Consider the following 72,089-nt stretch of genomic DNA (forward strand, 5'->3'; position numbering starts at 1 on the left):
TCGTTTATAAGCAGATTTACTTCGTTCCAGTATAGGTCCGCCAGAGACAACATACACTTAGCTTTTAGCTTTTAAAGGCAACATTTCGGTGTAATTTGGTCACGTGATATTCTTATAGCTTAGCAAGCTTAATCAAAGTTAGATGGTATTTGAGCAATAACTTTTTCTGCATTTTTTCTATTTCTAAGTGTAGATTGCTATACTTCAATATAAAACTTTAGCAATAAGTTTTCCGCAAGCGCAGACTGACGCGCCGTTTTCTAGCAGAAAAAGAAATGTTTAGTATATGTCGTCGATGGTGCTAGCGTAAATACTGAAGATATAGCAATGGTATGAAGGATATATTAACTAAATCAATAAAAATTATTTACAAATTTGCAACAATGAATGAGTCAGATTTCTCGTTCAAATTTAAATATTTAAAATCTGTCCAAACCATCGCCATACTCAAAAAGGTAAAAGTACTCTAACAGAAGCTTGTACGCTGATTGTAAGAATAACCAAAGGAAAATCACTCCTTGATAATGGATAATGGCGGCATTTAAAAGAAATGCAAATTGAGCTATACATTAAAGTTTCATTTCTCAAATCTGAGGGAAATCGGCTCTCGACAGTAATTCCATTCAGTACATCAATTGAAAAGCGTATTACTTAACTTGTATAATTTTCTACTGAACGAAATAATTTCTGATTTAGAATTTAATTAAACTCATCATGGGTTAAGACCCCCAGCGCTACTCTTAACTTGAGATGATATAAACTGAATTTATTTACGACGTATTAATATAAGTTTTATTGTTGGGGTGGTTTAATGTCAATTCCTTAATTTAAGAGGGCATGTCGATTTGACTGAAACATTCTCAGAAATGACTCTCATAAAAGCTTAGTGGGGCGCACGTCTAAAGGTATATTTGTGGGTAGAAACTATTGGATCGATCGAACACGCTTGGTCGAATCGTACAGCGGCAGTCAGCAAAGCTACGCAGAGATGGAAGGTAGATTTTGGAGGGGCTAGATAGGGATGCATTGGAGGGGGGTAACATCGCTTCCTTCAAATCATGAACGGCAGATTCGATTACCTGAAGGATTTCATGCATTTACAATTGTAATGCCCCCGGGCCCGCTTCTCCGCCGGGTTCCAAACTACGAAACTGTCTTTCCCATAAATGCGATTCTCGTCAAATGAAACGTATATTTTAAACCCAATCGATTTCTCGTTTGGTGGTACTCGTTCTCTCTACAAGCTGGCTTAATCGAACATTTGGACGACGCCGTATTTCAACTTCTAAACTACCTTCAGCCGAGAAATTCAGTTTATTATACCGGTGGAATTTTCAATTTTAAAATCTGTATTTTTCCTTTCAATAAACCTTCCAAGATATAAAGAGCGGAAAAACAATTTAGTCTATTTTTGGTGGTGACAGCACTTTGGCAAATACTTCTTCATTGTCAATGATTTTTATAGGAATTATTTCCATTTGTGTAACTATTTTAACGAGTGTGGTTAACCTTTTACATTCCATTAAGTGTACTCAAAAATGTATTTATTATTCTCAAATAAAATTTATTATTATTAATACTTAGATACGGGAGAATGCGTATGTTGATACAATCCACGAGAATCATGATCAAATGGTCCCTTAGCACGTTATGGGGAAAGGAAATACATCAAGAGCGTTGAAAGACGTCAGTTGATGGAATACAATTAGATACCGGACCGACTTGATTTTGTGGGGGATTTGGAACAAAGCTAAAAATTGCCTCAAGACAGTCATTATCTCTACGTTTAAATAAATTCATTATTGGTCTACTTAATTAATAAAAATAACTATGTAAACTACCTAAAGTTTTATATTCCCTAATCAAAAGGGTATAATATTAGTAGAAAATACAAATTAGATCCGTAATAAAGGAATACATGTATAGCAAAAAATGAAACATGTTTCTTAGGCGTGAGTTCGCAGAAGAAATTTCAAATGCATTACTTAGCCTTACGATATAAGCCTTACACTGCTGATTACCAACAGAACATAATAGATCTCTTAAAGCATCCATTTCCTAAAACCACAAATGTTATTCACTTGAATCATGTACCCACTGATTTTTCTAAATATTGCGTAGCGAAATTCTCTCAACTGATTATTACGGGAAAATGTGGTTTTTATGAAATAAAATGTCCCTACTCATTTTTATTTCTTCTTCTGGTTAAAAGGTTTTCCCCTTTCCCCCTTTTCCTAAACAATTGTTGAGGTTAACGGTAATAGTGACTGTACGGAGCTATTGGCTAGCGTGGCATGAAGGGTTTGCCACTACCCTCCTACACTTTGTACCCTGATTTAATGGCATTAGAAGTCGCTAGCTGACTTTGGCCAAAGGTTGTACCTTGGGTAGTGGCCTAGCTGATTATTATTATTCATCTTACGTCGTGACATATATTCAGCCTTGTGTATGGCCTTTCTCGTAACAGATATATTAACTATATTTATTAGTTATTTATTATTGATGGATCACGACGTAAAATTGTTTGATCACAATTGCAACAATTGTCCTCCGTTAATAAATAAAACATTAAACCAATACTATATAGATAGTGTATTATTGATTGTTCTGATAAAAAACAAAATCGATAACAATTAATGACTCCATTATTGGGGATAACTGTTGACCTATTTAAATTATTATAAATTATTTTTAATCAAAATTTCAAATATTAAAAAAAAAATACTGCGAAATCTTTACTATTTTATAGCATATGAAAAATATTAAATATATAATTTTTATCTACCTATACTTCCTACGTCAGGGGTGCCCAAATGGGTGACCTTTAGTAATTGGCGATTTTGACCTTCAAAATGATTATCTCTTAAATACCCTAAAATTTTAGTGACCTTCAAAATGTGTCTCAAAATATACCAAAATCTTATAATAAAAATTAACCACTATAACCAAGGCGATTTTCTCCATCAAAATGGCGGCATTTAAAATTGTATATTTGCATCCCCCTGTTCCCACGTATACCAGAACACCTTCATTAACTTCAAAAAGGGAATTGATATCGATTTTAAAAATAAAAGATATAATTATAACGACGAGCAATTTTTTTATCGAATAAAGCGAGCCAACCGTGACCAAAAAGGCTAAAAGAACCCACCATCCTTTATGACGTTCATCGGAAACTTCTTGGACAAATTGGTCGAGCATTTCCACAAGTTACGACGATGACTTCTGCTTCCTTTCATTGTTTAATTACCTGAAACTCGACGGCGGGGCTGCCATTTCTTTGGAGGCAAGTTATTATCCCCGCTTTACCAGCGCCCTCTCTTGGACGTCGCGCGAACTAAGAAAAGTAAAGAAGAAGACCAAAGAAAAAGAGTTGAAAAAACGGAAGAGGGAAGAAACAGACAACTCAGCGGAATCGCGTTAATTAGAGCCGGCTCCTTTTTATGGGATTTCCTCGACGGTAATTTGACTCTGGCCAAATACTAAGAACGAACGACGCTCGTCGTCACTGTAACAATTAGATTAAACAGGGAAGCCAGCTTCGAGGGGGACGAGCAGCCATTCGTGATAGCGTTAGAAGGGAACCGGTCTTCCCGCACCCGCCCTGCCAACTGTTATATTTTGTAGGCATATTTAAGGCACGTTTCGTGTTCAGGCGCTCATTACGTCGATGAGATTAAGCTCCCCCGTTGAAACACGTAGGATGAACGCCTAAAGCGGGTGCATTTACGACATACTAAGACTGCGTTCCGTAGCAGTCAAGGCTTTTTTTCATTAGGGCAAAAATGCCACGCCGGTGAACGTCGACGCAAAAAATTACCGTTAGGCCTAATGCAATATTTTTGCGTCGACTCTAACCGTTGAGGCGTTTTTGCCCTAGTGAAAACCAGCCTTCGGCGGATAGAATACTGTTACTTCGAATAACACGAAGGCAACATTTTTGACAAACATTGTTGGTCAACACGAGTCGCACACCCAAATAAATGAACTTGCTAACGATGATTTTGTGTACATAAACTGTTTTTTTTAACATACCTTAACTACGGGTGTAGTAGCAATTTCCCCCAGAAATATTTCCCCGGAAAAATTCCCCCCATTTTATATTGACATCAGCAAATATCCCCCGAAGACTAAAGTTTTTCCCGCCCACCGGAGGCAAGAAAAAATGCCTCCCTATCGATTTTTCACCCGCAAATTAGCGGAAAAAATCTCTTCCATTCCTACAAGTCCAGTCATAGATGTTTATACGGTATGTTTAGGATTCTACTAAAAACCTACGGTTACCCCTATTAGGGTAATTTCCTCTATGTATTTTTACCGAGCCTCCTCTGATTATTTTATTAACTTTATCGCCGAGAGCGCGATAGTATGATTATAGGGAGGGGAGTTAAAGGTGTACATATATATTTATACCTAAACGATGCATAGAATGTAACTAACTTAACCCAAATACTTGTTTCTGAATAATTACACTTTGGTAATTTAAAAAAAGGCAAAACATTATTGTTTAAGTATTTTTATGTTTTTTGAGAAGTTAAAAATTGCGTGTTTTTACCATCGAGTTGAGAATAATATAGAGGCCTAGACCGGATTTTCTCCATAGGCTTTAAGCTGACCATTATTGGCCACGGGGCTGAAAATCAAGGAACTTTATCATTTACCTTCTACAATGCATTCTCATCTCGCGCCAGACTGCGCGCATGCAACTCCACGAGACATTAATGCTCTGTCAAAGGCTGTTTAATATGGTCAACAGAAGTTCCTTGATTTTCAGTTCCGTTGCCACTGATGGTAAGCTTAAAGCCTTTAGAGGGAATCCGGTCTGGGGCTCTATATTATTCTCAACTCAATGGTTTTTACCGCAATCACGGCTGCGAAAAGCACCAGCCACCAGCCAAGGTTACAGGAAATTTCACCGCCCAACGTCAAAACCGTCCATTGGGGTTCCCTTTTTTGTTATTTTAAAATTTAAACTCGTTGGATAGTAAAACCACAACGATTAATTGGCTCGAGCACTGGGCCATATGGAATTGTACATAGTGAAATTGTACCAACTGAAATAGTACTACTTTTAATTATTTGTATCCTTCTGTACCACCAACAGTAAATAACTTTAGAAAACGTAAATTTTTCAAAAATTAATATCTTCACGAATTTTCATTTACGCAAAACAATATTTATATATATAACCAATAGTCGAGGGAACTTTTACAATAGTCGGGGGAATTTTTCTGTTCATAGGGGAACTTTTCCACATAATATTTTCAGGGTGATTAAGTCTGTGGGATTATATTAACTACAAGTATCGCAATGAGCTCTATATTGGATAATAGTGCTAAGCTAAACATGATCGTTATACGTCACTCATTGATGACTTCGATGAGCAGATTGGACGTAAAACTGGAAACGCGAAAGAAATAGTCTTGGCTATTTTTCTGAACAATTACGTGACCTAAAATATCGAAATTGTCAAAGTTTCTGTGTTCAAAAGGGAACTATTTTTAGCGAAAATGCCACAATAATTGCAAAGAAACATTACGTTTTTCAACTTTTTATTTATTATTCAACATCAACAGGATTTCTGCCGTCAAGTAAATCTGTTTCAATTCACGGGAAGCTACAATTTATTCAAAATACGTCCTCTACCAAGGCGCTAGCTATCGTATTAAAGCGAAACTAAATTTGAGCGATAAACCTTCAATGGAAATATAGACAAATATAAATTTAAATATTTCAGGTCGGCCTTTTTCATTCTAAACATTTTGAAGCCAGTTGCGACCATGGATCTTACAAATTTTATAAATACCTTTGGTTCAGTCAAAGAAATGATTCTACTACCACGCAAAGAGGCCTGCGTTTGTAAAATGTTGTCAAGCCAACGACGATCATGTTTGCCGATCGCATGACCTTAAATACGACGCAGTCGCGACCTACGAACTATCACAACTTTTCCAGATGCTTGTCTTTGGAAAATTCATTTTCTTCAGAGTTGACCGAACATTTAACAATTTCCCCCTGACCTAAGGGAGAATTCCACCCATTACTAATTTCTCCAATTTCATAATATTTCTTTTCTAATTCGCTTTTTCAAAATTATTCATTCTTAATTTTTTGTGTTCGTTTATTTTTCATATTTCATTGAAAATTTAATTCATATTTATTTCATAATTGTTCGTATTGTCCAGGTATATAGGCTATGCCTCGCTGCTTGACTGCAAAGTGTATGCGAAATAAACAGGCGGAAGTCGGTTCTAAATGTATTTTTTTATATCCATTGTATTCAGATAATACAATACTTCAAGAGAAGAAAGAAATGGATTGTTCAATTCAAATTTATTTAAGAAATGCTTGGGTTGACTTCAACTTCAATTTTATAGCGTTGCTATTTACGCCCGATTTTTGGTGGGAAATACACTGCGTCTATTTACCTACAGTTTTCGGAGGTAAATAGTTAATCCTTAGAGGTCGGCAATTTGCCATCGAAAATCGGGAGTAAATAGACACTTTTCGTAAAGGACATCGCACTTCTTCTATGGAATTTGGCTTTCGATAGATTTTTTTTTTCAAATTGAAACATGTTGTTAAGCTTGATCAACGGAGCAAAATTGCCCGTTGCTACTTTTCCCTAGCTCCTATAGTTTGTCCAGTATCAGCGGTCAAAGGTGGACAAAACTTATAATAGTCTATTTGTTAAAAGAAGTCACGGCCCATCGGTTAGCGCTCTACGATCGCGCGTCGCTAGTTCGGGCTCACTATGAATAGAGTTTTCTTGCCAAGATGTTTACACCTCTACTTCATTATTCATAATTTATTTTCTCGCAAATTATTATTCGATGAGTATTATTCAATATTTTATGAGCAATAATACAATAAAACGTACCATAAAAGAAATACTTAAGAAATCAGAATATATATGATTAACCGTTTCGTTGAATCCCACATTCAACATTCTCTGATACGAAAGAAACAGTCACACCCCAACAGATCAAACACATATTTATCGATTTTAGTCACACTCGGTTTAAGTCACGGTCACACGACAGTAAAAACTCCATATTTAATTAGTTATTTACTGAGTTCGTTCATCATGCTATCTGAACGAAACCAAATCCGACGCTCTGTTTTGGGAAGCATCCCGAACTTTGGCAAGAAAACTCGCCGAGTGTTACTGAGCCCGGACTAGCGACGCGCGAATGTAGACCGCTAACCGATGGGCTGTGACTTCTTTTAACAAATAGACTATACTAAGTTTAGCCTACTTTTGACCGCTGATGCTGGCCAAACTATAGTAGCTAGGGAAAATGGCAATGGTCAATTTTGCTCCTTTGATCAAGCCCAACAACATATTTCAATTTGAAAAAAATCGGTCGAAGCATCTTATTGGTCAAATTTTTAGGTTAAATGTTTGTGTCAAATATTAAGGTAATTTATTTTGGTCATCTATTGTCATAATATTTTGCAAATTTTGTTGGCTTTTTACTGACAAATATTTCTGGGCACCTTATTGGACAAACGTATCAGTAAGATATTTTGATTAAATGATTTATTGATGAACCAAACCGTAAATTTTAATTGCGATTGATCTTGTTGGTAACTTGCTTCGTACTGCGGAAGATCTCTTTATAATGAAACATTTTATCTCCATTCGGATCGAGAGCGAGGAAGGATTTGCGATTCCGCGAAATCCGGCCAATTACTAAAACCACAATAAATGGAGAGACATTTTCGGAGCGTAAAACATTAATTTCGACCAAAATATCCTTTGTACTCATTTAAGTATATATTAATTGTGGCAATAAAAGGGCTCCAGAGAACCAAATGAACTCTGTATCGTTACGTTAATCTCCTTCGTCGTTTCGATCAAACGTATCGATTTAAACATCAGATTAAAGACGCAGTCTTCCGTAAGAGAGGGGACTACGTACTAGAGGGGATACCGGGGACCATATACGAGAGGAGACTGGAGTCGAGAGGGAGTAGCCGGGCTCGCTCCCGAGGTTTTCGAGCCTAGATTGACACGACGGGGGAGGAAGTAGTTAAGCCGGCGAGGAATGGGGTGCGCCAAGAGACAGTGGCTGGGCGCGAGCGAGGAGGAAATGAACGATTAAGCAAATGACTGCAGTGTCACTTTCGCGAAGGCTTTAAAGCCTTTGTTAGGCGGGGATGCTGTTGATAAACCTTTCGCTTGTCTTTTTTCGTTAGAAAAACTCTTTGTTATAGCTCAGCCGTTAGAAGTTTGGCGCTTCCAAACACCGTCACGACGATGTTTGAAGAGATTGAGAGGTGAAGTGTTGCCTTAAATGCATCTTCCAATTACCGTGCAAATCCAGTTTAAACGATGTTCCGAGGCGAGCCGAAAAGATAGAGTTTTAAAAACCAGGAGACACAATTTTTAACAACTTTATTCAACATTTTGCTGAGTTAATTTGTAAGTTTTTAAACCAATAAGCGGGGTTTGACACGGATGAACCTGATTTTAACCACTTAATTCACTATTTTGCTAAATTAATTTGATAAATATTATCAGGAAAGTATATAGGTATACACTTGGAATGTCTAAGAAAGATTTTTACGGCCGTGATGAAGCTTGTAGAAACAGGCGTGTCTTAAAGCGGGAAAAATCATGATAAAAACTCTCGCGCCTCGCTACCCTAATTCGACGAAAACTCGTCATTAAGCCTAGTCATGGTTATTATATTATTAACTTACCTGATTATCTCTTTTATAACAATACAAATAACTGAAATTTGGTATAACTACACTTCTTTCGCGAAGAACATTATAATAACTTCAAAATATTTAGTACGATAACAAATTGAGGTTTTTAAATCCATTGTTTTATAAGCCTTTTTTTGCGCGGGAAGATCGCCTATTTGTTACCATGACGACGCATTCTTTTCGCGTCAAACCTCGAGCCAATGAATTTAAAATGTCATGTTACGTCTTACACTTGACGTAGTTAAGCCCCGCCTTTTTCTCGACGCGTTTTCGTATCACCGTCCCAATGGAACCTTAGACATTCCACGTGTATACCTCTAGAGTTTCCTGACATTATTAACAAATAAGATTGTTGTAACAAATCATCAACATTTACATTTCGCCAAATGGACAACTGAACCAAAGTATTGGCGATACCTCTGAAGTAGGCTTAGGTTCTGACCACCATTTTGGGAACAGTTTTACCCAGAAGGGAAAACCGCTCTACTCAATCTCTATTAACGTTTATAAATTTTCGAGGTTAAAATTCAATTTAAAAATTAAAAGCTATTTAAACCTAATTGTGTACAAATTAATTTCAATTAAACATTTTCTGTAAGTCTTATTGTGGGTGCAAGGGTCCAAAAGGGGTGAAAAATTTAAACCCCCACCCAAATGAAATCGTGGATACGCCTTTGTACATGAGTATTAAATAATATTCTTATAAAATATGCCTCAATCACAAACGCTTACAGAAATTTAAAACAATTGTTAATGATTTTGAATATTAATAATGAATTATTAAATTATAAAAACAATAACAATTATAAATACTTAACTTGGAAGTTGAAAATTTTTATGAGTAAATTTTACGCTCTTGTTGATCAAGTCTTACGCTTATGTAGATCAAGTCTTACGCTTATGTATATCAAGTCTTACGCTCTTGTAGATCCAGTCTTACGCTTATGTAGATCCAGTCTTACGCTTATGTAGATCAAGTCTTACGCTCTTGTAGATCAAGTCTTACGCTCTTGTAGATCAAGTCTTACGCTTTTGTAGATCAAGTCTTACGCTCTTGTAGATCAAGTCTTACGCTCAAGTAGATCAAGTTTTACGCTTAAGTAGATCAACGGCCGTATTCTGCATGACCCCGCAAGTAAGAAGGGAAACGCCTACTTGCTTCGGCCCTACCATTCGACGAGAGCTCACTGATTTCCCTCTTCTTCCCCTCTTGCTTGGCCAATTGAAGGGCTGCAGCGACGTCACTAGTGTGACGTGACTCTTGATGACCCATGTGCCGGAAATAACGTTAAAACGCCCTCTACTCCAAAATTAAGCGTACAGTGTCATCTAGTGTTATTTTAGGGAAGAAAATTTGCAATGCCATCTATTTTTCATTTTTTATTCCAAACCAAAAAGTAATAGCCCTAAAACAATGCCATATCTATTTTAAATTTCATTAACTTTAGAACAGCATCTTTTAGAATAATAACAATAATTAAAAATAGCTTTCCATGGTAATCTTGTTTGAAATTAAAACAGAATAAAAATATAATTATTTTTGACAATATTTTTATTACATATTCAGCTTTAGTGTACAATTTATTGAATAAAATTTACATAAATTTACAGCCAACTTTGACCACTCAGTTGCGCGGGGAAAACGGAAGAAGAGCTTCGTGAAGTTACCAACAAGTGACGAATATTCTTTAGTTCGTTTACTTTATGGAATTATATTCTAGCAAGAATTATCAACCTGTAGGCCATATAAAATTATGCACCTATAAGCCATATCAAAATAGGACACTGTAGGAGTAACGAACTAGTGATTGTATTATCAGTAGTTACTAAGCGGCTGGAGCTCTTTTCCAACAGCCAATGTAGGCGGTGGTGATATTACACCTTTTATGTTGCTATAATTGGCTGTATTCAAATAGGGATGGCTCTTAAATCAACTTATGGAAATAACTGCTCACCCATTCGCCATCCCTACAGGTTTTTTTCTCCCAATCACAAAAATAAATAGTTTTTTAGTATTGTTTGAAAAATGTGTAGAAATTTGTGAAATAAATATTTGACTCAGTTCGGTTTTGTGAGATATTTTCGTAAGCACTAAGCAATTGTTTAAAAATGGGTGATGAAGACCCTTCTTATACTGTGGAGGAAGTGGAAGCCTCTATTCCCCATCTTAAGGAACCCAAATGTGAAGAGCTTCAGCGGCATAAAAGCAGTGCTCATAACTATAGGCAGAATAATCGATGGGAAACAGTTGCACTCGTGGTTAATCTGCTTTGCTAGACCACAAAATTTCGTCATCTGATTTTACAAAAATGGAACAACCTAAAAACTGATGCAAGAAATAACAATACTGGTGGCGGATAATATCCAGACATACTTAAAAATGAACCACTTAAAAGAAAACACTTGTACATATTATTGCATAATTGTCGTATGGAGGAGTACCTGGTAGTATTTACATCTGAATAGGGGCTTTCTGTGAAAAATCTGCAATCAATAAAGAGTGGTAATGATGCGATGAGATAATTGTTAATTGTTACATTCAGCCTTTTCAGTCTGACTGCATCCAGAGAGAGTGAGACATTCGGAAGATTAATGAAGCTTCTGGAGTAGGGAAAAAAATTTAAGTAAAAAGCAATTGTGATAAAATAAATATTACCTTTAAGTATAATGCTAATGAATTAACTGAGTTTAGTGCTCTTGATTGAAAAATATTCTTGCTAATTGTAACAGGACGGGCGAAATTTTTCAAAGTTCGAAAAATTATGCAAGAGACAGCAGGATAAAATTATATTCCATCGACACATCGGCCCTAACAGTAAATAAAAAACATTACGGTAAATATCATTCGTATTGACGTATTTTTAAGCCCCAGCCCTTGTGGGTTAGGACACTAAGCCAACGTGCAAAGATATCACCCAAATATACTATTACGACACTATAACTTTCATGGGGGTTTTAGGGGAGTCGTGGAGATTGGAAGGGAGGGAAGATTCAAAAAGTTCCAAATGCAACCTTGAGAATCTGACCCACGCACTAAACTCGAGGGAAATTTAAATACTATTTCCCCGTGCCGTATGTATCGAATTTATTTGTTCGGGATCCTTAGTGTCGGTATTGTCACAGAGTAGGTAAATGAAATCAATTGAAGTTATGCAAAAATATAAGTCGTCGTTTATTATTGGACTTATAGTGACAACAGATTCAATTATGGTAATTATATAAGCATTGGTAATTATTTGGAGATGATTAATGCTTAAAGGCTATGGTGGGCTCTTAGGGGTGTACAATGAATATAGCAGGAGTAACTTTGGATTGATAGCTAATTAAATAGATTGGCTATGGTTGGCCGAATCTTTAAGTTAAATTTATACAAAATACACTTTAGAATAAATAACAAAAGAATGAAAACAGTAGTTTAAAAGTACTTATCGTTCTTCAAGTAACCGTCCTTAAACCAAGGAACGAACCGCACATAATTCTCTTCACCAAGAATTATCACGAACAACCACGAATCCGACGCGAAATACCCGCACAAATACCGTGCACTTTAACCATCACGTCGAACCGCGTCACCGGATGCTGTATACCACATCCTGATCATTAAAACCTTGAAGACACGATTGAAACAAATTAAAGAAAAACTCCCTTCTTTGCCCAAAGCTGACTTGGCTTTATATACTAGATAAATAGATGACCCCTTATCTTATCGGGGTGTGTAAATAAATAAAAAAGCTACGGGACTGCCAGAATAGGCCGGAGAAATGAGATGAAACAAAAAAAAAAAAAAACAATATAGGAGTGGTCCCTAGATGGCTATACTGCGGAAAAAACGATAAAAAGTAGAAAAATAACAAGATGATCACTCCCGAAAGTTAAAGGGTCGTGATAATACATGCGAATGTGTATTATTGATGTGCGCAGAGTTCATTCGGTAGTACGCATCTGCGAATAAAAATATTTGTATTTCCAAATTAATAATGTAATCATAATTTACAAAGAGTATTGTACCATTGGCTCTTCAATTTTATAATTATGTACTGGAAAGCCGCATGTGTTGATGAGCGTTACTGAACGTAGCCCAGTTTCGTGGTTACTAGAAAAAAACACGTTGAAAAGATCCTTAACTGTAAAAAAAACGCCAATTAAAATCTTATGTTCAACGATTGTAATGTACATATTAAATACCTGCTTCTCCAATGATGCGCTTAGCTCAACATTCTCAATTCCATGCTACCTTCGTTATAAATTTCTACGTCTTCCGCTAAGCCTATCGCTTCAATTCCCAAGATAGCAGCAATAACTCCCATTGCAGTTTCGGCAAAATTCACTTTACAAATGATATTAAAAATGTCGGAAAATTTTAACCGGAAGTTTGGAATTCAAAACAAGTAATACGTCACACTAAAGCAGCCCTTCAATTGGCCAAGCAAGAGGGGAAAGAAGAGGGAAATCAGTGAGCTCTCGTCGAATGGTAGGGCCGAAGCAAGATAGGCGTTTCCCTTCTTACTTGCGGGGTCATGCAGAATACGGCCGCAAGTCTTACGCTCTTGTAGATCAAGTTTTATTGCCGTTTTAATATTTTTTTATGAATTACTAATTAAACTAAAACTTCATTTATATAAGAAAATTGTAGATTTTATTAATACCGGCTTAAAAAATATCTGACGTTGAGCGTTAGCCTAGACTATGTACTGGGAAAACCTTAGACTCTTTGTTTGAAAGATAATATTGTTATAGTCGGTAAAGCTGTTAACCTTGATTTTCACCAGCGCGTGAAACGGCAAGTCACTCAACCTTGTGACGTACTTAAGTGATAACGAGATTATTTAAAAATCAGAGGCGTTTGCGGAGGTGATATCAGTCTTAGCTCGACGTCGAAAGTAACGGTGCCTTCGAAAACGAATTGAAAATGAACATTGATTTTACGGGAAAACGCGCTTTGGTCACTGGCGCCGGGAGAGGTATGTGCTACTAAAATTAAACTGTTTAATTATCATTCAACAATGTGGGAAATTATTCCAGGGATTGGTAGACAAATTGCCAAACATTTGGTACAATGTGGAGCTCAAGTGGTCGCCCTTTCCAGAACGCTTAGTCATTTGGAATCTTTGCAACAAGAAGTGGCTCAGGTTTGTTGCTTTTTTACATACAATCCTAAGGGATTTGTGTGTACTAGGCACTCTTATAAGTTTGGATCCGCTTAACTTTTAAATTTCGATTCTATTCAATCATTATAACTGCTATATCTCTACCTTGTGTGAAAATTTCAGCTCTGTCAGATAAATAGGGGGCGCAACATCTCTACTTTTCCGATTGTGGGCGTTGATTTACGCACTCTAGGTATTACCCAACTGACAAGGAGACTACCCGAGGTGTAACTCATCGATTTTGTTTAAATTTAGAGATTAAGTAGACCTTCATGAAACTTAAAAAACACCCAAAGGGAAAAAATGCGATGGGCTTTAGTTTTACCAAGGCAACCGAAAATGTTTTTGACAACAAAAATAATATATTTATCTATGTAAACTAACGTGTTAAACAAAGGTGGTTAAATTAGGGTAAATATCTAATTTTGGGTAAATATCTAATTTTGGGTAAATATCTAATTTTGGGTAAATATCTAATTTGGGCTAAATATCTAATTTGGGCTAAATATCTAATTTTGGCTAAATGTCTTAATTTTGGCTAAATGTCTAATTTTGGGTAAATGGCTAAATTTGGGTATTGAAATTTGGATAAGTATTTAAATTTGAGTAATTATTTAAATTTGAGTAATTATTTAAAATTGGGTATTTCAATTCGGGTAAATATCTGAATTCGGGTAAATATCTAAATTTTGGTAAACTTCTAAATTTGAAATTTTTATATTTACATAGAGAAATATAATCTTTTAGTCGATTTTAATTGTCAAAAACGTTTTCGGTTGCCATGGTAAAACTAAAGACCATCACATTTTTTCCCTTAGGTTTTTTTTAAGTTACATGAAGGTCTACTTAACCCCTGAATTTAAACAAAATCGATGAGTTACACCTCGGGTGGTCTATGAGTGACTTAAAACTTTTTTTTCTATCTTAAAATACGTATTCACGTTTTTTCTAATGGTGTGCTAGGTTTCGGTGCCCTAGAAAAATTCGGGGCGCTTGCTCGACGCATAAACCACATTACAGCTGACGTTCGTTTTTGCCCTACGCAGAGTACGAAAGTTCCCAAAAAATCTGCCGTAGAATGGGTTATTAATAGATAAGATTCTATTGTACTTGAGGTATCGGATCCAAACTTAGAATATAAATAAAGAAGCTGAAGTCTGGTGCTTTGCTTAATCCTATTGGATTTGAGATACGGGGCTCAAACTTTGAATATAGGTAAAGGTGGCTACGTTTGGCACTATGCTTAACCATATTAACATGCGCCAAGGCGTACAGTGTCTAAATGAATTTTCTTCGCAGTGTAGATTGGATTTGAGATACGGGGCTCAAACTTTGAATATAGGTAAAGGTGGCTACGTTTGGCACTATGCTTAACCATATTAACATGCGCCAAGGCGTACAGTGTCTAAATGAATTTTCTTCGCAGTGTAGATTGGATTTGAGATACGGGGCACAAACTTTTAATACAGTTATGAAGCTGAAGTCGGACCCTATGCTTAAATCTTTTAATCCGCGCCTATACGTGTGACACTATGTTTAACCATATTAACATGTGCCAAGGCTTATACCTTATAGAGCCTACACGAATTTTCATCGTAACATGCGCCAAGGCTTATAGAGCCTACACGAATTTTCTTCAGAACTTGCGCCAAAGCTTATAGAGCCTACACGAATTTTCTTCATAAACTGCGCCAAGGCTTATAGAGCCTACACGAATTTTCTTCAGAACTTGCGCCAAAGCTTATAGAGCCTACACGAATTTTCTTCATAACTTGCGCCAAGGCTTATAGAGCCTACACGAATTTTCTTCAGAACTTGCGCCAAAGCTTATAGAGCCTACACGAATTTTCTTCTTAGTTTGGATTGGATTTGAGATACGGGGCTCAAACTTTAAAGAAGCTGAAGTCTGACCCTATGCCTAACTCTTTTAACCTGCGCCAAGGGTTAGTGAGCGTATGCGAATTTTCTTGGTAGCTCCTATTGGAATTGATATACGGAGCTCAAGTGTAGCCGACTGGTTTTAAATAAGAGCACCCAAACAGCAAGAACAAACTCCCCATTTAAGGGTTTTACATACAAAAACACTGTCCAATCATTAGTTTTCTGTTACATATTCTGTCAATTACATGGTTGCCATGTTCTTTTTCGAATAAAGGTTAACGAGTTATTATTAGGTTGAAATAATGTACTTACAAGCTCTTTAAAATTTTATTGTAATTTTCAGAACGCCATTAATAATTCCCTGCGCGACTTTCCCCACCGACGATTGCCATAAATGTTTACGTTTTGTGATGAAATATCAGAGGAAGATAAGCTTCGATGTACGCGAGCATAGTTTCATAGGTTAATTCTATGCTAACAAGCCTAACATATTCTTGCTACTTGCGTGCATTCTTGCTTTGACGCGTATGGCAATTTTGTAGTCTAGTTCTAACGTTTCTTGAATTTGTGGCGCAGGTGGGGAAGCTTGAAATACTTTGCGTTGATTTGGAGGACTTGGAAGGGTCACGTCGGGCGATTGAGGAGCTTGGACCTTTCGATTTATTGGTCAACAATGCCGCAATTATGACTCAGATTGAACCATTCGAAGAAATTAATTTGGAAAGTTACGACAGACTGTTAAACATAAACGTTAAATCCGTCATTAACGTTTCACAGGTAATGATCCGTTAGTGCTAATTAAAAGGATTTTATATCCCTTGTTCATAACGCGAATGTTCGTAATGAGCTTTAAGTTTAAAAAATAGGATACTTTATTTCTTTGTACTTAACTAAATTTAATGTTAGCACAAGTAAGGATGCTAGATAGTTATGATAAGTCTTTTTATTCCGTGAAAATCACTTAAACCCAGGAATTATAACTCCAGTATAATCAATTAGGACATTTGTACAAAGGAAATTCTAACATTTGCAACATAATTCGACTTATTGAAATTCAAATATTTGCAACATGATTTGACTTATTGAAATTTGAACGTTTTTAGCTTGATTTGATAATTAAAATAGGAGAATTTGCAGCTTTATTCGACAATGAAATTCGAACATTTGCAGCTGGTGTGACGTTTTGAAATTTGCAACTTGATTTGGTTTTTGATAAACGAACATTTGCAGCTGGTGTGACGTTTTGAAATTTGCAACTTGATTTGGTTTTTGATAAACGAACATTCACCACCTGATTCAAACTACTTTAATTATTACAAATGCCAAAAGATTTACTGTAAAATTTAGGCGGTGATTAAAGGTATGAAAGCAAAGGGTCAAGGTGGTTCCATCGTGAATGTTTCCAGCCTGGCTTCTCTCAGGGGCTTAGCATACTTCAGCGCCTACTCCAGCACGAAAGCCGCTCTGGATAAGCTCAACCAAATAATGGCCATTGAACTCGGACCCCACCAAGTATTTACGTGTTACCTGGCTTACCCGAGAGATTGCCTAATGATCAAATTCTCAATAACTATTGCAGATCCGCGTGAACTGCGTTAACCCCCAAGCTGTCAAAACTGATATGATGCAAAGTTTGGTTGACAAAAATCCAACTTTCTTGGTGGAAAGAAGCGCTCTTACTCCGCTCAAAAGAGTCTGCGGTAAAAAATCTCGTTCAAGTTTTAACTCTTATTATCGTTCATCGTTAGTTCAGTATCTCAATTTTCTGCTGATAATAAAAACAGGGTCATTCCACGGAGGTTCGAACACAGAGGGAACCATGGGTCGTCCGATTTAAATGAAATTTTACACATGGTAAATTGTGGCTAACGGAGGACCAATTGTGAAATTTTAGACTAATATAATGAGTGGTTCCGGAATTATAGACTTTTGAAAATACCCCACGTTTTTAAGGTTTCGTTTGCGCAAAAGTCGTACCACTACGCGTTATGGGGAATAACATTTTTGCGACCAAGGCTAATATCATGCGAATCTCGCCTCTAGGACAATTCATAGCGTTGATTTTTAAAATGCCAACAAAAATATTGTATCTGTAACGGTTGTTTAAAAAATCGAACGTTTTTCAAAATATTTAGTGCATGTGGGGTCAACTTTGAAGCCAAGTTCTGAAAAAGGGCATATTCCGATTTTAATGTTTCCTCTATATATTAATAGCCATAAGCCTAAGATTTCATATGATGTACAATATGTTTGTGATATCGGGGCGTTAAAACCCAAAAATAAAACAATCATTATTTTCATGGAAAACACGTTTTTAAAAAAAAAACATCATATTTTTATTCAGCTCTGAGAAATTTTATTTAGTTTGAAATATAATCTGTGCATTCGCTTTGCACATTTTAGGAATTTTCAACTTGGTTGACTTCCGTTGAGATGAAAACAAATTAAAAACCGTTTATATCTAATTTAACTAAGATAGATGGCGAATTATTTCTCCCGTATTATATCGGTCGTTCTCTTCACTTCTGTAAAAATATTACTACTTATTTCTTGACTCTTTTATCTTTATTTCGTCTGCTCTTGATTCTGCTAGTTATGTTACTTGTTCATATGGATTCGAGTTTTATCACGTGTTTTTTAGTACATCTATTTAGAAATGTGTTCCGTTGGAAAATTTATTGAAGAAGAATGCCACAAACTAAGCCATTGTAAAACCCAAGGAATAACAGATCTGAGCACCTTTGAAGATGAAACTTAATCATTAATTTTGGCTCGATCTGGTGTTACGGTCGCGACGGTGAGCGTATAATCTTTAAAATCCCCGTTAGACGTATAACAATTTTTAGACGGTCACGCCCACCATCGCGACGGTTTTGTCTTCGTGAAAACCAGCCTTTAGTCGGTCCGTCTACGTCCTAACGTCGTCTGTTCCGCCGTCTTCCCTCCCATTCGCCTAAACTTAAGCCTCGGTCACACTTACACCTCATAGTCGCTTCAAAAAGCGCTTTAGTTACTGGTTTTCAACCCGTTCGATCTTGCCTGAAACCGCTTCAAATCGATTCTAAGCGGTTTCGAGGTGTACGTGTGAACGCCGTTTCAAAGGGAATATAACCTGCAAAGGCATCTTTATGGAAGACCCCTTTAATTTTTCAAAGGTTATAATCCCTTTAAGGTAAGGAACTTTTTACCTACTGACATTTCACATATTAGCTATAACCGAGCTAGGACTCACTTGTGATATTTCTTTTGTGCATATCAAATGGATCGCAGCATTTTCGTTGGTAATGAGCATATTTGGTAATTAGAGTTAACAAAGTGATGGTTACGTACATTATGCACAGCTCCTTCATCGGTAACACCAGATCGAGCCTCAATGGTGCTTAGTTTGGGGCATTCTTCTTGAATAAATTTTCCAACGGAACACATGGGTTTTCTACTTCCATACTATTAACAATTTAGAAAATAGATGTACTAAACAACACGTGATGCAACTCGAATCCGTATGAACAAGTAACAAGAAATAAGAAGTAATATTTTTACTGAAGTGAAGAGAACGACCGATATAATACGGGTTAAAAAAGGTCACCATCAATCTTCGTTAAATTAGATATAAATGGTTTTTAATTTGTCTTCATCTCAACGGAAGTCAACCAAGCAGTGGCGTAAATAGCGCCCCCGCAGACCTAGTTACGCCACTGCAAGTTGAAAATTCCTAAAAGCGAATGCACAGATTATATTTCAAACTAAATAAAATTTCTCAGAGCTGAATAAAAATATGATGTTTTTTTCTTAAAAACGTGTTTTCCATGAAAATAATTTTTGTTTTATTTTTGGGTTTTAACTCCCCGATTTCACAAACATATTGTACATCATATGAAAGCTTAGGCTTGGGGCTATTAATGTATAGAGATAAAATTAAAATCGGAGTATGCCCTTTTTCAGTACTTGGCTTCAAAGTTGACCCCCCATGCACTAAATATTTTGAAAAACGTTCGATTTTTTAAACAACCGTTACAGATACAATATTTTTGTTAGCATTATAGAAATCAAAGCTATACACTCTTTTACGCGCGTCTTTCCCCCCATCAAGGACCCTCACACGATTTGCTCCACAGGCAGCTGCCATAGACGTACTGCACGTAGCTCTACCTTGGAAAGTTCTTTCCCCCAAAACCCGTGTAGCACGGTAATGGCGACTCCTATGAAATACGCGCGTAAAAGAATCTATAAATTGCCCTAGAGGCGAGATTCGCATGATATTAGCCTTGGTCGCAAAAATGTTATTCACCATAACGCGTAGTGGTACGACTTTTGCGCAAACGAAACCTTAAAAACGTGGGGTATTTTCAAAAGGGTATAATTCCGGAACCACTCATTATATTAGGCTAAACTTTCACAATTGGTCCTCCGTTAGCCACAATTTACCGTGTGTAAAATTTCATTTAAATCGGACGACCCATGGTTCCCTCTGTGTTCGAACCTCCGTGGAATGACCCAATTCACATTTTCTTCATATTTTAGAAGTTGAAGATGTCTCAAATGTGGTATTGTTTCTGCTGAGTGACAAAGCTTCGATGGTGACAGGCGTTGCGTTACCCGTTGATGGCGGAATTCTGGCTGGTCAAGCTCCGAAAAACTAATTTAATATTATAATTAAAGTATGATGTTATTTCGTTGATAGTGAATATTATGTCCTAAAAATTGTTAAGACATAAATAAATTAATTTGTACTCGATTAAGGAACGACTCTTTGCTCTTTTTTAAAAATATTTGAGGTCTTAAACACTACGTAACTTGCTAAATTAGTTAAAAATCCTCTAACTGCAAAATGTTTTTTCAAGAAAAATACAAACTATATAACCATGGTACGAACCTAACCGAAATTAATCGAAACATTTACAAAAACTAGGCTTAAATATTAATTCACAAATTTCGTAAGCTACAGAAAAGAAATAAGGTGACGTATTACGTAGCCAATGAAATTGCAAACCGTTGCACTGTTTATTTGTTTCTCTGTGTTATCAGGGGTTGAATTGTGTAGATAAAGACCTGCTCATATAAAATGGATCAAGTTGAAGCAAGAATTTTTTTTCTAACTTAGAGAAGCCGACTGTGTTGGGATGTTTCGAGAGTATCATGGTTGAATTTCCCACCGGCGTCTATTGTTCTGTCAATTTCCCACCGGCGTCTATGGGTCTGTCAATTTCCCACCGGCGTCTATGGGTCTGTCCATTTCCCACCGGCGTCTATTGGTCTGTCAATTACCCACCGGCATCTATGGGTCTGTCAATTTCCCACCGGCGTCTATGGGTCTATCAATTTCCCACCGGCGTCTATGGGTCTGTCAATTTCCCACCGGCGTCTATGGGTCTATCAATTTCCCACCGGCGTCTATGGGTCTGTTGTTTTCTTTGCACGAGGGAGATTCGAGAGCAACGCTCAAAAACGTCTCAAAATATTCGTTTTCCCTATATTTGTTACTTTTCAATCTCAAAGTTATTTCAGAAATCAGAAACCGATTTTGAGCTTTTGGAACTGGTTTTCGTTAAGATTTCAGGTTTTTCAAGTTTGATCTCGATTTCTAAAATCATTTTCCTCTAGACTGTTTGGGATTTGTACGAATATCGAAAAGGATAAATAAACACATTATCGGTTAAGAATATGTGAAAATCTCAACCTTAATTTATAGTTAAAGTTTCAAATTATTCATTTTCGCCTTAATTTTGTTATTAAACGAAGCGGTTACATTTAAAATAGCCAATTATAAAGTTTCGTTGCTTTCAGTTCCGTAGTTAATTAGAAATAATTAGTAGAACGCCAAAACAATTGGAATTTTAGCGTGGTGATTGATGTCATTGACAACACGTATTTCTCATTGGCTGCTATCCCGAACATAAAGCTTAGGCTTGCATACAAATTGTAGATGCAGTGATTCCGTGACCGAAACCGAAAAAGCGCCTTTAGAAAAATCTGATTCTACTTCTGATTTTCCGCGGGTGCTTACGTGGTTATAAAAATACGCACTCACGCTTATTCTTTAGAGCGCGCGTTAAATTGAAATCACCATATCTACCAAAGATCTTGGTAGGATAGTGGGAACTATAAAATCTACCAGATGCAGTGGAAAAAATTCAGAAAAAAACCGTAGTCACTGACGTCACAAACTAGGCACCATAAAATTATTACTCAAAAATCTATTTGCAACTTACTCTTTTAGAAAAGGAAGGCTTTCGTAGAATATACATATACATTTGAAATAAAGCCTGACACTGACTAGGATCGCCAAAGCTTAAGGAATTATTTTAATTTATTGCCTGATTCTTGGAGCTGTGTCGTCACCACTTTGTGTTCCCGATGATAGCAAACATAAAAGAAGAGTAAACTGGGTTACCATACCAAATACTTTTTCAAACGATGCTCGTAAAAAGTTTTATACCAAATTTTGTAAGAAAAATAAGCTATTTAAACCTTGTATACAAATTTAAATTAAACATTTCCTGTGAGTCTTATAGTGGGCGCCAGGGTCAAAAAGGTTTGCAAAATTTAAACCCCCACCCAAATGAAATCCTGGATACGCCTTTGTACATGAATATTACACAATATACTTATAAAATACGCCTCAAACACAAAGGGTTACAGAAACGATTGATAATGATTTGGAATAACAATAATGAAATATTAAATTGTAAAAACCAATAACAATTATCAATACTTGATTTTTGAAGGTAATATTTTTTATCTGATAGTTTCACGCTCATGTAGATCAGGGGTGCAAAAATTTGTGATCTCGGAGATCACCATTTTGAAGGCCGAGATCGCCATTTCCATGTTCGAGATCGCCATAATATCTTATATTTTTGACAAGAAAAAGAAAAACTAAATATGAACATAAAGAAAATACGTTGATAAGAATGATTTTTTAATAGAGGTGTATGACGGGGATTTCTTATGTTACTTTAAAGGATATTAGTGAAATAGGTTTGAAAATACTAAACTGGATAATAAATAGAATGAATTGTTAATATTCAATAAATGATTGTACAGATTAGTCACAAAATTTTATTTAAAATGTTTTCGTAGTTTGGTTTATATTATGTATTTGAAATGCGAATACAGGCATCCAAATGCTGATCCGTTAATCTGGTTTGGTATTTGCATTTTACGAATTTCATTGTCGAAAACGTTGATTCGCATCGGTAAGTTGAAGAGAAAAACGCCATTATTTTCCGAGCAATCTCTCTTAGTATCGGATACTGCACTGGTTCGACAATTTTCCAAAATTCAACTTCATTACGCCTTGCTCCAAGTTCACAGTCATTTCTCAGCTTAATAACCTCCAATTCAACTTCAGTGTCCTTAAACTTGAAACTGGCCTCGATGTCTATGAACCCAAAAAGAAACTTGATAAACTTGATGACTGGCTGAATTTTTAAGTCCTTAAATCTTCGTTCAATTTCTCCTATTAAAATTTGCAAATAATTGACAAACTCTTTAGTTTCGATTGAAGTGTTCGTGTGTTTTCGTGTCTCGTCGATTAGATTTGGAAAGTGTTTGATGTCTCCCTTTTCCATTGGCATACCCAAAAATTGAGGCTTTCCACAAAACTATCTATCTCACTAAGCATTTCATCACGTTTTTGTTCTTTCTTGGAGTTCATCTCGTTCAGTTTTGCCGTTAAGTCTGTTAAAAAAAGCCAAGTTAAAGAGCCAAACGGGATTTGAGAGGAAATCGACTTTATCTTTTCTAGATTCCAAGAATAGCTTAAATTCAGGATGAACTCCTCGAAAGCGCTCCATAGCCTTGCCCTTATTCCGCCACCTTACTTCCGTATGTATCAGTAACTCTTCATACTGCGCTTCTATTTCGTGAAGCAAATTTCAAAACAGTCACCTCCGAAGAGCTTTGGCTCGGATCGACTTAATTATTTTTATAACTTGCTTCGTGACTTCGTTCAATTTAAGGAAATTTGAGCAAAGGGCGTATTGGTGAATGATGCAATGGTAGTGGGGGAAAATGGGAAATTCTGAAACTTTTTAACATAGAGTGATGAATCCCTTGTTGACTCCGAGAAAGGCTGGAGCTGCATCGGTGCTAATGCAGATGAGCTTTTGTAATGGAATCCCTCTTTCGTCTATGTACACTTTCACCACTTTATACAAATCTTCACCTCTTATCTATCCTTTCATAGGTACAATGGCTAGAAGTTCTTCTTTAGTCGACAAGTCCTCGAATACCATTCGGACGAACATACGCAATTGCGCCATGTCGATAGAATCTGTTGATTCGTTCATTTCCGAGGCAAAATACTGACAAGACATCAAACCACTGTGTAGCTGATCGGTAAGGTTATCCGAAAGAACTTCGATTCTTCTCGTAACTGTAGTACTTGAAAGTTGCGCAGAATTTATTTCCGTCATTATAAGCGAAACTGTCAATGAGTCAACCACTTCTAGCATTGCCTTATTGATGTAGGGACCATCATCGAAGGGTTTATTGTTCGTTGCAATGACATTTGAAGCACCATACGAGGTTAACAGCGCCGCATTTTCCTCAGTTGCATCTTCAACTGTGTGAGCAGACACTGACACCCCAGCGAAATTTACCTGAAAATTCGACTTCAGTTCGGCAACTTACATTTTCCTCGCTTCACTTCCGACGTTGTACTCCAAGTTGAAATTAGGATGCTTTGAATCGAAATGCCTTTTTATGTTACTTTTTTTCGGTATAGCTAGCGGAAACTTACAAATTAGACATGCATTGTCCGCCATTATATGTAACAAAATATTCATTTTCCCATTCCGTATTAAAATTATATTTTCGATTTCTTCTACCGCTCATACTGAGTCAATTTCACTGAAAGATCTTCAAGAACGAAACAACCTATTATGCACGAAATTATAACGACCGGCTATCTCAATGTTTTGTACAAAAACCTATTAGTAGTGAAATGTTCGTGAACTTTGACAATGAACCAAGTTTGAAATCAACTAATACATAAAATGGTATTTTAACTGCGGTTTCTATTATTATAAAATAACGCCAATATCCGCGGTAGTAAGATCCTTATTTTTAAGGGAAGGCTATCTAGTTTTATTTAGCGGAAAAACTATTTTGTATAATCGGTGTTAGGTAGTAAATTGTTTTCTCAAAATTTTGCATTTGTTTCGAGAGGAACGTTTTGAAGGTCGAGATCACCATTTTAAAGGTCGAGTACACCATTTGCCAAAGATCGACAGTTTGGGCACCCCTGATGTAGATCAAGTATAATAATTTTTATGTATAAGTAATCAAACTACTTCATTTTTATATTCAAATCGTATATTTGATTAATAACGGCTTATAAAATGTCTTTAACAAGTTGGCCAGCCAAAATATATCTCTCCTCGTAAGAACTTATCTGTCATATTTTTTGTTTTCAAAATATAGGGACTTGTAAGTTAATGGCTTAGCAGTAAACAATTCGCCTGCCAAACCTATGACTCGGGTTCGATTCCAGGCCACAACCTGATTTTATCCTAAAATAATTAATTTTAATTTATTTATAAATATTAAAAAATAATAGAATAAATTGACTTTAATACGTTTATAAAAGCGTAAAGGAAAACGTAATTTCGCCAAAACTGTTTTAAAAATATAATTTTAGCGTATTGCGCGTCAAAATGTAAATCTCTATTAAATATTAACATACGCTTCCGCTTAAGCTGAATTTCTAACTTTCAGTGATGCGTAATAAGGGTGGATGGTGCTTTGGTAGAAGACTCACCTTACAGGCATTAGGGCCCGGGTTCAAATCCCACCCGACGCTCTCGCTATTTGTTAATAAGACGTATAATGTAATTATTTGGTGGAAACCCATCCATTTGGTTGCTCAGACGCTTAAAGTAACCCTCAACTCTCGATTCATCTACAAAGTCAAAAAATAGAAGTTGGAGAGAAGGAACCCCGTACAAACAAAACACTCACCCACTTCACAACACAAACACACAGTGTGTCAGAATTTATAGCCCGGTGTACCTAGTAACATAGACCATACCACCGGAGGCCTATCATCGTAGTGCCCTACGCCAGTGTCCACCTAGCCCGGACAGGTGACAAATCCAGCATGGGTAGCAGAACCCTACTACTGATGGTCGCACCTTTGACGCGAGCCACTCAACCCAGCAGAAGGTGCAGCAATGGGTGGACCAATCCCCACTTCGCACACAGCAGTGGGATTTAAAATGGATGCTATAGCAACTCCAGCCGACACCCTACCTACGTAGGTAGGGAGCCAAACCATTTAGAGAGAGCTCCTAAAGAAGAACGACGAGCACACAGCAGTCCAAGTAACCCGGCAAAGCTGGCACCGGAGATCCCGTTGGGCCCCAAAAATTCGGGAAACAGGACCGCCGTGCCCGCATATGGAGGCTTGCCGCCCCACAGCAGGCTACCCAATCCGCCGAGGCGGCCAGCTTGCCTGGACCCTCTCCGTTAGCCTGAACCGAAACAAAAACACACAGTACAAGTAAACAAAACATCCACACACGTTACAACACAAGCACACAGTACACCACATAAGTTCCTCGGAGAGATAACAAGTTGGCAAGCTTGCCAAAATATACCTCTCGTCGGAAGAATTTACCCTTGGGTGTATTAACTACTCGACACGGTACTCAATGATATTTCACCATCAAAAGCGTCCTCCAAAAAAATGTTTTCGCGTTGCTATCCCAACCAGTAGATTATTTTTTATTTTAATTATAAAAATTACAAATGTTATATCATTAAACAAATTTCCGGTATCAATAGAACAAAAAATAACAACTTTAGACCTAAAACGTTATTAAATTACCAAAGCAACAAAATGAGAAATAGAAAATACAAAATTTAAAATTATTAGAACGCTCACGAAACGTAAAATATGCGTGCAAGAAACTATTTTATAGAGAAAAACCAACCCATTGTATTATAGGTCTTAAACAAGCATATTTATATGGAAAAACAAAAGTTGAAGCGAAAACCAAAACTATAAGTGAAAGCACTAATAAAAACTGCGTGGGCTAATGACGACAACCCAACGAAGCCGATAAAAAGCAATGCAATTAAAATATCGTAGACATGTTTTATCCCCCACATTATCAACAAACAAGAAAAATAACCAATATAAAAATATATAATAATAACCCCACTAAGTAACAAGTTAATTAAAATACTTAGGAATCAAGAAAAAGTCAATCTAAATACTCACAGTAATAAACATTGTATTGACAACAAGTTGGCAAGCCAAAATATACCTCTCCTCGGAAGAATGGTTCCTAGTGGTATTAATTTCTCGACACGACCCCCAAAGATATCTCCGCAATTCAGAGTTATTTACGACAAACGTATTCTCGGTTCAAACCCTGCCCGGTATAAAATTTTAATTTTAATTTAAATAATTGAGACGAAACAATCGAGTTTAATTTATTCAGAATATTATAAATTAAGTAGTTACAACAGCGAGTTAGACTTACTAAAACAATGCACAATTGAATTTAACCTTTTTTACAGTATATGTTTATCAGTTGAATATAATACTAAGCAAATTTTAATGAAAGAAATATCTACAGATGGTATTTGTATTTTTCTCGCTTACGAAATACTTGCCGCATCTTTAACGCTCATTTTATTTCAACGCTCGTAGACTTCCAGTTGACGTTGTGACACATACCGCATGAAAAAGACCAATGCCGTCCAATTTCCAATATCATATAATGACTCGCACACCCAGGAAATCATTGACTGCGTTTGAAATTGTACATATCCAAATATCCACACCAAATATATTTACAAGAAGCAAAAACCTTACCATCAACAAAGCACAGAGAGCCACTTGACTAACCGCCAGCTCTTAAAGCAATTAACGTTAAATTATCTCCTTTGAATTAACACAACTATATATAGGTCGTTAAGAATACCCGTAAATAAATAATAAAAAAACTAACAAAGTGGACCACCCACAGGGTCTACCCTTTAACCCTCTTATCTCGGCTGACTGCGCTAAAACAAGATTTAACTTTTAAAATTTCATTCGTAAAAAAACCAGATTAGGCCTTCATAAATTCATTAATAAAAAAAGACTTTATTACCTACTATGCTTACGATGCGTGTCTTAATTTCAGTGAAACTAAGCAGCTATCGGTGGTTCTGTGGTAGAGCGCTCGACTGCCAAGCCGAATGGTCTGCGTTCGAAACCTGGGTGGCGCATTTGTTTTTAATCAATAGAGAAACGCAATATTAGAATTTCTTCGATGCAATAATTTCAATTCTATTTCAATTAAACCAAAATTTCTTACTCTATTAAATACGCTTCCGATAAAGCTGAAGGTCTAATTTTCAACGAAGTGCAACAAGTGTCGGTGGTTCTGTGGTAGAACGTCCGCCTGTCAAGCAGGAGGTCTCGGGTTCAAATCCCGCCCGATGCGCTCGCAAATTGATACTAAGACGAATACCGTAAACATTTGGTGGGAACCCTGCCATTGGAAGTTGAGAGGTTGCCATAATACTCAGCACTCGGTCCGTCCCAAAAGTCAATAAGAAGGAGTTGGAGAATACGCACCAATAATAAACGTAGCGACGGTGGGGGTTAACGAAAAAAAAAACCGAACGCAATCGCAAATTTATCCGCTAACGCTTACCGTCACACGGTGGTTTTGCCAACCTTTAAACTGCTAAAACGGTTGTTCGACTGCGTACGCCGTGATTACCCTTTGCCCCGAAAATTCGAACACACACACACACCCACAGACGGACACGCTGGTTGTAAAAACCAAAAAAACCTTACCTTTAACAATTCCCGGCTTATAACGCACACAAAAAAACCTTAACTGAATAGTGAGGGCTAAAGAACAGCGCATATTTCAAAATATAAAACCAACGAAACCACATTAATGAAAATGTATCACACATTTAAAGCCGATAAGAAAACACGTAAAATAAATAACGAAGTTACGAGTAAAGTAAGTAAAACGAAAAAAGTGCGTTGTATACCATTTGAAATTGTATTCATAAATGACCCTTAACGGTTCAAAAGTACCGATAGACAAAAAACTAACTAAGTGGACTACCCACGGGTTCTATCCTTTAACCCTCTTATCTTTGCTGACTGCGCTAAATTAAGATTTGACCTTGAAAATGTGATACGTAAAAAAATTTAGACTTTAAAAACTATTAATATACTCTTCCGCTTAAGTTGAGCTTTATTTTCAATGAACCGTACATGTATCGGTGGTTCTGTGGTAGATCACTCGCCTGTCATGCAGGAGGGCTCAGTTCGAAACCCACCCGATGCGATCGAAAAATGATTCTATGACGTATACCGTGAACATTTGGTGGAAACCCTGCCATTGAGACCTTTACCGTAACCCTCAGCACTCGGTCCGTCCCAAACGTCGAAGATTATTCACGTACAATCACAATTCGCAAAAGAAAATTATAATAGGACCAATGAAAAAAAGAGGGTGCTTTTGGAGAAACCTTTTCCCTAACTCCGAAAATGCGAAAGACTAGGTACTGGGAAAACCTTGGACTCCCATGATGAAAACATGATATTATTTTACGGAATAAAAGTGGGTAGAACTGTTAGCCTTGATTTTAACTAGCGCATAAAACGGCACGGCACTCAACCTTGGGACGTATTTACGTTATAACGCTTTTATTTCAAAATGCATTTTGACGAACGCAGGTGGAAACCAAGCTTGAGGTGGCAGTCGTAGAGGCGTTCGCAGAGGTTTTATCAGTCTTAGCTCGACGTCGAAAGTAACGGTGCCTTCGAAAACGAATTGAAAATGAACATTGATTTTACGGGAAAACGCGCTTTGGTCACTGGCGCCGGGAGAGGTATGTGCTACTAAAATTAATCAGTTTAATTGTCATTCTAAAATGTGGGAAATTATTCCAGGGATTGGTAGACAAATTTCCAAACATTTGGTACAATGTGGAGCTGAAGTGGTCGCCCTTTCCAGAACACTTAGTCATTTGGAAACTTTGCAACAAGAAGTGGCTCAGGTTATTTGTTTTTTTTTGTACTTGTTAAGACGTTTACTTAAAAATAAAGTTAATTTTATTTATATTAAACTTATTATTTACCATGGTGAATATTAGTAGAAATTATGTTTAATTCAGAGAAAACGGCATGGTATTAGAAGATAAAACTTATTTTATACAAGACGTTTCGAGCCGAGGCTCTTCTTCAGTCGTTCGTTAGTTTTAATTTGATTTAAAATTTTTTACCACGCGCCATATTCAAGTTCTAATATCACGCGAGCAGAAGGTTAGCGGAAAAGGAGAGATTTAGATTCTATAATGACAATGTTCAGACCCCTCATATTTATGGAAAACCCAAAATTCATAAGCCGAATAACCCACTACGAACTATAGTAGCTTCATATGGAAACCCAACGTACAACACGGGAAAAATTTTATGTAATATAATTTCCCCTTTAATTGGAAACAATAATTCTTGTTTAAAAAACTCTGAAGATTGTATTAAAAAACTAAAATCCCATTGCCCTGTCTTATCCCAGAATGACGTCTTAGGGAGTTTTGATATAACCGATATGTATGGTAGTATCCCTATAAATGAAGCCCTTAAATTATTGGAATCTAAATTGAGAAATGACCCTAATTTATTACAAAGATCTCCTCTTAAAATCAATACAATTCTTAAGCTTTCGGAATTATGTTTAAATAGTACTTATTTTGACTTTAATTCCCAAATTTATAAACAAAAAGACGGCCTAGCAATGGGGAATCCATTATCACCGGTTATAGCAAATCTCTTCGTGGAAAATCTAGAGGATACCATTTTTGGGTCGGACATGGACAAAAATCATTTGGCTTGCTGGCTTCGTTTTATGGATGATATATTTTTTGTATGGAAGGGAGACTTGGATTCATTAACGACTTTTCACAATGATTTAAATAATTTACATAACTCTATTCACTTCACTCTTGAACTAGAAGTTAACCACGAAATTCCTTTTTTAGACCTATTTATTAAAAATGTTAATGGTAAACTAACCTTTTCATTATTCCAAAAGCCTACTCATTCAAAAACCTTTTTAAACTTTAATTCAAACCACCCCAACCATGTAAAAACATCAGTCGTAAAAGGTTTAAAACACCATATTGAATCCATATCTGATAACCCAATTGCGGATAAATTAAAAATTAAAAATCAGTTAATTGAATCAGATTATCCAAAAACACTTATAGAAACCATATTTGACAGAAACTTAATCAGCATGCCTTCTGATATGAAAAGTAAACCTAAAGAGGAGGTTTTAGTTTTACCCTATATACCTAAAACCACAGAGAAACTTAAACGTATTTTGAAAAATTATAAAATAAACTTAGTATCAAAAACCACTAATATACTAAAAAATCAAATTTCTCATTTAAAACCTAAAATAGAAGATTCCGCCATTCGAGGCGTTATTTATGAAATCCCTTGCTCATGTGGAAAAACGTATATTGGTGAAACAAAACGTTCCATTTTAGACAGGATACGTGAACATAAATCCTGCGTGGCTAAGGGCGATATGAATAACGGAATTTCATAACATATTTGGTCTACGTTAAACCACTCTATTAAATGGGATGATTACAAAATTTTAAAACGGGAAACCAATTGGTACAAAAGAAAATTCTATGAAGGATTGTATATTCGTAAACTAGGTAATTTAAATTTAGATAAAGGATGTCAAGAAGTAACTAATTGGGGTAATATTGTGATTTAAAATTTTATTTTATTTTATATTTATATTTTAATAATTCACACTGACTTACATATACTTTGGATTTATCGGTTACATTGATTCTATTACACACGTAAATTGTTAAAATCAGTAAAACTTTTGTTTATTTTTTAACACGCTAACCTTCTGCTCGCGTGATATTAGAACTTGAATATGGCGCGTGGTAAAAAATTTTAAATCAAATTAAAACTAACGAACGACTGAAGAAGAGCCTCGGCTCGAAACGTCTTGTATAAAATAAGTTTTATCTTCTAATACCATGCCGTTTTCTCTGAATTAAACATAATTTCTATTAATTTTATTTCATTATCTCTTAAATACAAGTACGACAACCACGTTCCATCAGTGTATTGTTTTATTGATAACATAATTTTTTATTTATTGCTAATATAATTTTTTATTTATTGCTAATATAATTTTTTATTTATTGCTAATAAAATTTTTTATTTATTGCTAATATAATTTTTTATTTATTGCTAATATAATTTTTTATTTATTGCTAATATAATTTTTTATTTATTGCTAATATAATTTTTTATATATTGCTAATATAATTTTTTATTTATTGCTAATATAATTAATGGTTGGTTTTTATTATTTTACGATATCTGAATGATACAATAAATATTTCCATTTTAGTATTAATAAAGGTTACTTAAGCTATATTATATAATATAATATAAATAATTGTCAGCTGAGACTCTTGAAGTGACCGAAAATTTATAAGGATCACTAACTTTAGAAGATGGCGTTACTTGCTTTCCATTTTTTAAAAAAAGAGCACCCAACACAGCAAGAACAAACTCGCAATTAGGACTTTGAAATTAAGCAAAGGGTTTTACATAGTAAAACAAATGTTTACTGTCAAATCGTTAGTTTTTGCTTACATATTCTGGCAATAAAATGGTTGCCATGTTTTTTTTCCCTGAGTGACTTTCACCAAGAATGAACTGATATACCTAAGAATATGTAAAGGAAGGGATTTTAAATCTATCCTTACATACCCTTAGTCGCCTTTCGATTAACATGGCAAAATAGAACATTCTAAGGGCTCCCCTTATGAAATTATTCAAAAAAATGTTAAACAAAGGTGGTTAAATTTGAGTAAATATCTAATTTTGGGTAAATATCTAATTTTGGGTAAATATCTAATTTTGGGTAAATATCTAATTTTGGGTAAATATCTAATGTTGGGTAAATATCTAATTTTGGGTAAATATCTAATTTTGGGTAAATATCTAATTCTGGGTTAAATATCTCATTTTGGGTAAATATCTAATTTTGGGTAAATGTCTAATTTTGGGTAAATGTCTAATTTGGGGTAAAAATCTAAATCAATTTTTCACCCTACCTTTTAGATTAGGATAAAAAATTAGTCTTATTCTGGTTTATAAAGCCGAATAAATTAGGGTAAAAATCTAAATTTAAATGGGTATATTAGGTAAATTTCCTATAAATATCTAAATTCGGGTACATTGGGTAAATTCAAATCAATTGTCCAAAGTTAGGTAGATTGATCAGGTACTGTAAATTGGGTAAATTCATATCTAATTACTAAATTGATTTAGATTCATCAGGTACTTTGAATTGGATGAAATTATATCAGGTTTTTAAATTGAATAAAATTGAGCAGGTTATGTCAATTTATTAAGAAAAGCTTTATTAAGTACGTGTAAAATTTTTAATTTTGGGTAAATATCTAATTTCGGTAAATATCTAAATTTTGTGAAATTGAGTAAATGTTGGTAAATTGAATAAGTTTGTATGAAGTAAATTGGGTGAAATATCTTAAATTGCTGTATTCGGCTGTGTTTGATATTAATAGTATTGGCGATGAATTACGTTCAATATAATTAGAGCTATCGTGAGTTTCGCGTCACATTATTTTGGTCACCAGTTAAAAGTCGATCAGAGCCATCAGACCACTCACTCTGACCAAAGATAATATAACTACGTACCCTAGATTGGAAATCAAGCTCCTTGCACGTAATGCAGGCTCTTACTGAGTTCCCGGCGGAAGTCGGAAAAAACTGCCTCCATAGAGCCGCTGCTGGCAGGGCTACCGACATCTAGTTAAAAAGTTTTAGTGAAAAAAAAATTGGTTTTGACTTGCGGTTTTCAAGATACCAGATATTTTTGCGTTATATTGTTTTAAAACAATAATGGATCATGCCTGTAGCTCTAAAAAAAATTTCTAAACGAAAGAAAACTAAAGGTGAGTAATATAATTTTGGGTTATCTATTGAAATTCCTTATTTCTCACCCTGCTTCCGGCGCGAACTCAGTAAAAGCCTAACGAGAAAACGGGCTATCGAGAAACGCCGAGATTTCGAATCTAGGGTACGTCGTTATATTATCTTGGCTCTGACCGACTCTTTCTGTTGATTTCGGAAATTCAAGATAGATGTTAATCCAATTAACGGAGCTCAATGTTTGTATGATATAGTAAAATTAGAATTTCCGTCATTCAATGGAAGTTATGTTTTCTATAACGACAATGAAAAATTTTTTGCAAAGAAGATTTTCAAGAGCAAACGTTTATTACTAACAGAATACGTTTTGCAAGAGGAGGAAGAACTATTTGGTAAGAATAACTGGTGGTAATTTAGCAATATAAGGAAGTGCAGTAGACACGATAAACTAAAACAAAATTTAATTGGGTACTGAAAAGGGGAAACATTGAGATTTTTCGAATATAGAATTAAATTTACATCACCTACTGAAATTTTATTCAATTTAAAAACCTGATAAAATTTCATAGAATTTACAGTAGCTGATAAATCAAAACAAATTTAGACATTAGATATGAATTTACCCAATTTACCTGAATTTTGATATTTATAGTAAATTTATCCAATTTACCTGAATTTAAATTCCTATTCAAGTTTAAATACTTACCTAAATTCAATTTAAATATTTACCTGAATTAAAATATTTACACAAATTTAAGTACTTACTCAAATTATTACTCAAATTTAAATACTTATCCAAATTTCAATACCCAAATTTAGCCATATACCAAAATTTAGCCATTTACCCAAATTTAGCCGTATACCAAAATTTAGCCATTTACCCAAATTAAGATATTTACCTAAATTTAGACATATTCCCAAAATTAGACATTTACCCAAAATTAGACATTTACCAACAATTAGACATTTATCCAAAATTAGACATTTATCCAAAACTAGACATTTACCCAAAATTAGATTATACACAAATTTAGACATTTACCAAAAATTAGACATTTACCCAAAATTAGACATTTACCCAAAATTAGACATTTACCAAAAATTAGACATTTATCCAAAATTAGACATTTATCCAAAACTAGAAATTTACCCAAAATTAGATATTTACCCAAATTTAGATTATACCCAAAATTAGACATTTACCAAAAATTAGACATTTACCAAAAATTAGATATTTACCAAAAATTAAATATTTACCCAAAATTAGATATTAACCCAAATTTAGATATTTACCCAAATTTAGATTATACCCAAAATTAGACATTTACCAAAAATTATACATTTACCAAAAATTATACATTTACCAAAAATTAGATATTTACCCAAAATTAGATATTAACCCAAAACTAGATATTTACCCAAAATTAGATATTTACCCAAAATTAGATATTTACCCAAAATAAGATATTTACCCAAAATTAGATATTTACCCAAAATTAGATATTTACCCAAAATTAGATATTTACCCAAATTTAGACATTTACCCAAATTTAGACATTTACCCAAACTTAGACATTTACCCAAACTTAGACATTTACCCAAACTTAGACATTTACCCAAACTTAGACATTTACCCAAACTTAGACCTTTACCCAAAAATTAGATATTTACCAAAAATTATATATTTACCCAAAATTAGATATTAACCCAAAACTAGATATTTACCCAAAATTAGATATTTACCCAAAATAAGATATTTACCCAAAGTTAGATATTTACCAAAAATTAGATATTTACCCAAAATTAGATATTTACCCAAATTTAGATATTTACCCAAATTTAGACATTTACCCAAACTTAGACATTTACCCAAACTTAGACATTTACCCAAACTTAGACATTTACCCAAACTTAGACATTTACCCAAACTTAGACATTTACCCAAACTTAGACATTTACTCAAACTTAGACATTTACCCAAACTTAGACATTTACCCAAACTTAGACATTTACCCAAACTTAGACATTTACCCAAACTTAGACATTTACCCAAACTTAGACATTTACCCAAATTTAAACATTTACCCAATCTATTTTGCCATATTAATTTACATAGAGAAATATATTATTTTAGTTGTCAAAAACGTTTTCGGTTGCCATGGTAAAACTAAAGCCCATCGCATTTTTTCCCTTTGGGGTTTTTTAAGTTACATGAAGGTCTATCGATGAGTTACACCTCGGGTAGTCTCCTTGTGAGTGACTTAAAACTTTTTGTTCTATCTTAAAATACGTATTTACGTTTTTTCTAATGGTGTGCTAGGTTTCGGTGCCCTAGAAAAATTCGGGGCTCTTGGGCGACGCATAAACCACATTACAGCTGACGTTCGTTTTTGCCCTACGCAGAGTACGAAAGTTCCCAAAAAATCTGCCGGAGAATGGGTTATTAATAGATAAGATTCTATTGTATTTGAGATATCGGATCCAAACTTAGTCTGGCGCTTTGCTTAATCCTATTGGATTTGAGATATCGGATCCAAACTTAGTCTGGCGCTTTGCTTAATCCTATTGGATTTGAGATACGGGGCTCAAACTTTGAATATAGGTAAAGGTGGCTACGTTTGGCACTATGCTTAACCATATTAACATGCGCCAAGGCGTACAGTGTCTAAATGAATTTTCTTCGCAGTGTAGATTGGATTTGAGATACGGGGCACAAACTTTTAATACAGTTAAGAAGCTGAAGTCTGACCGTATGCTTAAATCTTTTAATCCGCGCCTATACGTGTGACACTATGTTTAACCATATTAACATGTGCCAAGGCTTATACCTTATAGAGCCTACACGAATTTTCATCGTAACATGCGCCAAGGCTTATAGAGCCTACACGAATTTTCTTCAGAACTTGCGCCAAGGCTTATAGAGCCTACACGAATTTTCTTCTTAGTTTGGATTGGATTTGAGATACGGGGCTCAAACTTTTAATACAAATAAGAAGCTGCAGTCTGATTCTATGCTTAACTCTTTTAACCTGCGCCAAGGGTTAGTGAGCGTCAGCGAATTTTCTTCGTAGCTCCTATTGGAATTGATATACGGAGCTCAAATGGTTTTAAATAAGAGCACCCAACACAGCAAGAACAAACTCCCCATTTAAGGGTTTTACATACAAAAAAAACTGTCCAATCGTTAGTTTTCTGTTACATATTCTCTCAATTACATGGTTGCCATGTTCTTTTCGAATTAAGGTTGACGAGTTATTTACGTCACTATTTTACTTAAAATTTAAAGTTAGAAAATACCTTTAGGTTAAAATAATGTTCGTACAAGCACTTAAAAATTTAACAGTAATTTTCAAAACGCCATTAATAATTCCCTGAGTGACTTTCACCAAGAATGCATTGATTTTAAAACTATCCTTACATACCCTTTGGCTATCGATTTTTCATGATTTTCCCCCACGACGATTGCGATCTGCGTTTACGATTTGTTATTCAATATCAAAGAAAAATAAGCTTCGATGTACGCGACCATAGTTCCAGAGGTTAATGCTATGCTAACATTATTTTGGTACTTGCGGGTATTCTTGCTTTGACGCGTATGACAATTAGGAAGCTTAGTTCTAACGTTTCCTGATTTCACGGCGTAGGTGGGAAAGCTTGAAATACTCTGCGTTGATTTGGAGGACTTGGAAGGGTCGCGTCGGGCGATTGAGGAGCTTGGACCTTTCGATTTATTGGTCAACAATGCCGCCATATTGGCTCAGGAACCATTCGATGAAATTAATTTGGAAAGTTACGACAGAATGTTAAACATAAACGTTAAATCCGTCATTAACGTTTCACAGGTAATAATCCATTAGTGCCAATAAATATCCCTTGTTCATGACGCAAATGTTCGTAATACGCCTTAAGATTAAAAAATAGGATACTTTATTTCATTTTACTTAACTAAATTTAATTTTAGGACGAGTAAGGATGCTAGATAATCATGATAAGTCTTTTCATTACATGAAAATCTATCACTTAAACCCAGGAATTATACCTCCAGTATAATCAAATATGACATTTGTACAAAGGAAATTCTAACATTTGCAACATGATTTGACTTATTGAACATTTGCAGCTGGTGTGACGTATTGAAATTTGCATCTTCATTTGGTTTTTGATAAACGAACATTTGCAACATGATTCTGCTTATTGAAATTATTACAAATAACAAAATTATTTACTGGTAAATTTAGGCGGTGGTTAAAGGTATGAAGGCAAAGAGTCAAGGTGGTTCCATCGTGAATGTTTCCAGCCTGGCTTCTCTCAGGGGATTACCGTACTTCAGCGCCTACACCAGCACGAAAGCTGCTCTTGATAAGCTCAGCCAAATAATGGCCATCGAACTCGGACCCCACCAAGTATTTTCGTGTTACCAGGCTTACCCGAGAGATTGTCTAAGGTTCAAACTATCAATAACTATTACAGATCCGCGTGAACTGCGTTAACCCCCAAGCTGTCAAAACTGATATGATGCAAAGTCTGGTCGACAAAAATCCTACTTTCTTGGAGGAAAGAAGCGCAATTACTCCGCTCAAAAGAGTCTGCGGTAAAATATCTCGTCTCAGTTTTAAGTTTTATTATCGTTCATCGTTAGTTCAGCATCCCAATATTCTGCTGATAATAAAAACACAATTTCTTCAAATTTTAGAAGTTGAAGATGTCTCAAATGTGGTATTGTTTCTGCTTAGTGACAAAGCTTCGATGGTGACAGGCGTTGCGTTACCCGTTGATGGCGGACTTCTGGCTGGTCAAGCTCCGAAAAACTAATTTAATGTTATAATTAAAGTATGATGTTATTTCGTTGATAGTGAATATTATGTCCTCAAAATTGTTAAGACCTAAATAAATTAATTTCTACTCGATTAAGGAACGACTCTTTGCTCTTTTTCAAAAATATTTGAGGTCTTAAACACGACGTGACATGCTAAATTAGTTAAAAATCCTCTAACTGCAAAATGTTTTTTCAAGAAAAATACAAACTATATAACCATGGTACGAACCTAACCGAAATTAATCGAAACATTTACAAAAACTAGGCTTAAATATTAATTCACAAATTTCGTAAGCTACAGAAAAGAAATAAGGTGACGTATTACGTAACCAATGAAATTGCAAACCGTTGCACTGTTTATTTGCTTCTCTGTGTTATCAGAGGTTGAATAGTGTAGATAAAGTCCTGCTCATACAAAATGGATCAAGTTGAAGCAAGAATGTTTTTCTAACTTAGAGAAGCCGACTGTGTTGGGATGTTTCGAGAGTATCATGGTTGAATTTCCCACCGGCGTCTATGGGTCTGTCAATTTCCCACCGGCGTCTATGGGTCTGTCAATTTCCCACCGGCGTCTATGGGTCTGTGGTTTTCTTTGCACGAGGGAGATTCGAGAGCAACGCTCAAAATCGTCTCAAAATATTAGTTTTCCCAATAGGTCCGATATTTGTTACTTATGAATCTCAAAGTGATTTCAGTAACCAGAAACCGATTTTGAGCTTTTGGAACTGATTTTCGTCCAGATTTCGGCATTTTCAAGTTTGATCTCGATTTCTAAAATCATTTTCCTCTAGAGTGTACGGGATTTGTACGAATATCCAAAAGGATAAATAAACACATTATCGGTTAAGAATATGTGAAAATCTCAACCTGAATTTATAGTTAAAGTTTCAAATTATTCATTTTCGCCTTAATTTTGTTATTAAACGAAGCGTTTACGTTTAAAATAGCCAATTATAAAGTTTCGCTGCTTTCAGTTCCGTAGTTAATTAGAAATAATTAGTATAACGCCAAAACAATTGGAATTTTAGCGTGGTGATTGATGTCATTGTCTTATAGTGGGGGCCAGCTAGGAGCAACAAACACAAGGAGAATACAGCTAGCATTTAAATACGCTAACGAAGGGTTGTGTACGAATTTCATTGGACGAGCGTCACGAGCCTTTACGCTGAGCGTTTTACGGGCGGGGGGAAGACAATTTACCAATCTTCCCCTTCCGACGGCCGCAGGCTAAAGCGTCTAGCCAATGAAAAACGTACACAAGAAAATCCACGACTTTTGACGGGCTGCGTTCTCCTTGTGTGGGGTGTTGTGTTTGTTGCTCCTAGGTGCCAGGGTCAAAAAGGTTTGCAAAATTTAAACCCCCACCCAAATGAAATCCTGGATACGCCTTTGTACATGAATATTACACAATATACTTATAAAATACGCCTCAAACACAAAGGGTTACAGAAACGATTGATAATGATTTCGAATAATAATAATGAAATATATAATTGTAAAAACCAATAACAATTATCAATACTTGATTTTTGAAGGTTATATATTTTATCTGATAGTTTCACGCTCATGCAGATCAGTTGTGCCTAAATTTGTGATCTCGGAGATCGATATCGCCATAATATCTTATAATTTTTACAAGAAAAAGAAAAACCAAATATGAACATAAAGAAAATACGTTGATAAGAATGATTTTTTAATAGAGATGTATGACGGGGACTTCTTATATTACTTAAAAGGATATTATAGAAATAGGTTTGAAAATACTAAACTAGATAATAATTATAATGAATTGTTAATATTCAATAAATGATTATACAGATTTGTCAAACAATATTTAGGTTTTATTTAAAATGTTTTCTTAGTTTGGTTTCGATTATGTATTTGAAAGGCGAATACAGGCATCCAAATGCTGATCCGTTAATCTGGTTTGGTATTTGCATTTTACGAATTTCATTGTCGAAAACGTTGATTCGCATCGGTAAGTTGAAGAGAAAAACGCCATTATTTTCCTAGCAATCTCTCTTAGTATCGGATACTGCACTGGTTCGACAATTTTCCAAAATTCAACTTCATTACGCCTTGCTCCAAGTTCACAGTCATTTCTCAGCTTAATAACCTCCAATTCAACTTCAGTGTCCTTAAACTTGAAACTGGTCTCGATGTCTATGAACCCAAAAAGAAATTTGATAAACTTGATGACTGGCTGAATTTTTAAGTCCTTAAATCTTCGTTCAATTTCTCCTATTAAAATTTGCAAATAATTGACAAACTCTTTAGTTTCGATTGAAGTGTTCGTGTGTTTTCGTGTCTCGTCGATTAGATTTGGAAAGTGTTTGATGTCTCCCTTTTCCATTGGCGTACCCAAAAGTTGAGGCTTTCCACAAACCTATCTATCTAACTAAGCATTTCACTCACGATTTTGTTCTTTCGTGGAAGATGGCAGTTCATCTCGTTCAGTTTTGCCGTTAAGTCTGTTAAAAAAGCCAAGTTAAAGAGCCAAACGGGATTTGAGAGGAAATTGACTTTATCTTGTCTAGATTCCAAGAATATCTTAATTTCAGGAAGAACTCCTCGAAAGCGCTCCAGAGCCTCGCCCTTATTCCGACAACTTACTTCCGTATGTATCAGTAGCTCTTCATACTGCGCTTCTATTTCGTGAAGCAAATTTCGAAACAGCCACCTCTGAAGAGCTTTGGCTCCGATCGAATTAATTATTTTTATAACTTGCTTCGTGACTTCATTCAATATAAGGAAATTTGAGCAAAGGGCGTATTGTTGAATGATGCAATGGTAATGGAAAAAAATTAGAAATTCTTAACCTTTTTAACATAGAGTGATGAATCCCTTGTTGACTCCGAGAAAGGCTGGAGCTCCATCGGTGCTTATGCAGGTGAGCTTTTGTAATGGAATGCCTCTTTCGTCTATGTACACTTTCACCACTTTATACAAATCTTCACCTCTTATCTGTCCTTTCATAGGTACAATGGCTAGAAGATCTTCTTTAGTCGACAAGTCCTCGAATACCATTGGGAAGAACATACGCAATTGCGCCATGTCGATAGAATCTGTTGATTCGTTCATTTCCGAGACAAGACATCAAATCACTGTGTAGCTGATCGGTAAGGTTATCCGAAAGAACTTCGATTCTTCTCGTAACTGTAGTACTTGAAAGTTGCGCAGAATTTATTGCCGTCATTATTAGCGAAACTGTCAATGAGTCAACCACTTCTAGCATTGCCTTTTTGATGTAGGGAACATCATCGAAGGGTTTATTGTTCGTTGCAATGACATTTGAAGTACGATACGAGGCTAATAGCGCCGTATTTTCCCCAGTTCCATCATCAACTGTGTGAGCAGACACTGACACCCCAGCGAAATTTACTTGAAAAGTCGACTTCAGTTCGGCCACTTCAATTTTCCTCGCTTCACTTCCGACTAGGGCTCGGCGTTCAGTCGATGGTTATCCACTTATAGAGGGTGTCTGCACTTCCCATAAATAAAATAATGTATGCTATTCTGCGGTACCGTTAATCGTTTCACATTATCCGTGATACGATTATTTTATTCGAAAGTAAACGTATTTTGACCCGTAGAAATGGTTAATCATTAAAAATATTAATATTTCAAAAACATAAAACGACTATTCGTCATTAAAAAACAAAATTCAATATTTAAAATCTTTACGATTAACTCTTTTTTTAAGGCAGGCAAATAAATATATCTTTATGCTAGAGAGACCAAGGTGGAACATTTTCATTGGTTTAAGTATCGATTATTTTTAAATATTTTTCCATATATTTTGGAGTAGATAACCGGCCGTATTCTGCATGACCCCGCAAGTAAGAAGGGAAACGCCTTCTTACTTCGTCGCTACCATACGACGAAAGCTCACTGATTTCCCTATTATTTCACCTCTTGCTTGGCCAATTGAAGGACTGCTTTATTGTGACGTTTTAATTGTATTGAATTCCCAATTTCCGGTTAAAATTTTCCGACATTTTTAATATCATTTGCAAAGTGAATTTTGCCGAAGCGCCGGTAGTAGTGCCGTACTCCTGTAATCCCAAGCGTCTGGGAGGCAGAGTTTGTGGATGTCCGTTTGAGTAAGACCACTAATCCCCCAACGGGTGGTCGGAATACTTCCGCCACGGGTGCCCCACCCCTGTCCCCACGTTGGCGTGGCCGTTACACATATCTCGCCCTGATTAATCAAATGAACGAGAGGACTGAATTGTCCCACACGTCACAATCGACTAAAAAAAAGGCGAAGCTTCTATGGTAGTTATTACTGCTGTCGTGGGAATTGAAGCGATAGGCTTAACGATAGGAGTAGAAATTTTTATCGAAAGTAGCATGGAATTGAGAATGTTTGGCTAAGCGCATCTTTGGAGAAGCAGGTATGTAATATGTACGTTACAATCGTTGAACATAAGGTTTTAATTGGCGGTATTTTTTTAAGCTAAGGCTCTTTTCAACATGTTTTGTCTAGTAACCACGAAACTGGGCTACGTTCAGTAACGCTCATAAACACATGCGGCTTTCCGGTACAAAATCATAAAATTGAAGAGACATTGAAACAACACTCTTTGTTAATTATGATTACATTATTAATTTGGAAATACAAATATTTTTATTTGCAGATGCGTACTACCGAATGAACTTTGGTGACATCAATAATACACATTGCTATGTATATTTGGGTGATATCTATGCACGTGGGCTTAGTGTCCTAACCCACAAGGGCTGGGGTTTAAAAATACGTCAATACGAATTATATTTACTATAATGTTTTTTTTTTTAATTACTGTGAGGGCTGACGTGTCGATGGAGTATTGGAATATAATTTTATCCTTCGGTGTCTTGCATAATTTTCGAACTTTGAAAAACTCCCACGTCCTGTTACAATTGGCAAGAATATTTTTCAATCAAGAGCACTAAACTCAGTTAATTCATTAGAATTATACTTAAAGGTAATATTTATTTTATCGCAATTGCTTTTAACTTAAAACTTTTTCCCTACTCCAGAAGCTTCATTAATCTTCCGCACATCTCACACCCTCTGGGCGCAGTCAGATTGTAAATGCTGAATGTAACCTTTAATAATTATCTCCTCGCATCATTACTACTCTATATATTTGCAGATTTTTCACAGTAAGCCCCTATTCAAATGTAAATACTACCAGATACCCCTGCGTACGATACTTAAGTAATAATCTGTACAAATGTTTTCTTTTAAGTGGTTCATTTTTTTAAGTATGTGGATATTATCCGCCACCAGTATTGTTATTTCTTGCATCAGTTTTTAGGTTGTTGCTATTTTTATGAATCGTGTACTATATATAGTAAACGAGTCATTATAGGCTGGTGTCGTCCATGTGTGTGTGTGTGTGTGTGTGATCGGGTAACGAAAAAACGTTGCCAAGCGGGGGAAATCCCCCTTAGTTTGCGTTGTGTAGATCATCAAGAGCCCTATACAACGGCAAATTGACGTGTCAACACAGGTTGAAGTATATTCGTTTCACGACTGCGCGCATGCGTTTTTCGGCTTCCCGGCTAGAAATGAAATATAAAAAGATGGCCGAACGTCGTCGAGAAAATACGAGCATTCAGGCAAAACGGGTTTAGTTTCTAGTCAAAATCAAAGATAATTCATAAATAATACAAAATCTAGTTGCAAATTGAGTTTGTGCAATAAAATAATTAGCGATTTGACCTGTATGTAATTGTAATTCGGTTATTTCTGGCTATTTCGTTGTCAATTCATCGCTAAGACTTGGATGCTTTTACATCTATACATATTTTCCTTTTTGACCAATTAGCTTAGCGATGAGGCCGGTGTAATAGTTAAAGACGCCCTCTGTTAATCTACCGGGTGAAAGTTCGAATCTCGCTTCCGCTTGATAATTTTTTTTCTGTTAATTTTATTTTCCGTTTCAACATTTTATCTGCTTTTTATATCAAATAATTTATATTACTTAAATTCCTCGAATTTATTATCTTGCCATTTTAATTCATTTTGGGCTCCCAACGCCATCTCGTTACAAAAAAATAACTAAACATTTTGGAATTGCTGTATTTTTCAATTATAATTATTTATAATAGTATTTAATATCAGTAGTATTTCCAAAAATATTAAAAATTTTAAATTACTCCTTAAACTAAAATAACTACTAACAATAAACAAACTGAGCAAACACACGGGTACACGATTCATATTACAAAAATATATTTTTGTTTCCTTGTTTAAAATCAGATGAGGAAATTTTGGGGGCTAGCAAAGCAGATTAACCACGAGTGTAACTGTTTCCCATCGATTATTCAGCACTGCTTTTACGCAGCTGAAGCTCTTCAATAGGTCTTCGAGCAAACAGAAAACGCGAAACTCGGATCAAATAGATCTTCGAGTAATAAACTAAATAAAAAAAATAGCCCGAAATTCCAACGGTAGACCGGTTTCGTTCTATTTGGAACTCATCAGTACCGTGCGGGAAATCTGGCTGGCGACTGTCAAATCTAAAAGAGAAACTAAGCCTAAACATAAAAAATTTCAAAACGCGTGTATACTATTCTCCACCACACCCCCCCCCCCCTTTCGGTTTTCCGTTGCTATATGCAACACATTTTGAAATTTTTAAAGTTTAGGCTACAACACCTTTGAGGGATTACTGCAATACTTAAGTAAAAAAGCATTGGTAATGCAATACTGGAATGGCCAAAAAACTAAAGAAAATTACACAACGAAGAATGTCAAAAGAGGATGCAAACGACAACTTTCTCTGGAGGACGAATTTTTCTTAATTTTATTACGCTTAAGACTAGGAATGCCACTGAAGGAACTTTCCAGAGTAATTTCACTATCGGAAGCCTCGATTTCCAATATAAGTACAACTTGGATACATTTATTATATTACAAGTTGCAGTTGCTTTGCCCATTTCCCTCAAAAGCTGCCACTGACCTTGCTCGTCCTCTGTCCTTTCACGTATATCCTAATATCCTAATACGATAATAATTCTGGACTGCACCGAATTTAAGGATGAGAAACCATCATCAATATCTGCACAACGAGCGACCTTCTCTTCATATAAGAACTATAACACGTACAAGTGCCTAATAGGCATTTCTCTTGGTGGGGCAATAACTTTTGTTTCAAAACTTTATGGTGGTGCCACTTCCGATAAGTACATCGTGCAAGATTCGAAAGTACTTGAGCTCATGGAACGAGGAGATGACGATATGGCAGACAAAGGCTTCGAGAGAGATGACATGCCTGAAGGGGTAACTCTAAAAATTCCTCCGTTCTTTCGTAAAAGTAAAGCTCCACTAATGCCAGCCGCAGACGTATTGAAAACCAATAACATTGAAAGGGTTCGGGTGCATGTCGAGCGAGCTATCAGGCGCATCAAAACATTTCACATATTTGATGGCGCTATTCCTCTCTCTGTGTGCGATGTAGCTGATAAAATCGTATTGGTGTGCTCACTTCTGACCAACTTTTCCCCCGATTTGATTAAGGAGAACACCACCTCCATGGAGTTCTATGATTTTTAAATTTTTTGTAGTCTTAAATAGGATTTTGTTAGCGGATATCAAAGGGGTGAGACATTTGGTATTTTTATGTCCGATCCCTCACGAATATATTATTATTGTTATTAAGACACTGGTGAACAGTATAAAAACAATTTTAATTTTATTGCATCTTTAAGAATAAAGATTTAAAAGACCATCTAATACATTTGGTGTAGTGTTTTTTTAAATGGAATATTCATCTCCGTATAAGGACTTGCCATTTTTTACTCTGTTCAAAATTCTTTCAGGTACAAAAGTGAATAGAAAAAATTGCACAAACTTAGGAACATGTGGTCAAAAAAGGTTTCATCCCTTACAATACGCGTACAAACTTGTTGTTGCGGTTCGTTGCCCATATACACAAAAAAATCACACCACCCACGTTCGCTTACGAACATTTGTCCTTGAACTTGATTGAAGTAGTTATAACTTTTTTTAAGACAAATTTGATCACTTACGTAATGAAGATAGAAGGATTTTGATTTTAAAGCATCTTCGACCGACGAATTCTTCTCAGAAAATGGACATTTTATTTCAATGAGGCCTAAATTACCAGTTTTAGTTTCGCATACCAGCCCATCAGGAGAGGTGGCTAAAAATGTGTATTTCTTGTGAATGATTAACCCACTTTGCGATACTTTTACTGGGTTAATTTGATCCGACTGGTATTTAATGTAGTTTAGCAATGCCAAACTCTCGTTTTCTTTACCATGTCTAATTGCAGGCAGATTGTCCAGGTTATTTTTATGTCCATTATTTGCAAACCCCAGAGACGACAATCGTTTGTCCGGGTCGGTATTGCATTTCGATAGGAGTCCAAAAATCAATGACGACAGTCTGTTAGATCTTTCCACTAACCACTCCAGACTGCCAGATTGCTTCCTTGTTTTTTCTTCAATAAGGTTTCCGCCGTTGCTATTTACCCCCGATTTTCGGTGGCGAATAGCCTGTGTCTATTTACCCCCGACAATCGGGGGTACCTCATTTCCGGTGGTAAATAGACTTGCTAGCGCGGTCAGTGCTATTTACCACCGAAAAAAATGATGCCCCGATTTTCGGTGGTAAATAGGCTACTTCTTAATCAATGTTATCATCTTTCACTTCGGGGGACCTAACCTTACCTAACCTAACCTAACCCCCGATTGTCGGGGGTAAATAGACACAGGCTATTCGCCACCGAAAATCGGGGGTAAATAGACACGCCGTAAGGTTTCTCTCATTTTCCGTTAATATAGGATAGTTTTCTTTAATAAAAGTTATCACAGTTTGATGGAACTCAGCGGAGAACATCGAGATAGGTTGAATTTCCACTTGATTATGAAGATTTCCCAATGCCTTTCGTGGACTAATAAAGGGGGTCAAATTTCCTAATATTTTTCGTGGACTATTAGTTAGATACGTAGGTAATGTAGACTCAATGCGAAGAGATGGTTCTGGTACTTCAACGGAAGGAGTACTTTTCTGCATTGGAATGTTCAAAGGTGAACTACTTGGGTATATATGACTAGGATTAATATTAGTTTCAAAGTGCTTCGTGAAAGCTGAGGATCGGCCCGTAGACTGAAGTTTTTTGAGCAAATTTAATTTGTCTTCCAAAACTAGATCTCGCATATTGATAGGTCTAGGATCAAACCTAAGTCTGGAGACTTTTTCTCTCTCGTTACCTTGCCTGGTACACGTTTTATGATTTGCATATCACTTATGGCCTTGGGATAAGACACACTACTACCACCCGGATTAATCCATTTGCATAACGTCCCGGTGCACGTAACGTCTTCTGGTAGCTCCTTCCTTTTCTGGTATTCGAGTACAGAGTAGTACGTAGCTGCTGCATGGCGACATTTACCTGGTAAACTAGAAAAGCAAATTAAATTTAATTGCGATGCATTAATTTAAAAACATTTGCCAGAGTAACACTCAGTCTGCAGGACACTCGCAATAGCTGTAGACTAGATTTCCAGTTACTTTACTAAAGCCTAAAACAACTGCATAGTTCCCCTTCTTCATTGATGGAAAACAATTTCCTCGTATGGAACACCATGCATCGCTTTCCAAATCCGGAAAAGGCCGAGCGTTGAAGTAAAGCTTCTGAACATAAAATCTTAAAACCTTGGTTTTGTTGTTTGTTTCGAAATAATTTGTGAATCCCTCTTCTGAAGTTCCAGGAAAACCAATTAAACTCTTGGTCCAATTTTTATTTTTCTGAAAATTATATTCTAACTGTTTCCATTTCGTTGTGTCTACAACGGTCGCCATTTTTAAAGTACCGGACGGAGGGGGAAAATAAATAAATACTAACAGCTTCTCTTTCCTGAAAGTAGATGGCGAGTTGATCTTCTGCGCATGCGCAGATGAGATTACTGAAGTCGTGAATTATGGACTAATCTACTTTTTCGCGTATTTTATCATCCTTCTCAAAGTCCATAGGTGGTTTCTTCTAACTTATCGTGGTATTTTCGAAACGTACTTATAAATTTTGTTTGTAAGGAGATAATTACAATGTCTCTTTGTTTTTTTCCAAAAATTCGCATTTTTCATCCTACGAAATTAAATCTTGTAATACCTTCTTCGCCAGTGTCTCCTCGATTTTTCAGTGGTGTTTATTGCATTAAACACCAGATTAACAAATTTCTGACTTTCATAAAGTTACACTATTCTCCCAATGGAATTAAAAAAAAAGTTATTTTAGCTTGCCGAACTTGTCTCTTTTTCAAGTCGTATATTTTCAGTGAAAGAGACGTCAATTGTTTTCGCGCCAACGCTATTTGTACGTTTTCGGTGACGCTCTACAATTTTCTCATGGACAATTTTCTTATAGCACCTAGCTGTTAAAATTTAAATTTACAAAAAACGTGAAAATATTTTTCGATTTAGATACAATTTCGGTAGAAAGTGTCCCCCGGTACGTATAATGTACAGTACTAATTTCAACTTTCTAGAAAAATTATTTTTTGAAAAAAATCACTTTTTCGAGCGAAAAAAACACCCTGTATTTACCAGGAAACACGTGACGTGAAACACATGAATAAGTGTCTTATATTCTAACTTAAATGAGACGGACTATACCTACACTATTTAACCCCTGATAACGAAGAGAAGCAAATAAACAGTGCAACGGCTCGCAATTTCATTGGCTGCGTATTACGTCACCTTATTTATTTTCTGTAGCTTACGAAATTTGCGAAAAAATATTTAAGCCTACTTTTTGTTAAGTGTTTCGATTAATTTGGTCAGATTCGAACCAAAGTTAGATAGTTTGTCTTTTTCTTGAAAACATATTTTGCAGTTGAGGATTATTAACTAATTTAGCTCGTCACATAGTGTTTAAGACCTCAAATATTCCTTAATCATGTAGAAATGTATTTATTTATTTATGTCTTCACAATGTTGAGGACAAAATATTGACTATCAACGAAAGTACATCATACTATTAATTATAACATTAAATTAGTTTTTCGGAGCTTGACCAGCCAGAATTCCGCCATCAACGGGTAACGCAACGCCTGTCACCATCGAAGCTTTGTCACTCAGCAGAAACAATACCACATTTGAGACATCTTCAACTTCTAATATATGAAAAAATTGTGTTTTTATTATCAGCAGAATATTGGGATGCTGAACTAACGATGAACTTTCAAAAATCTAAAACTTAAACGAGAGTAGAGATCGGCGGAGCAAATAAATTAACCGTCAAATTTTCAAATAATCATAAAATTTAGGATCAACTGTTTATTTACGAACATTTTAGACGAATAAACAACGATTTAACATGCAAAAATAATCGTTTTTTTGTGATATTTTTGGATAATTGTCGGTTATGAATAAAAATAAATAATTGGACAATTTCTTATTCAAACGCCGATCTCTAAACGAGAGTTTTTACCGCAGACTCTTTTGAGCGGAGTAAGAGCGCTTATTTCTTCCAAAAATTAGGATTTTTGTCGACCAGACTAAGCATCCTCTCAGTTTTGACAATTTGGGGGTTAACGCAGTTCACGCGGATCTGTAAAAGTTATTTAGAATTTGAACATTAGACAATCTCTCGGATAAGCCTGGTAACACGAAAATACTTGGTGGGGTCCGAGTTCGATGGCCATTATTTGATTGAGCTTATCAAGAGCAGCTTTCGTGCTCGAGTAGGCGCGGAAGTTCGCGTAACCTGTGAGTGAAGTCACGCTGGAAACATTCACGATAGAACCACCTTGACCCTTTGCCTTCATGCCTTTAATCACCGCCTAAATTTACCAATAAATACTTTTGTTATTTGTAATAATTTCAATAAGCAGAATCATGTTGCAAATGTTCAAATTTCAGTTAGTCGAATCATGTTTAAATTTCCTTTGTACAAATTTCCTATTTGATTTATGAGGTATTGATTCCTTGTTTTAAGTGATAGATTTTCATGTAATGAAAAGACTAATCATAATTATCTACCATCCTTACTTTTCTTGATATTATATTTAGTTATGTTCAGTTAAATGAAGTATCACATTTATTTTAGCATATTTTGAAAATTTATAGCGTGTTACGAACATTCGCGTCATGAACAAGGGATATACAATCCTTTTAATTGGCACTAACGGATTATTACCTGTGAAACGTTAATGACGGATTTAACGTTTATGTTTAACAGTCTGTCGTAACTTTCCAAATTAATTTCTTCGAATGGTTCGATCTGAGTCATAATTGCGGCATTGTTGACCAATAAATCGAAATGTCCAAGCTCCTCAATCGCCCGACGTGACCCTTCCAAGTCGTCCAAATCAACGCAAAGTATTTCCAGCTTCCCCACCTGCGCCGCAAATTCAAGAAACATTAGAACTGAACTACCAAATTGTCATACGTGTCAAAGCAAGAATACCCGCAAGTACCAAGAAAATGTGAGCAAAGCATTAACCTCTGAAACTACCCTCCTGTACTTCGTAGCTTATTTTTCTCTGATATTTAATCACAAAACGTAAACGCAGATGGCAATCGTCGGTTGGGAAAGTGACAAAAAATCGAAAGCCGACCAAGGGTATGCAAGGATAGGTGCAAAATCCCTTCCTTTACATATTCTTAGGTATATCAATTCATTCTTGGTGAAAGTCACTTACGGAATTTTTAACCTTTATTCGGAAAAAGAACATGGCAACCATTTATATGTAAGCCAAAACTAACGATTTGACAGTAAACATTTGTTTTACTATGTAAAACCCTTTGCTTAATTGCAAAGTCCTAAACTTGCTGTGTTGGGTGCAAGTAACGCCATCTTCTAAAGTTCGTGATCATTATAAATTTTCGGCCACTTCACTAGTCTCAACTGACAATTATTTATATAATATTATATAATATAGCTTAAGTAACCAGAATTAATACTAAAATGGAAATATTTCTTGTATCATTCAGATATCGTAAAATAATAAAAAATCAACCATTAATTATATTATCAATAAATAAAAAATCAACCATTAATTATATTATCAATAAATAAAAAATCAACCATTAATTATATTATCAATAAATAAAAAATCAACCATTAATTATATTAGCAATAAATAAAAAATTATATTAGCAATAAATAAATATTTATATTAGCAATAAAACAATACACTGATGGAACGTGGTTGTCGTACTTGTATTTAAAAGATAATGAAATTAAAATTAACTTTATTTTTAATTAAACGTCTTAACAAGTACAAAAAACCAACTAACCTGTGTCACTTCTTGTTGCAAAGTTTCCAAATGACTAAGTGTTCTGGAAAGGGCGACCACTTGAGCTCCACATTGTACCAAATGTTTGGCAATTTGTCTACCAATCCCTGGAATAATTTCCCCACATTGTTGAATTTTAGTAGCACATACCTCTCCCGGCGCCAGTGACAAAAGCGCGTTTTCCCGTAAAATCAATGTTCATTTTCAATTCGTTTTCGAAGGCACCGTCACTTTCGAAGTCGAGCTATGACTGATAAAACCTCTGCGAACGCCTCTACGACTGCCACCTGAAGCTTGTTTTCCACTTGCGCGCGTCAAAATGCATTTTGAAATAAAAGCGTTATAACGTAAATACGTCCCAAAGTTGAGTGCCGTGCCTTTTTATGCGCTAGTGAAACTCAAGGCTAACAGTTCAACCACTTTTATTCCGTAAAATAATATCATGTTTTCATCATGGGAGTTCAATGTTTTCCCAGTACCTACTCTTGGCTAACGCTCAACGTCTGTTTTTACCTCTCCGAGGGGACTATGTCCTCTAGGAGGGGTAATACAATACCGTGTCTGTCGGTGTGTCTTTGGGTGGGGGCGGGTGTGTGGGTGTCTGTTTGTTTGTCTGCGAACGCTTTCGCATTTTCGGAGCCAAGTGTAATCGCTGCGTACGCAGTTTCTTAGAATTAGGGAAAAGGTTTCTCCAAAAGCACCCTCTTTTTTTCATTGGTCGTATTATAATTTTCTTTTGCGAAATGTGATTGTACGTGAATAATCTTCGACGTTTGGGACGGACCGAGTGCTGAGGGTTACGGTAAACCTCTCAATGGCAGGGTTTCCACCAAATCTTAACGGTATACATCATAGAATCATTTTGCGATCGCATCGGGTGGGTTTCGAACCGAGCCCTCCTGCATGACAGGCGAGTGATCTAACACAGAACCACCGATACATGTACGGTTCATTGAAAATTATAAGCTCAACTTAAGCGGAAGAGTATATTAATAGTTTTTAAAGTCTAAATTTTTTTACGTATCAAATTTTCAAGGTCAAATCTTAATTTAGCGCAGTCAGCAGAGATAAGAGGTTTAAAGGATAGAACCCGTGGGTAGTCCACTTAGTTAGTTTTATGAATACAATTTCAAGTGGTATACAACGCGCTTTTTTCGTTTTACTTACTTTACTCGTTACTTCGTTATTTATTTTACGTGTTTTCTTATAGGCTTTAAATGTGTGATACATTTTCGTTAATGTGGTTTCGTTGGTCTTATATTTTGAGATATGCGCTGTTGTTTAGCCCTCACTATTCAATTAAGGTTTTTTATGTGCGTTATAAGCCGGGAATTGTTAAAGGTAAGGTGTTTTTGGTTTTTTCAATTACCATTTTCATTACCGTGGGTATATGGATTGACATATTTTTGAAACGCTTATTTCTGGCATTGATTTTCAATGCAATAGATGCAGTGCTTCCATATGCGGGGAATTTTTTCTTTTTCCGGAATTTTTCAACCTTTAAAAACGCTAAAATGGAATAATGTAATTTAAGAGGGAAAACGGGAAAAGCGATGGATATTTAATAAAGGGTGATTATAAAAGTAATGAAAGTCACGATCTAAATATCCAAAGCAACTTTTGAGGATATGTTTTTGCAAAACTATTCAAATGTAAAAAATTTTGTAATAAATAAAACCTTAAAGTTGGATTCATTTTCAGAATTAATCTGAATATCTATATAAAAAAATGGGAATTTCAAGGCGAAAAACGCGAAAAACAGGATTTTTCATTTAATGAAATTATCGCAAGAGGATAATTTTAGATATCAAATGTGGAAGCTCTGTATAGACGTCTGCTATGCTGTCGTAACTGGATTCTGCAGTTTTGTGTTTCAAACTACTACTCGCAAAATATTATAACCTTAATTAATATGCTGTTTTATATGTTAAATTAAAATTTTGTATAAATACATAAGAAATTAAACGGTTTAAGGAGTTTGCAACTTTCTATGTAAGCTAATTATCTTAATGAATTTATAAAACAGACATATACTAACATAAGTTCTATCTATCCAAGTCTGCACTTATTATTTTAAACTTCTGTTTAAAATATAATTATACATCAGCATTTAAATTTGGCATGCATGATGAAAAACTGAAGATCCTCACAAGTCAAGTACCCGCTGGTAGTAAAAAAGAGTGACATTAGAGTAACATTAAAATGACCACATTTCTTTCTAGAAAGGCCTGATGAAACGTGTGCAGTTACACTGCAGTAGCCTGTTTGAATTATTAAAGGGACTTTCAAGAAAGACCTAGTCGAATTGAAATAAATCATTCAGTCGTAACTTTGGGTTCACTATTACGTATTTTAAATTGACTAGAGGGTCTCTTGAAAGTCTTTAATAAAAGAAAATTCATGACTTATCTTTTCTAAGCTAAAGGACAAGACACTTGGCTCTCCTTGCACTTGCAGGCTCTCTCTATAGGTAGAGAATATCATATGTTGATTATGACATAGCCGCCTAGATTTAACTCTAGGCGGCTATTTTTGTGAAATTAGAGGCTATAACTGCACCTATTCTGTTAACTTTAATAACTTTCTTGATTAAATTGATTGCAAATCTCTTTTATTGATGACTTTTTTACTAGTTTAGTTTCTATAATGAGTTTCAGCAATTTAAATGCTGTAATTTTACACGTAATCCTATATTTTGCTTTTTAAAATAATTCCAAAAAATAACTCTTTTAATTCTTAAACATTTCCAATATCTGTGCCTTCATTGATCCCAACTACCCCTTAAATCAACCTTCCAACTGCTTTGATAAAAGCATTTTTTTATTTAATATAATAATAACCCAATCAAACCACAAGGTAATTCAAATACTTAGAAATGCAGAAAATGTCAATACATATACCCACGTTAATGAAAATGGTTAAAAAGTACCGATAGACAAAAAACTAACTAAGTGGACTACCAACGGGCTCTATCCTTTAAACCTCTTATCTCTGCTGACTGCGCTAAATTAAGATTTGACCTCGAAAATTTGATACGTAAAAAAATTTAGACTTCAAAAACTATTAATATACTCTTCCCCTTAAGCTGAGCTAATAATTTTCTATGAACCGTACATGTATCGGTGGTTCTGTGGTAGATCACTCGCCTGTCATGCAGGAGGGCTCGGTTCGAAACCCACCCGATGCGATCGCAAAATGATTCTATGATGTATACCGTTAAGATTTGGTGGAAACCCTGCCATTGAGAGGTTTACCGTAACCCTCAGCACTCGGTCCGTCCCAAACGTCGAAGATTATTCACGTACAATCACATTTCGTAAAAGAAAATTATAATACGACCAATGAAAAAAAGAGGGTGCTTTTGGAGAAACCTTTTCCCTTATTCTAAGAAACTGCGTACGCAGCGATTACACTTTGCTCCGAAAATGCGAAAGCGTTCGCAGACAAACAGACAGACACCCACACACCCACAGACACACCGACAGACACGGTGTATGTATTACCCCTCCTAGAGGACATAGTCCCCTCGGAGAGGTAAAATCAAACGTTGAGCGTTAGCCAAGACTAGGTACTGGGAAAACATTGAACTCCCATGATGAAAACATGATATTATTTTACGGAATAAAAGTGGTTGAACTGTTAGTCTTGAGTTTCACTAGCGCATAAAACGGCACGGCACTCAACTTTGGGACGTATTTACGGTATAACGCTTTTATTTCAAAATGCATTTTGACGAACGCAGGTGGAAAACAAGCTTGAGGTGGCAGTCGTAGAGGCGTTCGCAGAGGTTTTATCAGTCATAGCTCGACGTCGAAAGTAACGGTGCCTTCGAAAACGAATTGAAAATGAACATTGATTTTACGGGAAAACGCGCTTTGGTCACTGGCGCCGGGAGAGGTATGTGCTACTAAAATTAAACTGTTTAATTATCATTCAACAATGTGGGAAATTATTCCAGGGATTGGTAGACAAATTGCCAAACATTTGGTACAATGTGGAGCTCAAGTGGTCGCCCTTTCCAGAACACTTAGTCATTTGGAAACTTTGCAACAAGAAGTGACTCAGGTTAGTTGGTTTTTTTGTACTTGTTAAGACGTTTAATTAAAAATAGAGTTAATTTTAATTTCATTATCTTTTAAATACAAGTACGACAACCACGTTCCATCAGTGTATTGTATTATTGCTAATATAAATATTTATTTATTGCTAATATAATTTTTTATTTATTGCTAATATAATTAATGATTGATTTTTTATTTATTGATAATATAATTAATGGTTGATTTTTTATTTATTGATAATATAATTAATGGTTGATTTTTTATTATTTTACGATATCTGAATGATACAAGAAATATTTCCATTTTAGTATTAATTTTGGTTACTTAAGCTATATTATATAATATAATATAATATAAATAATTGTCAGTTGAGACTAGTGAAGTGGCCGAAAATTTATAATGATCACGAACTTTAGAAGATGGCGTTACTTGCTTTCCATTTTTTTAAAAAAGAGCACCCAACACAGCAAGTTTAGGACTTGGCAATTAAGCAAAGGGTTTTACATAGTAAAACAAATGTTTACTGTCAAATCTTTAGTTTTTGCTCACATATTCTGGCAATAAAATGGTTGCCATGTTCTTTTTCCGAATAAAGGTTAAAAATTCCCTGAGTGACTTTCACCAAGAATGAATTGATATACCTAAGAATATGTAAAGGAAGGGATTTTGCACCTATCCTTGCATACCCTTAGTCGGCTTTCGATTTTTCGTCACTTTCCCTACCGACGATTGCCATCTGCGTTTACGTTTTGTGTTAGAATATCAGAGAAAAATTAGCTACGAAGTACAGGAGGGTAAATTCAGAGGCTAATGCTATGCTCACATTTTCTTGGTACTTGCGGGTATTCTTGCTTTGACACGTATGACAATTTGGTAGTTTAGTTCTAATGTTTCTTGAATTTGCGGCGCAGGTGGGGAAGCTTGAAATAATTTGTGTTGATTTGGAGGACTTGGAAGGGTCACGTCGGGCGATTGAGGAGCTTGGACAATTCGATTTAGTGGTCAACAATGCCGCAATTATGACTCGGGAACCATTCGACGAAATTAATTTGGAAAGTTACGACAGAATGTTAAACATAAACGTTAAATCCGTCATTAACGTTTCACAGGTAATAATCCATTAGTGCTAATTAAAAGGATTTCACATCCCTTGTTCATGACGCGAATGTTCGTAATGCGCCTTAAGTTTAAAAAATATAATAAAATCAATGTGATATTTTATTTAACTGAACATAACTAAATATAATATCAAGAAAAGTAAGGATGGTAGATAATTATGATTAGTCTTTTCATTACATGAAAATCTATCACTTAAAACGAGGAATCAATACCTCATAAATCAAATAGGAAATTTGTACAAAGGAAATTTAAACATGATTCGACTTACTGAAATTCGAATATTTGCAACTTGATTCAACTTAAGCCTCGTTCACACTAGGCCTTCAAATCGATTCAAATCGATTCAAAACGATTTGCGCTTCTCGTGTGAACACTTTCGTAAATCGATTTGAATCGATTACGCGAAACTGCTTCTGTAACCAGTTTCGAACCGTTTCGGCTAAGATTTCCAAAAAATTGGCGGGGATAAAATGGCGTCGTCACACTCGTCAGCTCAGTGGGGAGACGACCGAGTTAAAAAGTTACTTTTAATTTTGAAAGAAAGGGATATTGTTTCACAGTTAGACTCTGTGAGGAGAAATGACGCGATATACAGGGATTTAGTTAAAGAGCTAGAAGATGAAGTAGGTGTAAAATATTCAGTGGCTCAAGTACGAAGTAAGGTAAAGGCCCTAAAGAATAACTGGAAGGCAGTTCGTGATAACAATAGTGTAAGTGGTCATGCTAGGAAAACCTGTACATTTTTCGAGGAAATGGATGAGTTATGGGGAAATAGGTAAGATTTATTTTCAGGTTTCAGCTAAGGCATTATTACAGTTAACCAGTAAATGATACCTAAACCAATGGTAAATGTTTAATTGGTATTTAATTTACCATTTATAGACCAATTGCCAAACCCCCGAAGGTAATTGACTCGGGTCTAAACAGCTGTAAAAAATCAAAAAGCACCTTTTCAAATGCTATTAAAACAAAATCAGCTGCTAATTCAACTTCCAGTACGAGTGAGATATTTACATTTGAGGATGGTAATTTTTACTTATCGGATGAAACTAGTAATAAAGATGGGTCCCTCTATGATATAAACAATGATTCAGTTTTTGATAGTGAGTATTTGTAACAATAAAAGGGACTTTTTTGAGCTTATGTCACAGAAATTTATGATTGAAGGTGGAATTGGAGAGTTTGAAAAACTTCAAAACACTGTACCGACATCAGTGTCAGATAGAAATAACAGGGAAGTTTTATCTAAAGATATATCGCCAGAAAGTAAAGAGGATATTGACTTTCAAAAAGTGCCTATTGCAATGGAAGAAAGTTTAGCTGAATCATCAAGTAAACGTAAGCGATAAATAAAATTAATATATTTTCAACAACCCATTTTTCTTATGAGAGAACAGATATAGTCTGGGAGCTAAAGCTTGTCTATATCCTTGCCTGGAGGTGAGGTACACCATTGACTCTCATATTCCTGTAATACCTTCACAGATTTACAGGAAGTTATTAGCCCATTGCTTTCTGTCGAAAATTCTGACTTTTCTCATAGAGTTTCGAGGTTATCCCCTCTTAACTATTTCTTACCTGTAGGCCCAATACGAAAAAGGAAACCAAGCAAGGTTGAAGCCTTGGCAAAAGATCTCATGAACCAGTTTGAAAGTACATCATCTAGTCAGCAAATAGAATTTCTAGAAATTCAGCACAAATTTGAACTAGAACTCTTTGAAAAAATGATGAAAACTGAAGAAGAAAGAGAAAAACGGCAACAAGTGCATGAACTTAAAGTTCTTGAACTGTTGATGAGAAAATAGGACCATCAAAACCTCTAAAATAGCCTAAGTTATGCTTTAAACCTCAAACATATATAGGTTTTTCATTAAGATATGAGTTTTATCTATTTTGCTCATTTCAATGTTTAGATGGCCAAAATGTTTGTTTCAAAATAGATTTAAAAATTATTATAAAAACCTTTTTAGTTTCTAATGTTTAATATGAGTTTGTAAATTTAAGCGACTGTAATTTCATAGTTATTTAGTTTGTCGCAGTGCTCTACTAATATCACATTTTAAAGAGTTCCATATTTAATTTGCTAAAGATAATACTCTTAGCACACCTTGCTATAATATTCAATAATCTCAAGAAAAGTACCAAAACATTAAAGTTGAAAAAATTATCCAGTGGACATGTAGGGCGAATCTGTAGGAGTGTAAACGTAGATTTGATGTGTGTAGTCTACACTCCTACAATACACATTTTCTATTCTAGTCTTAACTATTCTAATGTATTGGTTGTCTTATTTAAAATATTTTTATTTTGTATAAACAAGTTGCTTCTAAATTTATAAATACTTGGTTTTCACCAAATTAAAATGTTTTACATTTTTATAGCTCTCAAAACATAATATTTAACTAGTTACGAATGATGTTCATTTTCCACACTTTGTTGCAAAGTTTTCTGCCTCATAAAATGCTTGGCCAGGGCATTTCGAATATTTTTCGCATCATTGCCCTGTGAAAATTGCAAAGGATAGTCATCTGGCTGTTGGTACGTTTGTTCCTCATCAGTTAGATTCATCCAATCTTGAAGAAATATTTCTTTTTCACCTTCACATAAATTATGCAATGCACAGCATGCCGCAATAACTTTCAGAACATTGGAGAGCTGCATGTCATTAGTTTTTAGAAGGCATCTCCATCGACCTTTAAGTCTCCCAAATGAGTGTTCAACTTTAACTCTAGCATGATTTAATCTAAAATAACCAAAAATTTGGTTTTGGAATTTAACAACAGTCCCCTCTCATCCAATTCAAAAAATAAATAGTATCATTAAATCATTTTCTTTATAAACTTACATTTCCACTGCAAATCAAATTAAAAAATGTTCTTGCCCATATCTAGGTTAGGTTGGGTAGGAGTAGTATATAAGACACTAGGAGGCTCTGTTCTGAACAATACCTTGTTCTGAAAATCACTTCCGTGATAATTTTTGCTAATTGCCTTACTTCTATTCTTATATTACTTATGATACTATTAATTTTTAAATTTGAGGTGAAAGAGTTATTTCTTTGTTTGATTACCTGATGTTAAAATAACTTTGTTCTTGAGTCAACCTTGTCCTTTCTGAATACGCTTTCATCAAATAGGTTTTAAGAGGGTAAGCCGGGTCACCAATTAACAACAATGGAATTTCCGTCCCTTCCAAGACCATAGGTTTCTGTAATGCTATAATTAACTAACTCAAATTCACAGGGCAAAATTAATAAAAACAGATAATTACATTTGGCAAAAGAGTTTTGGCTTCCAGATTGTGGTACAACGACGAATTTCCAAACACTCTCGCATCATGGACACTACCTGGCCACCCAATTACAATATCAATAAACCTAAATGCAAACAATGTTAGTTAATACAGCTCCAATAAAAAAGATAAAATGTCACTTACTTTCCTTTATTGTCCACAACAGCTTGCATTAAAACTGAGTGCCAACCCTTGCGATTGTAATAATCCTTTTTAAATTCGACTGGAGCTATTATGGGAATGTGGGTCCCATCTATGGCACCACAACACTGTGGGAATCCCAAATCAATACTAAATCCCTCTACTACCTTCTCAAGTTTCTTCCCAGTTGGAAAGGAAATTTCCGAGACAAGGATCTCTTCAATCGCTTCACAAACCTTCAAAAAACTTTAGTAAATGCAAATTCATTGTGTATTTGAAAATTTAATTTACCTCGTGAAATGTTACACAAGCGGTATTTCTAGCAACACTGAATAGGTTACCGATAGTTCTAAATTCTCCAGGGGTAGCAAATTTGTACAGAGCAAGGGCTACTTTTCGTTCAACTGTTAATGATTTGCGAAAAATTGTGTCTTGTTTGAAGAGTCGATCACGAAGGATATCACAGAGAATAAAAAAAGTTTTTTTATTCATTCTAAAGTCGCCTCTGAACTCAGTTTCAGTATACGTGGTAAGAACTCTGTCTTCCCAGAAGTCCACATGCATACGCGGCCTACACCATATCGACCGAGGCTTAGGGATAAGTCTCTCGTCGCTAAATATTAATGTTAACATTATTTCCAGGAATTTTCTTCTTTTTACTTGGTTCATGACTTGGTTTATGAATAACAACCTCCTCTTTGCTTGGAACACAAAATTGTTTACCAAAAAGGTACGACGTCTTTCAGGGGAATTTTTTAAATATCGCAACAAGAGTTCTGGCGGTGGGGTCATTTTTTGAAGCAGACGATAGATAAGACGATAAATCGGTTTTTACATTAGACGTGTGAACTGATGGCGCTAAAACCGAAACTAGGCGATTTAAATATCGGTTTGATTTTGTCGATACAAATCGATTTACCCACGCTAGTGTGACCGTAGCTTTATTGAAATTCGAACATTTTCAGTTTGAATTGATAATTAAAATTCGTAAATTTTCAGCTTGATTCGACATTGAAATTCGAACATATGCAACTTGATTTGTTTATTTAAAGTTATTACAAATAACAAAATTATTTACTGGTAAATTTAGGCGGTGATTAAAGGCATGAAGGCAAAGGGTCAAGGTGGTTGTATCGTGAATGTTTCCAGCATGGCTTCACTCACAGGTTACGCGAACTTCAGCGCCTACTCGAGCACGAAAGCTGCTCTGGATAAGCTCAGCCAAATAATGGCCATCGAACTCGGACCCCACCAAGTATTTCCGTGTTACCTGTCTTACCCGAGAGATTGTCTAATGTTCAAATTCTCAATAACTATTGCAGATCCGCGTGAACTGCGTTAACCCCCAAGCTGTCAAAACTGAGAGGTTGCTTAGTCGGGTCGACCAAAATCCTACTTTCTTGGAAGAAATAAGCTCTATTACTCCGCTCAAAAGAGTCTGCGGTAAAAACTCTCGTTTAGAGATCGGCGTTTGAATAAGAAATTGTCCAATTATTTATTTTTATTCATAACCAAGAATTATCCAAAAATATCACAAAAAAACGATTATTTTTGCCGGTTATTTTATTTGTTCCGCCGATCTCTACTCTCGTCTCAGTTTTAACTTTTATTATCGTTCATCGTTAGTTCAGCATCCCAATATTCTGCTGATAATAAAAACACAATTTCTTCATATATTAGAAGTTGAAGATGTCTCAAATGTGGTATTGTTTCTGCTGAGTGACAAAGCTTCGATGGTGACAGGCGTTGCGTTACTCGTTGATGGCGGCCTTCTGGCTGGTCAAGCTCTGAAAACTAATTTAATGTTATAATTAATAGTATGATGTACTTTCGTTGATAGTCAATATTTTGTCCTCAATATTGTGAAGACATAAAATATATAAATACATTTCTACATGATTAAGGAACGACTTTTTGCTCTTTTTCAAAAATATTTGAGGTCTTAAACACTATGTGACGAGCTAAATTAGATAATAATCCTCAACTGCAAAATATGTTTTCAAGAAAAAGACAAACTATCTAACTTTGGTACGAACCTGACCAAATTAATCGAAATACTAACAAAAACTAGGCTTAAATATTTATTCGCAAATTTCGTAAGCTACAGAAAAGAAATAAGGTGACTTAATACGCAGCCAATGAATTTGCGACCCGTTGCACGGTTTATTTGCTTCTCTTTGTTATCAGGGGTTGAATAGTGTTAGTATAGTCCATCTCATTTAAGTTAGAATATAAGACTCTTATTCAGTCATGTGTTTCACGTCACGTGTTTCCTACGTGCACGGAATTTAGCAGCCAGTTGCAAAAATCCGGCCGTTGTTGAGCGTCTCCATCTCGTAAACCGTGTTGAAGCGTTGCTCTGTAAGGATGGTACTTATGCCTATATAAAATTTCCCAAATGCGAGTTTTACTGCAAGCCAAATCCTTACTCGCCGCGGCACAACTACTACGTGGGTATGTGGCAAAAAAGGCTAAAACGGTGTTTTCAAAGTCCAAATCCCGCTGACCAGGCCCACGAAATCGAGGTTGTACGTTACCATACTGTTGAAAGTCATTTACAGCTCACCTTACAGTAGTTATGGATGGTCTTCTATCTGGATGTCGTTGCTCAAAGATCTCACTCACTCGTCGAAGATTTGTTCCACCTTCCGCGTAGTAAATGGCCACTAGTTCCATACGATCAGCTCTGGAATATTGAGGCATGATTGTTAAGATTTATTACGACAATAATGTTACTCAGTTTGTATTACAGTTTGTATTACAGTTATTTAAATATCAAATAAATTTTTAAGTTTTTACTGACCTTTAAACCTTTGGTCTATTTATCTTCTCGCATATCAGGGTTAAAATAGGTTTCGAATACGACTAGATGCAAACACAGGCCTATTAGATTAAAAAACTAATAGTAAAAGTCAATAGCTAAAAGAGCCAGATTGTGGTTTCAACAAGTTGGCAAGCCAAAATATACCTCTCCTCGGAAGAATTGTCCCTAATGGTATTAATTTCTCGAGATAACTCTTAAAGATTGATCTCCGCAATTCAGAGTTATTTACTTCAACCGTAATCCCGGTTTTATAATAATTGAGACGAAACAACCGATTATAATTTATTCAGAATTTTATAAATTAAGTAGTTACAACAGTGCGTTAGACGTACTAAAAAATGCACAATTGAGTTTAACCCTTTTTACAGTACACGTTTATCAGTTGAATATAATACGAAGCAAATTTTAATGAAAGAAATATCTACAGAGGGTATTTGTATTTTTCTCGCTTACGAAATAGTTGCCGGATCTTTTGGCCGTATTCTGCATGACCCCGCAAGTAAGAAGGGAAACGCCTATCTTGCTTCGGCCCTACCATTCGACGAGAGCTCACTGATTTCCCTCTTCTTTCCCCTCTTGCTTGGCCAATTGAAGGGCTGCTTTAGTGTGACGTATTACTTGTTTTGAATTCCAAACTTCCGGTTAAGATTTTCCGACATTTTTAATATCATTTGTAAAGTGAATTTTGCCGAAACTGCAGTGGGAGTTATTTCTGCTGTCTTGGGAATTGAAGCGATAGGCTTAGCGGAAGAAGTAGAAATTTTTAACGAAGGTAGCATGGAATTGAAAATGTTGAGCTAAGCGCATCATTAAAGAAGCAGGTATTTAATATTTACGTTACAATCGTTGAACATAAGGTTTTAATTGGCGTTTTTTTTACAGTTAAGGATCTTTGCAACGTGTTTTTTTCTAGTAACCACGAAACTGGGCTACGTTCAGTAACGCTCATCAACACATGCGGCTTTCCGGTACAAAATTATAAAATTGAAGAGCCAATGGTACAATACTCTTTGTAAATTATGATTACATTATTAATTTGGAAATACAAATATTTTTATTTGCAGATGCGTACTACCGAATGAACTCTGCGCACATCAATAATACACATTCGCATGTATATTTGGGTGATATCTTTGCACGTTGGCTTAGTGTCCTAACCCACAAGGGCTGGGGCTTAAAAATACGTCAATACGAATGATATTTACCGTAATATTTTTATTTACTGTTAGGGCCGATGTGTCGATGTAATATAATTTTATCCTGCTGTCTCTTGCATAATTTTTCGAACTTTGAAAAATTTCGCCCGTCCTGTTACAATTAGCAAGAATATTTTTCAATCAAGAGCACTAAACTCAGTTAATTCATTAGCATTATACTTAAAGGTAATATTTATTTTATCACAATTGCTTTTTACTTAAATTTTTTTCCCTACTCCAGAAGCTTCATTTATCTTCCGAATGTCTCACTCTCTCTGGATGCAGTCAGACTGAAAAGGCTGAATGTAACAATTAACAATTATCTCATCGCATCATTACCACTCTTTATATATTGCAGATTTTTCACAGAAAGCCCCTATTCAGATGTAAATACTACCAGGTACTCCTCCATACGACAATTATGCAATAATATATACAAGTGTTTTCTTTTAAGTGGTTCATTTTTAAGTATGTCTGGATATTATCCGCCACCAGTATTGTTATTTCTTGCATCAGTTTTTAGGTTGTTCCATTTTTGTAAAATCAGATGACGAAATTTTGTGGTCTAGCAAAGCAGATTAACCACGAGTGCAACTGTTTCCCATCGATTATTCTGCCTATAGTTATGAGCACTGCTTTATGCCGCTGAAGCTCTTCACATTTGGGTTCCTTAAGATGGGGAATAGAGGCTTCCACTTCCTCCACAGCATAAGAAGGGTCTTCATCACCCATTTTTAAACAATTGCTTAGTGCTTATGAAAATATCTCACAAAACCGAACTGAGTCAAATATTTATTTCACAAATTTCTACACATTTTCCAAACAATACTAAAAAACTATTTATTTTTGTGATTGGGAGAAAAAAACCTGTAGGGATGGCGAATGGGTGAGCAGTTATTTCCATAAGTTGATTTAAGAGCCATCCCTATTTAAATACAGCCAATTATAGCAACATAAAAGGTGTAATTATCACCACCGCCTACATTTGGCTGTTGGAAAAGAGCTCCAGCCGCTTAGTAACTACTGATAATACAATCACTAGTTCGTTACTCCTATAGGAGTAACGAACTAGTGATTGTATTATCAGTTCGTTACTCCTACAGGTTCCTATTTTGATATGGCTTATAGGTGCATAATTTTATATGGCCTACAGGTTCATAATTCTTGCTAGAATATAATTCCATAAAGTAAACGAACTAAAGAATATTCGTCACTTGTTGGTGACTTCACGAAGCACTTCTTCCGTTTTCCCCGCGCAACTGAGCGCTCAAAGTTGGCTGTAAATTTATGTAAATTTTATTCAATAAATTGTACACTAGAGCCAAAAGTGACATAAGACCCAAAAGTGTGTCAACTCTACCTTTGCGCCCGTTAAAATATTTACTGAGAGCTAGTCTCACAACAGACTACATAACCTACTAGTTGGAATAGTACTAGCAACGATATATTTAGTCTATGGTCTAGCGCGATCTCTTCAATTTTTTTCTCCCGTAGACATACGTTCTAAAACGCCTCACTCGACGGCGCTGAAGTGGAGGAAATTTCAAATTTTGATGACGTATTTTCAACCCCCTCTCCCACTCCCTCTTTTTACTTCGCGACAAGCTCCTATTAAACATTATACCGTACTGACACACTTTTGGGTCTTATGTCGCTTTTGCTAAAGCTGAATATGTAATAAAAATATTGTCAAAAATAATTATATTTTTATTCTGTTTAAATTTCAAACAAGATTACCATGGAAGGCTATTTTTAATTATTGTTATTATTCTAAAAGATGTTGTTCTAATGTTAATGAAATTTAAAATAGATGGCATTGTTTTAGGGCTATTACTTTTTGGTTTGTAAGAAGATGGCATTACAAAAGTTTGGAATAAAAAATGAAAAATAGATGGCATTGCAAATTTTCTTCCCTAAAATAACACTAGATGACACTGTACGCTTAATTTTGGAGTAGAGGGCGTTTTAACGTTATTTCCGGCACATGGGTCATCAAGAGTCACGTCACACTAGTGACGTCGCTGCAGCCCTTCAATTGGCCAAGCAAGAGGGGAAGAAGAGGGAAATCAGTGAGCTCTCGTCGAATGGTAGGGCCGAAGCAAGTAGGCGTTTCCCTTCTTACTTGCGGGGTCATGCAGAATACGGCCGTTTAACGCTTATTTTATTTCAACATCGCCCTTGATAAATATCCACACCAATAAAAAAATTATAAACAAGAAGCGAAAAACTTACCATTCACAAAGCACAGAAAGCCACTTGACTAAACGACAGCTCGTAAATTAATAAATGACCGTAGACGGAATAGTTATGGCTCTTTATAAATAAAAACAAACCAACCTAATTGATGAACTGCATTAAACATCTTAATCAGTCGAGAAAACGTTTAAAATAAATTACGAAGTAATGACGACCCAATTAAAAACGAGACCAACATAAGTGTAAGAGCACGATGTATACAACTCGATAAAAATATGCAACTGAACAAACGAAATAGATTACAAAAAACTAACGGGTTCTACCCTTTAACCATCTTATCTGCTGACTGCGCTAAAACAAGATTTGACCTTTAAATTTCCATACGTAAAGTATTTAGACTTTAACAAGTTCACAAAAATTAAAAAACAAAGTTCAATAAACAATATATACAGATATTGTATTCATCGGCTTAGTAAAAAAACCCGCCTTCTCATAATGGTTCCTTTACTTTCTATTCTTTTTCCTAAAGAAGTCAATGGCTCGGCGGTGAACTATCCGCATTGTAACAATGCGAACCGAGTTCAAATCCTGATCACGTTGAAGTTTTACATTAAAATACTAAAATATTTAAATAAATATAAGATTAATATAATTTATAAATATTTAATTAAAAAATAAGATTATTATAATTTATAGATATTTAATTAAATATAAGACTAATATAATTTATAAATATTTAATTAAATATAAGTATAATATAATTATAAATATTTAATTAAATATAAGATTAGTATAATTTATTAATATTTAATTAAATATAAGATTAATATAATTTATAAATATTTAATTAAATATAAGATTGATATAATTTATAAATATTTTAAATGATGTAGATTAAATTATAGTACCTAACGTTATAACTTCGTAAAGGCTTAGTGGTTAGAGTAACTATCTTGCACGCAGCAGACCCGGGTTCGATTCCCGGCCGGCGCCAATTGATACTAAGACGAATACCGTGAACAATTGGTATAAGCCCTGCCATTGGACGTTGAGAGTTTACATAACGCTCAGCACTCGGTCCGTCCCAAAAGTCAAGAAGAAGTTGAAGAGGAAACGCCCGCACAAACACAACAGACTCAACACCCACAAACGTCACAACATTCACACCCTACACATAAACATTACAATAACTAAATATCCAATCAAACTGAATTAAAACTGTCACGACGATGAGCGTTAACGAAAAAACCACCATCCAAACCCAACCCAACCACAAATTAATCCGTTAACGCTCACCGTCACACGGTGGTTTTGCCAACCCTTCGACAGTCCTAGCAACTGCGTACGCAATGTGTAACCTTTGCGAACACGTTCGCCGGACAGACAGACACACAGACACCGTGATTGTATAAACCCTCAAAGGGGACGTTGTCCCGTCGGAGAGGTAATAAGAGTGCGACGCATCATGACCCCCGAAATGTGAAATACTGTATTTCAAAACGATGAATAGGGGGAAACGGTTCGGCACATTGTCCAGCAAGGTCACCAGATATTACGTAATTTAAATCGCCATTAATAAATTAATTTATTTAATTTCTTTGCCATTGTCTCAGTGGTGTTTATTGCATTAAACACCAGATTAACAAATTTCTGACTTTCATAAAGTTACACTACTCTCCCAATGGAATTCAAAAAAAGTTATTTTAGCTTGCCCAACTTGACACTTTTTCAAGTCATATTTTTTCAGTGAAAAAGACGACTATTTTTTTCGCGCTAACGCTATTTTTACGCTCTACAATTTTCTCATTGACAATTTTCTTAAAGCAGCTAGCGGTTAAAATTTTAATTTTCAAAAAACGTGAAAATATTTTTCGATTTAGTTGCAATTTTGGTAGAAAGTGTTCCCCGGCACGTATAATGTACAGTACAAATTTCAACTTTCTAGAAAACAAAGTTTTTGAAAAATATCACTTTTTCGAGCAACATTAACTCCCTGTATATCACTAGATTGGAAGACAGGTAGTTTTTTCGTACATAAATAGTAGATAAATAAATAGGTTGGAAAAGTGCTAAGCTATACGTTGTGCTCGCGTAGATATAAGGCTTATTTACACGTGCTCCTGCTTTACCGGATATATTTGCAAAATATATCAGTAAATTGGTAATTGAGGTTTATAAAAGTGGACAAATAACCAGTCGCGTAGACAAGTGAATGGTTCCTTTTAAAAAACCCTCCCTTGGGTGTATCTTTGACTATGGAAAATTTGTATTCCCTTCCTTACCCCCTCTTAACTCTTACATAGTCTGACACAGCCTTGGACGCGTTTCTGGCTATGTCACTGCAAATATCATTTAAACATAAAATTTATAGATAAGTTTTTACCTTTTAAAGAAAACATTTCGCATAGTCGTTAGTAGGTTTCGAGGTATTAACAACACATACATACTACTAGTTTCTAAAACGTGCAAAAACACTTTGGTTGTCATGTCACCAGTTAGCACGTTTTTCACCAGGTATTTTTAAATGTTAAACTATGCGTACTTACCGATTTTACAATGCCCTTATTAAGTTTCAATTACATTAAATCATAAGGTATTAAGCTGATATTTGGCGTGTAGTAAGGAGTTATTTTTCGTGTATTTGACGGTTAAATTGCATACATTAAGAGATTATTTCGAGTACATTAATGTGTTTAAGTTCTTTTTCGTGCAATAATTCGTTATTTTGCGTGCATTAATTTGTAGAGGAATTTTTAATAATTATTTAACACGGATAAGCCTATTCGAGTTTCGCCAAGGTTTCAATTTCTTTTGGGATTACCCTTAACCCGTACGCTTTTCCACTGTATAGTCAACGCGGTTCAAATGTCACGGCCAATATTAGGGAAGCTGAACTAAAACCGGTACTATCGTTAACGACAGACCTTAAGCCCATCGCGTACTGTTGAAGCGCGCTATCCCATTCTTTGTAGTCGACCCCAACGAAGGAGGCGATCATAGTAGCAATCGTTCGATTGTACCTTTCGGTCATATTAGACTGTGGAGTGTAAAACGACGTAAACCTCTGCTTAATACGCAATTTAATAAAAACTTGCTCCATTATTTTAGACGCAAAAGTCTTTCCGTTATCGGAAGTAATGGTGATGGGTAAACCAAAACGTGTATAGATGTCATCTACTAAATGGCGGACAATTGGGGGCGCGGTAGCGTTCCTTAGCGGAAACACTTCCACCCATCTATTTAATGTAACGGTAATTACCAATGTATAGCGATGGCCTCTTTTAGATCTAGGGTAAGGGCCTTTTAAATCCATTGATGTAAACTCCCAGGGCTCGGGAATTTTGTTTAATTTCACCAACCCTGCGGGGAGCTAGTTAGATGATTTATGAATTTGGCACATGGTGCAAGAGCGACAATAATTGACTATATCCAGGGTCATACCCTTTCAAGTGTATTGAATCTGGGTGCGCTTCATGGTTTTATTTACGCCGAAGAGACCAGACGAAGGAATATCGTGGCTAAGATGCAATTTTCGCGGACGCAAAGCGGGTGGTACCAAAACTTTAAAATTAACCCAACCTGGGGGGTCCATTTTCCCCATATCCCGAAATAGTAAGCCTTCCCTAATATCCCAAGAAGGGGCAACGCGTTCCACCCAGGATTTTATTATCTCATTTTCGGGAAGCTTGTTTTCTGCAAAATATCTGTATAAAGCACCAAGCTGATCATCCGCGCGCAGGGTAGCTATAATCCCCTGATTATCAAAGCGAAGGACAGCGGTAGAATTTTCGATCGCAGCTACCTGACCGTCAGGGGAAATTTTGCCACGGCGAAAACAACGCCTAAAAGCCCGCGCTCCGTCGTGGAATATTTAGATTTCTTAGCGTTTAGGGCGCGACTGACATACTGGAGCACGTGTTTTTGTTTATCGATGGTTTGACAAAGGACCCCACCAAGTCCGTAATTTGAAGCGTCGATGTAAATCTGAAAGCTTCGTCTATATATAAACAGGGGTTTTCAGTATGGGGCAGATAAAAGGTGGTTCTTAATTAAGTTGAATGCAGTTTCCTGATCCGCACCCCAAGACCAAAAGAGCGGTGGACGGTTTGGCTAGTTTAGAAAAGTCTTTTACGAACCTGCGGTAATGCGATGCCATCCCCATAAAAGTTCTAAGTTCCCGAACGTTCTTTAGGGCTTGCATTTTGGCAATAGAAGCTGTTTTATCTGGGTCTACCATAATTCCTGATTCCGACACTGTATGGCCTAATTTGGGGTGGCGGAGTGGTTAGCGCTTTCGCCTCGCAGCAAGAGGAGCCGGGTTTGATCTCAACTTGTGGCACTGGGTTAAAACTCGGAACTACTCCTTCCGCGGTGAGTTTGCAAGTTCTCTCCCCACTGGTTAAAGGGGTTTTCCCCCGAATTCTTCGGTTTCCCCTTCCATAAACACTTGTTGATGTTAACGGTAATAGTGAGTGTAGGGAGCTGTTGGCTCGCGTGACATGAAGGGCTTGCCACCACCCTCTTACGCATTGTAACCCGGCCACCTATTTAAGGGCATTATAAGTCGCTAGATGGCTTGAGCCTAAGGTGGTGCCTTGGGTATTAGCCTAGCTGATTATTATTATAATAGTTTACACTATTTCTGGCAAATCTGTGTTTTGGACGCTTTGACGGTGAAACCCGCGTCTAGTAACCTATTAAAAACCCCGTCAAGTGTTTTTACATGCGTTTCAAAATCTGCCGAAGCTACGATTATATTATCTATAGATAGGCACACACTCCACGGCTTGATAAATCCATGAAAATGGAATTTACCATTTAAAAACTACGTGGTGAAACTAGTGCTCGGCAGTCGATTAATTTTTATCCATGAATAAAATAAGCTCGGCTATATTTCAATAATATTTATTTAAATAACCAATAGTTGAATAAAAATTGTAAAATATTTAAATAATCGAAAGTGAATAAGCCTATTATTTAAATAATCGAAAGTGAATAAGCCTATTATTTAAATAAAACAAACAATTATTAAAATAAATACCACTTTTATTCAAATAAATGCTTGGTTGCGTAAAACACATAATTAAATAATTTAAAATGATATTCTTTTTACCAACGTTTTTTAAATAAATCGGAAAATTTGTGGATAATGAATAAACTATTCCGAACACTAGGTGAAACACGTTCTAACTGATGACATGATCAACCAAACGTGTTTCGTATAAGTTTTAGAAACCTCGATTAAACATTATTTACGTGATGTCTGGGTACTGATTTTTACACGGGTGCTTATGTGGTCATAAAAACTGAGGGGTAGGTCACTCCGCGAACTCGGTGTACACTGTCGTACCTCTGACTATGCTAATAAGAGTTCGTACCTTTAACAGTACTAAGTACTCGAACTCGGTGTACAAGTCATCCGATAGTGTCTTACCCCTCGATAAAAACACGCACTCACGCTTATTCTTTA

The 72,089-nt window shown here is 35.6% G+C and overlaps 5 protein-coding genes and 1 long non-coding RNA gene across 6 annotated transcripts; 3 read left to right on the forward strand and 3 right to left on the reverse strand.

Annotated features, from left to right (window-relative positions):
- Window positions 1–10,470: 10,470 nt before the first annotated feature.
- LOC149951648 (uncharacterized) lies at window positions 10,471–11,387 on the reverse strand. The gene is made up of 3 exons (XR_016480034.1): window positions 11,256–11,387; window positions 11,093–11,191; window positions 10,471–11,013 (listed from the first exon to the last, which is right to left on the reverse strand). It is a non-coding gene; the product is annotated as an uncharacterized LOC149951648 (long non-coding RNA).
- A 2,147-nt stretch (window positions 11,388–13,534) lies between these two features.
- LOC149951649 (L-xylulose reductase-like) lies at window positions 13,535–20,485 on the forward strand. The gene is made up of 6 exons (XM_090168120.1): window positions 13,535–13,679; window positions 13,741–13,847; window positions 16,323–16,523; window positions 17,094–17,258; window positions 17,326–17,446; window positions 20,268–20,485. Exons 1-6 carry the CDS (start codon window positions 13,628–13,630, stop codon window positions 20,384–20,386), a joined length of 765 nt encoding a protein of 254 aa, XP_090024246.1. The 5' UTR covers window positions 13,535–13,627; the 3' UTR covers window positions 20,387–20,485.
- An 8,873-nt stretch (window positions 20,486–29,358) lies between these two features.
- Window positions 29,359–38,615, forward strand: LOC149951650 (L-xylulose reductase-like). The gene is made up of 6 exons (XM_090168121.1): window positions 29,359–29,603; window positions 29,665–29,771; window positions 37,359–37,556; window positions 37,953–38,117; window positions 38,185–38,305; window positions 38,408–38,615. The coding sequence occupies exons 1-6, from the start codon at window positions 29,552–29,554 to the stop codon at window positions 38,524–38,526; spliced, it is 762 nt and encodes a 253-aa protein (XP_090024247.1). The 5' UTR covers window positions 29,359–29,551; the 3' UTR covers window positions 38,527–38,615.
- A 1,788-nt stretch (window positions 38,616–40,403) lies between these two features.
- LOC149951651 (EPM2A-interacting protein 1-like) lies at window positions 40,404–40,883 on the reverse strand. The gene has a single exon (XM_090169637.1). It carries the CDS (start codon window positions 40,881–40,883, stop codon window positions 40,404–40,406), a length of 480 nt encoding a protein of 159 aa, XP_090025763.1.
- An 8,592-nt stretch (window positions 40,884–49,475) lies between these two features.
- LOC149951652 (L-xylulose reductase-like) lies at window positions 49,476–52,016 on the reverse strand. The gene is made up of 6 exons (XM_090170097.1): window positions 51,942–52,016; window positions 51,792–51,898; window positions 50,689–50,889; window positions 50,168–50,332; window positions 49,981–50,100; window positions 49,476–49,663 (listed from the first exon to the last, which is right to left on the reverse strand). The coding sequence occupies exons 1-5, from the start codon at window positions 51,991–51,993 to the stop codon at window positions 50,011–50,013; spliced, it is 615 nt and encodes a 204-aa protein (XP_090026223.1). The 5' UTR covers window positions 51,994–52,016; the 3' UTR covers window positions 49,476–49,663; window positions 49,981–50,010.
- A 3,504-nt stretch (window positions 52,017–55,520) lies between these two features.
- Window positions 55,521–62,214, forward strand: LOC149951653 (L-xylulose reductase-like). Its single transcript, XM_090169638.1, has 6 exons — window positions 55,521–55,688; window positions 55,750–55,856; window positions 56,764–56,961; window positions 61,494–61,658; window positions 61,726–61,846; window positions 62,084–62,214. Exons 1-6 carry the CDS (start codon window positions 55,637–55,639, stop codon window positions 62,212–62,214), a joined length of 774 nt encoding a protein of 257 aa, XP_090025764.1. The 5' UTR covers window positions 55,521–55,636.
- The last annotated feature ends 9,875 nt before the right edge of the window (window positions 62,215–72,089 follow it).

This window comes from Leiobunum rupestre, chromosome 3 (genome assembly GCF_980474605.1).
Source record: "Leiobunum rupestre chromosome 3, qqLeiRupe1.1.hap1, whole genome shotgun sequence".
NCBI lineage: Eukaryota > Metazoa > Arthropoda > Arachnida > Opiliones > Sclerosomatidae > Leiobunum > Leiobunum rupestre.

Excerpts from the sequence above, each read along its gene's own strand:
- LOC149951651 (XM_090169637.1), bottom strand. The coding sequence starts at position 40,883 with ATGGAAAAGGGAGACATCAAACACTTTCCAAATCTAATCGACGAGACA.
- LOC149951650 (XM_090168121.1), top strand. The coding sequence starts at position 29,552 with ATGAACATTGATTTTACGGGAAAACGCGCTTTGGTCACTGGCGCCGGG. Across the intron at positions 29,772-37,358 it reads TGCAACAAGAAGTGGCTCAG|GTGGGAAAGCTTGAAATACT; the intron begins GTTATTTGTTTT and ends TTCACGGCGTAG. Across the intron at positions 38,306-38,407 it reads TCCGCTCAAAAGAGTCTGCG|AAGTTGAAGATGTCTCAAAT; the intron begins GTAAAATATCTC and ends TTCAAATTTTAG.
- LOC149951653 (XM_090169638.1), top strand. The coding sequence starts at position 55,637 with ATGAACATTGATTTTACGGGAAAACGCGCTTTGGTCACTGGCGCCGGG. Across the intron at positions 56,962-61,493 it reads CCGTCATTAACGTTTCACAG|GCGGTGATTAAAGGCATGAA; the intron begins GTAATAATCCAT and ends TGGTAAATTTAG. Across the intron at positions 61,847-62,083 it reads TCCGCTCAAAAGAGTCTGCG|AAGTTGAAGATGTCTCAAAT; the intron begins GTAAAAACTCTC and ends TTCATATATTAG.
- LOC149951649 (XM_090168120.1), top strand. The coding sequence starts at position 13,628 with ATGAACATTGATTTTACGGGAAAACGCGCTTTGGTCACTGGCGCCGGG. Across the intron at positions 13,680-13,740 it reads GGTCACTGGCGCCGGGAGAG|GGATTGGTAGACAAATTGCC; the intron begins GTATGTGCTACT and ends AAATTATTCCAG. Across the intron at positions 16,524-17,093 it reads CCGTCATTAACGTTTCACAG|GCGGTGATTAAAGGTATGAA; the intron begins GTAATGATCCGT and ends TGTAAAATTTAG.
- LOC149951652 (XM_090170097.1), bottom strand. The coding sequence starts at position 51,993 with ATGAACATTGATTTTACGGGAAAACGCGCTTTTGTCACTGGCGCCGGG. Across the intron at positions 50,890-51,791 it reads TGCAACAAGAAGTGACACAG|GTGGGGAAGCTGGAAATACT; the intron begins GTTAGTTGGTTT and ends TTTGCGGCGCAG. Across the intron at positions 50,333-50,688 it reads CCGTCATTAACGTTTCACAG|GCGGTGATTAAAGGCATGAA; the intron begins GTAATAATCCGT and ends TGGTAAATTTAG.